The sequence below is a fragment of the Punica granatum genome, chromosome 3 (assembly GCF_007655135.1).
Source record: "Punica granatum isolate Tunisia-2019 chromosome 3, ASM765513v2, whole genome shotgun sequence".
NCBI classification, from domain to species: domain Eukaryota; kingdom Viridiplantae; phylum Streptophyta; class Magnoliopsida; order Myrtales; family Lythraceae; genus Punica; species Punica granatum.
This window is the reverse complement of record NC_045129.1, coordinates 24,249,628-24,321,193: the sequence shown is the minus strand read 5'-3', so window position 1 is coordinate 24,321,193 and position 71,566 is coordinate 24,249,628. Positions and strand designations below refer to the sequence as shown.

The 71,566-nt window shown below is 48.9% G+C and overlaps 1 protein-coding gene and 2 long non-coding RNA genes across 3 annotated transcripts; 2 read left to right on the top strand and 1 right to left on the bottom strand.

The window, feature by feature from the left end:
* Window positions 1-33,406: 33,406 nt before the first annotated feature.
* LOC116199184 lies at window positions 33,407-36,264 on the top strand. Its single transcript, XR_004155486.1, has 3 exons — window positions 33,407-33,792; window positions 35,084-35,138; window positions 36,221-36,264. It is a non-coding gene; the product is annotated as an uncharacterized LOC116199184 (long non-coding RNA).
* Window positions 36,265-38,929: 2,665 nt separating this feature from the next.
* Window positions 38,930-42,109, top strand: LOC116199198. The gene is made up of 3 exons (XR_004155490.1): window positions 38,930-39,394; window positions 40,688-40,742; window positions 41,825-42,109. It is a non-coding gene; the product is annotated as an uncharacterized LOC116199198 (long non-coding RNA).
* Window positions 42,110-53,390: 11,281 nt separating this feature from the next.
* LOC116200468 (max-binding protein MNT-like) lies at window positions 53,391-55,091 on the bottom strand. Its single transcript, XM_031531316.1, has 2 exons — window positions 54,299-55,091; window positions 53,391-54,187 (listed from the first exon to the last, which is right to left on the bottom strand). Exons 1-2 carry the CDS (start codon window positions 55,089-55,091, stop codon window positions 53,391-53,393), a joined length of 1,590 nt encoding a protein of 529 aa, XP_031387176.1.
* Window positions 55,092-71,566: the final 16,475 nt, after the last annotated feature.

Genomic DNA, 71,566 nt, shown 5'->3' with positions numbered 1-71,566 from the left:
CGACTTTTGGGTCGGTTGACCGCATGGAGGTAAAAAATTGGTCCAGCATGACGGTCCCTGTGTATGCACAGTTTTTGGTGCTACTGGGAGAACCGGTAACTAGGGATGGGGGCTCCCGACTCAAGGGTGTGAATTCCTTGAAATCGAGCGAGGATCTTTGGGGGCGGTTCGGTGGCATAGCCGATTCGATCCGTTCCCTTACTCGGAACCTCTGACTAACCTAGCTTCCTATATTGGTGCCCGTGGGATGTCGGACAAGGTACCTAAGAAACTAGTATGATGTGCAATGCATGTGCGGGAAATAAGAGTGCGTAAAATAGATAAGCGGGTAATGCGGAAAGCGGTAAATAAACACGCAAACAAAGCAAGCGGGAATGAGCCCGAACCCTCTAAGTTGTCCCTAGTGGAGTCGCCAAGCTGTGCGCACCCGAATTTAATCTCGTCGGGGCACGCATGCGCGCACCTAAGCAAACGCGGCTTGGTAGTGTCCACCTTCCCGGGGACGCGCGACGGACGCACGTGAGAAGGAGTCGCCACTTGCCATTTTACGACCCGAAGGTCGAGGGCCGGCAAGTTACCCGGGTCTAGGGATACGAGGTACACCTAAATGTTAAGGCAATGGTCATACGGAACCAAAAATTCCGAATTCGGGGGTTCTATTACGTGCGGGCCTATATCCCGCACGCCCTTTCGGTACTCTAGCTTGCTAGGCTTGCCATTTTGTTTATTTACCGCTTGATTTAGGGTCGCACTTGACTCGCCCGTTTTGACACCGTAAATTCGATGAATCGATTGAGTTGGGCCGAGAATCCAAAGGATGAGTAGGCTTGTGAGTCAAGGAATCGGTTCGCTATTTTAGCGTTACAATTCATCGGACCGTGATGGTCGATTCCCTGCGCGAACCGAGACCATGATTATTCGAGCTTACTCATCCCTTGGTGACGATAGACCGACTTAACCGATTCGACACTCGGACCTCTTGCTCACCGATCGAGATCCTTACAAGTTTATGAATAAATATACAAATAAGATCCTCACAATGTATACTCGAATAATTACAGAATGTAACTGAATAAGTAAATGGATCCCGATCGGTTTGCATTGGGTCAATATTCCGCTCCGGCTCACCGTGTGTTTTGAATAACCGATAAACAAATTAAAGCAACGCGGGCTCGAGGAGCCGGGGGTCGGGTCCGATCGATCCAACGGATTTCGGGAGGACCAATCGGTTCTCACTGTATCCGATGGACCGATCGAGCTCCCGGGTGATATCTAAACCCGTTTCACGCGCTCAATCCAAATCCGCCTTCCACCTAGGCCGCATTCGGAGTGTGGCGGTGAATCGAGGCTAGATCCCATTCCGCACTCAGGTTGCACGCGCTCGGTGAATTAAGAGGCGTTGGACCTCGTGTTCGGTGATTTGGGGTGTTGGACCCCGTGCAATACGTGACCTATGGGCTCGGGCCCGAACCGCAATAAATCATTATATGCCAAGACAAAACAAAAGAAAACTGATAAAACTGACACAATACAGACAATGATTGACAATTGTCGGTGAATACAGACAAGTAGTGTATTAAGTCGAATGTACGTGATTTAATCAGTTATTAACCGGGGTTGATTAAAAAAACGATGCGTCTATCCTAGACAAACATAGATGGTGGGCTAGAATATGGTTCTAAGCCGATTATGTGTGTGAATGTCTTATGACCCTTATTCAGTTAAGTGTCACTGCGGTTTCACCGAATTAACCAAACTCGTGTTTTGACTCTAGATTGGAATCTATCATTCCGCCTATCCATTATCTAGTGTTTGATTAGGCTGAATGTATGATTAGTTCGGTTCTTTGTATTTTGTAACTGAAACGAAATGCTCCCCACCGAATCTACGATAGGAAGATAGAAACACCGAAAGTGGACGGAATGGGCCGTGCGAATGAAACTCATACCCGAACGGGTTGCCCTTTTCTGTCCATAGATCGAGGCGTTTTCGACTCCCTAGCGCCTAGGGTATCGGTGAATCACGGAGTGACAATTATGCCCTTGGATAATAAAATTGCAATGTTCGTGTACAAATTGGAGATCGCGTCACACGAAGGAGTCCAAGGACTCTTGTGCCCCGACTCGGGCCGCCTCAAATTGGGCCCGGACTCGAGTCGTGGCGCGTGAGTACTCCCTAGACATCAATTCTACTCGTGTTACACGACTCGGTATTTTGAAATTGAGAGTTTTTAGTAGAGAAGGGCATTCTCGCCGTTCCGTGAATCATCGATGCGTTTACAAATTAATAACCAATTTACCCAATTATTTAGTCCGAATGGTTTAATTAACCGAATAACGCGCCCCGTTTTCCCGTTTGTGAAATTATTCGGTGGTAGTGGCCCTACATTATGGGCATTATGGATTCGGTGAGTAATTATCCAAGACCAACGCATCAATCACGTATCTACCACATAGTTAACAATAAGACCCGAAGATTAAGATATCCAATTCCAAGGAGCGATCCGAAACGACTAGGGAGGTCGGCTTAAATTCGGGAGGAGTCCGGGGACTCTCGGCCACTTCCCGAAGGAAGGAGCCGAGTGACCCTTGACTCGTCTCGAATTTTGAGCGATCTCCCGCGCCGATTCTAATCATTTCTTGCATGCACAATACGTTAATCACGATAGTAACACATGTTTTAGTCATCTCGATACCGCCACGACCATAATTGCATGGAATCACACAAACGTACATGAATCGAGATACTTAAATGGAAATAACAAGACGATCTTGACTCGAATAATAACGAAATAAATAAAACACGAGAACCGACCCGTCTCGAGGCAGAAGAAAGCCTCCCGGACTCGTGCGGTCCAAGGAAGCTCTCGGCCCTATTCCTCCAAGGAAGGCCGTGAGCTTCCATGGCTCGCGCGAGTCGGGAGGACTTCTCCGGCCCCGATTCGGGCTTTTTCCGTCATGCTATCGTGTTACATACGATTAAGGATAAAAAAAAACATAGGAACCGACCCTTTTCGGAAAGGGGGAGACCGCCTTAGCCTCGGGTAGGCCAAGGGGACTCACGGATCTCTCCCTAGAGACTTGGCCGTGAGTCCCATGGCTCAATCCGTGGCCAAGGGAGCCTCTCCCGTCCGGATCCGAGTCGTTTCCCATCATGGCACGCAAGGTTAAACATTATATGGACACGGCATGGTCATACATAGGCACATAATGGATACACGTTGCATGGGAATGCATGGGAGGCCTAGATCCGAAAGAAAAATGGAAACTTTCATGCATTCGGTTCTTTAAATCATATGAACGTCTCATGCAAACAAGAATCGAGGATCCTAACTTCTCTAAGTTGTAGAGGGATGTTACCTAGCCTCGTTGCAAGAGGAAAAGAGTCGGGGACGCGGCCGTGGGAGTCGCGAGACTCGGATTGAAAGCTACGGGTGGGTGACCCGAGTGGAAGCACAGCTGCGGCAGTCTCGGGAGAATGGGCCGGCACGCGAGCTCCAGGCACGGCAAGGTGCAAGGTCAGGCTCGTTGGACTCCTAAGAGGCGGATCTAGATGACCATAAGCGGATCCGAACGTGCCAAGGCTTGAACAAACCCGAAAACGTGAGAGAAAGTTCGGTAAAAATGTGAGGAACCCGGTAAGAGAGAAACGGACGAAACGGAGGTTGTGCACGGTTGGTCGGCCCTCGGACCGTGACCACCTCTTCACGGAGGAGGGTGAGGGTTGTGAGGAACCCTTTGAACGTGATGGCACGACTCGCCGAAGTCGTGGAGTGAAATGGCACGTCGTTGGTGGCTTGGTACGCGCGGCTAGGGGTCTCGGGACCCGATTATGTTCACGGCTGGAACGGGGTGTTGGGGACCTCCAATCGAAAATCTAAGCTCGGAAATGGACTTAGGGGGTGAGAAATATGTAGGCTAGGATGTTTGATGATTTTTGGCTTAAGTCGGGTTGGGTGGTTACCGGAATACCGGGTGGTTTCCCGGCGATTTTGGCCGGTTTCGGCCTTGGCAAAGGGCTGGACGGAACTTGGAAGTGGGTTGGGGTTTGAGAGGATCCTTGAGAGAGGTTGGCTTGAGAGAGAGTGAGAGTGAAGAAGTGATTAAGCTTAATGGTGCAAGGGCTTATAAAGGAAAGCTTAATGGGGCAATTAGGGCAAGTTAAGTGTGCTTAGGAGGGGCTTAGGGTGGCTGCCGAAATTTCTAAGGTGGTTAGGGAGGGGAAAATGTCAAATGGAGTGTGGGGAAAGCAAAAGGGTGATGGATGGATGGATAGGAAGTGATGGATGTGAGGGAAAATTTGAAATTGTGGTGGAGGGAGCTTGGAGCCGCCGGTGGGAGGGTTTGAGCCGACGGGGAAGGGTTTGAGCCGCGGCTTGGGCTGTCAAGTCGGAGTCGTGGGTTTGAGCCGTGGCTTGGGGTTGAGCCGTGGCTTGATGGCTCGGCTTGGCTAAGCTGTGGGTCCCGTTCAATTGAGAGAAAAGCCGGAAAATGCTTGAAACTTGATTGAGTTCGCACCCGACCTCCGATGTCCAATTAATTTGAAGATTCGGAATGCTTGAATGACGAGGATTTGAATGAGCCTAATATCACCATGCGTCGTGTGAACGAGCGTTCGGGCGACTTGGCGCCTCGAGAGTCGGTTTTGCCCTGTTTGGACGTTCGGAGCGGAGTTTAACATCCCCCGGTCCCCGATTGCTCTTTGTGCATCCTAACATTCATTTTGGCGATCCTTTTGCCCCGTGAGGGATCGTTGGCCCGTCGCCCTCGGTCGAGGACCGTTGGCCCGGGAAGGCCTAGGAACTTGTGACCGGGATCTTCTCAGTGCTCCCTGAATGTCTTGAGGTGCTCGGGGCTCGTCGTTGTGCTCGGGGATCGTTGTGATCTCTGTTTTCCGTGGACGTGCCCCGAAGGTTCGCCGGGAGACGTTCATGACCACTGAAATGTCCCTCGGGAAACCGAGTCGAGTTCCAAAAGGTCATCTGAAGCTTGTTCCCCGACCCCGGTGGTCCCTGGGTGCCTGTAAACCCGTTTTGGGGGGGGGGGGGGGGGGGGGGGGGGGGGGGGCGTCTGCTTGTCAACGAGGCGGACCCCGGGAGCTCTGTCAGAAAAGGCGTCCGTGAGAGATCGGGGTGCCCCGGCTTAAGCAGGATGTCCCGGAAATATGTCCGGACGTGTCGTTGGTCACTTTGGCACTAAGAGGGATTTTTGGAGTCCCATATTGGGCACCTTTCGGTGCTTTGGTGACTCGATGATGAATAGTGCCATAGTGTCAGCCCCGTCGTTTTTTGGGGATTCCTTGTCCGTTCGTTCTTCTGATGGCTTTCCTCCGCTTTTCTCAGTGACCTAGCTCTTTATCCTATCGCTCATGACCCCGTGCCCGCCTATTTGCCTCTGATCGCCGGGCGATGAATAGTATCCCGGGCTTCGGTCGGGAGTCCTCGTGTGGGAAGCCGGTAGGCCAAAATGGGGTGCTGACAGCGAGACTCGGGTTGAAGCTACGGGTAAGTGACCCGAGAAGGAGGCAGTCGCGGCACTTTCGGGAGAATGGGTCGGCACGCTTGCTCCGGCCACGGCACGGTGCGAGGTCGGGCTCGTTGGACTCCTAAGAGACGGATCTAGACGTCCGTGGGTAGTCCTGAACGTGCCAAACCCTAGAAGAACCCGAAACAGTGAGTGAAAGTTCGGTAAAGGAAAAAGAACCCGGTAAAGGAAAAAACAAGTGGAACGGTGGTTGTGCACAGTGGATCAGCCCTCGGATCGTGACCACCACTTCACGGGGGAGGGTGAGGGTTGTGAGGAACCATTTGAATGTGATGGCATGACTCGGCAAAGTCGTGGAACGAAATGGCACGCGTGGAGGGCTCGGTGTGCACCCGGTAACGCCTAGGGACCCGATTCTTTGTGTGACCAAAACGTGATGTTGGAGGCTTCAAATGGAAAATCTAACCCCGGACTTAGGGGGTGGAAAATATGTAGGCTAGGGAGTTTGGTGACTTTTGGTTTAAGTCGGGTGGGGTGGTTACCGGAATACCGGGTGGTTTTCCGACGATTTTGGCCGGTTTTGGCCTTGGCACTGGCTGAACGAAGGTGTGGGAGTGGGCTAGAGCTTGAGAGGATTTTGGAGAGAGATTGGCTTGAGAGAGAAGGAGAATGAAGAAGTGATTAAGGTTAATGATGGATGGGGATTTATAGACTAGCTTAATGGTATGCTTTGATGATGTTAATTGCGGTTTTGGGGTTAATGGAGGCTGCCGAATTGGCTTAGGGGGGCTGACGAAATTTCTAAGGGGATTAAGGAGGGGAAATAGTCATGTTGAGTGAGGGGAAAGCAAAAGAAAGTTGATGGGAGGTGATGGAGAGGTGATAGGAGGTGATGGGTGTAAGAGCAATTTGAAATTTGTGGTGGAGGGGGCCTCTTGGGGCTTGGAGCCGCAGGCCATGGAGGGATCTAGCCGAGCTTGGGCGGCTAAGCCGCGGCTTGGGATCTAGCCGAGATCTTGGGTTTGAGCCGTGGCTTGGTGGCTTGGCTTGGCTGAGCTGTGGGTCCCATTCGATTAAGAGAAAAGCCGAAAAAAACGTGAGACTTGATTGGACGCGCGTCCGATCTCTGATGTCCGATTAATTTATAGATTTGGAATGCTTGAACAAAGAGGATTGGAATGAGCCTAATATCGCCATACGTCGTGTGAACGAGTGTTCGGGCGACTGGGCGCCTCGAGAGCCGGTTTTGCCCTGTTCGGACGTTCGGAGTGGAGTTGAATGCCCCCGGTCCCCGATTGCTCTTTGTGCATCTTAATATTCGTCTCAGTGACCCTTTTGCCTCGTGGGAGATCGTTGGCTCGTCGTCCTCGGCCGAAGACCGTTGGCCCGGGAAGACCTAGGGAGTTGTGACCGGGGCTTTCTCAATGTTCTCTGAATGTCTCGGTGTGTCCGGGGATCGTTGTGATCTCTGTTTTCCATGAATGTGCCCCGAAGATTCACTGGGAGGCGTTTGCTACCACTGAAACGTCACTGGGGGAGCCCCGTAGAGTTCCGAAAGGTCGTCTGAAGTTTGTTCCACGACCCCGGTGGTCTCTGGGTGCCTGTAGGTCCATTTTGGGGTACCGTTTACTTGTCAGTGGAGCGGGCCCCGGGAGCCCTGTTAGAAAAGGCGTCCGTGAGAGATCGGGGGTGTCCCGGCCTAAGCGGTATGCCCCCGGAACGCGCCTGGACGTGTCGTTGTTCACTTTGGCACTGAGAGGGATTTTTAGAGTCCCATATTGGGCACCTTTCAGTGCTTCAGTGACTCGGTCATGAATAGTGCCACAGTGCCGGCTCCGCCGTTTTCGGGATTCCTTATCTATCTGTTCTTTTGATGGCTCTCCTCCGCCTTTTTAGCGCACCCTGCTTTTCCCTTGTTATTCATGACTCTGTGCCCGCACATTCGCTTTCGGCTTTCCGATCGTGAATAGTGTCCCGAGCTTTGGTCAGAAGTCCTCTGTTAGAGCTGGTGGACCAAAATGGGGTGCTGACAGCTTGCCCCTCTTTGGTTGCGTGCTCGATTAGAGGAGGTAACCAAAGATCATGAGAAGCATCTCTTTTTGGTCCCGGTGACCGCCTTGTTGTCATTCCCTGTAGTAGCTCGCCCCTTCGCGTTGGATACTTAGGTAGGATGTGCCAAAGTGCCCGAACCTGTCAAAGGGTAACCATAAGGTTGAGAAGCGAAAATTATGAATGTAGATGAGGGGCCTAAGCCCGCATGACAGTATGTGTAGGGCCAAGGCCCGTGGAAAGCAGTAAGGTTGCTAGGCCGAAGCCCGTGGAAAGCAGTAAAGTTGCTAGGCCGAGGCCCGTGGAAAGCAGTAAGGTCGCTAGGCCGAAGCCCGTGAAAAGCAGTAAGGTCGCTAGGCCGAAGCCCGTGAAAAGCAGTAAAGTCGCTAGGCCGAAGCCCGTGGAAAGCAGTAAAGTTGCTAGGCCGAGGCCCGTGAAAAGCAGTAAAGTTGCTAGGCCGAGGCCCGTGGAAAGCAGTAAAGTTGCTAGGCCGAAGCCCGTGAAAAGCAGTGAAGTTGCTAGGCCGAAGCCCGCGGAAAGCAGTGAAGTTGCTAGGCCGAAGCCCGCGGAAAGCAGTAAAGTTGCTAGGCCGAAGCCCGCGGAAAGCAGTAAAGTTGCTAGGCCGAAGCCCGTGCAAAGCAGTAAAGTTGCTAGGCCGAGGCCCGTGAGAAGCAGTAAAGTTGCTAGGCCGAGGCCCGTGGAAAGCTGTAAAGTTGCTAGGCCGAAGCCCGTGAGAAGCAGTAAAGTTGCTAGGCCGAAGCCCGTGAGAAGCAGTAAAGTTGCTAGGCCGAGGCCCGTGGAAAGCAGTAAAGTTGCTAGGCCGAGGCCCTTGGAAAGCAGTAAAGTTGCTAGGCCGAAACCCGTGAAAAGCAGTAAAGTTGCTAGGCCGAAGCCCGTGAAAAGCAGTAAAGTTGCTAGGCCGAAGCCCGTGAGAAGTAGTAAAGTTGCTAGGCCGAAGCCCGTGAGAAGCAGTAAAGTTGCTAAAGTATAGGGAAGGTAGAAGTGGACTTCGACGCCCGATGGCATCTCGGAGATGCCGGCAGAGGCAAATGGTGCGTCTCGGGATCGAAGTCATTCTCGTGCCATGCGAGGCGTTATTCATTGCGGTTTGGGCGGGAGTCGAGTGGTTTTCCCCTTTTTGGGCCCTTCACTTGGCTCGGGATTGCGACCTGCTACATGGGCCAAACGCGCGTCCGTTGGGGAGAAGATTCCTCTCAGGATTCCCGACCGTACCTGCGCGCAAAGAAATGGAAGCCTACAAAGAACGTCAGTCGCACTCAGTCGACGAGACTACGATGCGTAGGAAGAATCTACGTAAAGATGTATCGGGGATTTGCTATTGGTGACCGTTGGAAGGCGATCGTGTCCCTATCGGAGAATGGCTTTTCGGAACGGGTAAACCGTAGAATATGTACATAAAGGTAAAGGGAAGGATCTTATGGGATCCTCCAAATCAAGGATACATTGATTCGACCCCATTGCGAGGCGAGTCTCGAGTCTGGAGAACCGAAGAGAGTTTGCTTGCGTCGAAGAATGCCGAACCACTACTCGATGTAGCTTCACGGGGAAGTGTTGCCTTTCTTTCGCGGTCGTGCCGACATTGTCCCCTAACTTTTGCCTAGGCCACGAGATGTGCGATGACCTAGCGGGGTATTTTATTTGATTTTTCTCACATGAACACTCACCTTTTGCTACGATCACCTGTGTTTGGGTCCAATCGCACCTCTCGGTTCCTCTAACTTTTGCCTAGACCGCCCTTTGCGGGTTTTCAGCCTAGCGAGGAAGTGATTTATACTCTCCTTTTGCCACGACTCCCTTTTTTGGGATTTTAAGTCGTGCCTCTCGTTCCCTAACTTTTGCCTAGGCTGCCTCGGAGAGGTTTTCGACCTAGCGGGAGAGTTATTCTTCTTTTCTCTCGAGAAGGTCTCGTGGTGAAGAGAATGATGGGAGTGTGGGTAGTCACGGATGAATGAAAAGGATGTCATAAAAGGAAACGGACACGAGGTCATGGATAATATTTCTTGATGGCATCGGCATTGACTAGGAGCGCATTTTCAGTCCCGTCCATGTCGCTCAGAATGACGGCTCCCCCGGAGAAGGTCTCCTTGACAACAAAGGGTCCGTCGTATTTGTACGCGAACTTTCCCCGGGAGTCCAGCGTGACGTGTAGGACTTTCCTCAAAACGAGGTCGCCGGGGTTGAATTCGCGATGACGGACTCTTGCATTGAATGCTCGGGCCATTCTTTGCTGGTAACACTGTCCATGGCATAGCGCTTTCAATCTCTTTTCATCGATGAAGTTTAACTGTTCGTAACGCTGTTTTGCCCATTCTGCTTCTTCAAGTTCGGCTTCGGCAAGGATCCTCATGAAAGGGATTTCAACCTCAATTGGGAGGACTGCTTCCATGCCGTAAACCAGGGAATATGGAGTTGCCCCCATGGAGGTCCGGATTGATGTTTGGTATGCCAAAAGAGCGTAAGGGAGCATCTCGTGCCAATCTTTGTAATTCACCGTCATCTTCTCAATGATCTTCTTGATGTTTTTGTTCGCAACTTCCACTGCGCCGTTCATTTGTGGACGGTATGGAGTGGAGTTGCGGTGCTGAATCTTAAATTGGGCACAAAGCTCGTCGATGACTTTGTTGTTCAAATTCTTGCATTATCCGTGATGATCGTCGCCGGGACTCCATATCGGGCAATGACATCGCGTTTGAGAAAGCGGGCCACGGCTTTTGCAGTGACTGACGCTAGAGCGATAGCCTCGATCCATTTGGTGAAGTAATCGATTGCCACCAAGATAAACATATGTCCGTTAGACGCTTTGGGATTGATCGGGCCAATCACATCCATTCCCCACATTGAAAAGGGCCATGGTGCCATCATGGGGCGTAGTTTGTTGGGCGGCGCTTTGATCTGATCGGCGTAAACTTGACATCGGTGGCAATGTTTGACATGCTTCACACAATCAGTCTCCATGGTGGACCAATAATAGCCTAGGCGCATGATCTTCTTAGCGAGCATGAGACCGTTCATATGGGGTCCACAGTTTCCCCCGTGCACTTCCTCCATAAGACGTCGCGACTCGTGTTCATCGATACACCGAAGGAGCGTGGAGTCAAAGGAACGGCGGTAAAGTATCTCGCCGCTCAAAAAATAGTGTATCGCGAGGCGTCTGAGCGTCTTTCGGTCGCGGCGATAGGCGAATGGAGGGCATTGGTCGGTTCTTAGAAAGTTCTTGATGTCTTCGTACCACCGCTTCGCCTCGGACGCTTCGATCGCGTTGCAGTGTGCCGGTCCTTTGGTTATCTCAATCTCGAGGGGCTCGATAAGGTTTTCCTTTGTGATGCTCACCATGGAGGCAAGCGTTGCGAGCGCATCTGGGAACTGATTATTCATGTGCGGGGTGTAGGTGAACGAGATGTCTTCGAAGTTCTCGGTTAACCTCTCGAGGTACTCGTGGTATGGCACTAACTTCGCATCTTTTGTCTTCCACTGCCCCAATGTTTGGAAGATAGTGAGCATAGAGTCGTCGAATACTTCTAGCTCTTTTACCTTGAAATCAATCGCCGCTTGTAGACCAACAATACATGCCTCGTATTCGGCCACATTATTGGTGCACGGGAAGTCGATCTTTGCCGCTACCAGGTAATAGCGTCCGTCCGGGGATATTAGCACTGCGCCAATGCCGGACCCTGTGGATTTGACGGCGCCGTCAAAATACATCTTCCATTCCGGTTTCTCCCCCTCATCATCTACTTGAAGAATCCCCTCATCCGGGAAGTTGGGGTTAATCGGCGTGTTGTCTTCAATTGGGAATTCTGCCAAATGATCCGCGATCGCCTGCCCCTTAACCGAGGTGCGGGACACGTATTCGATGTCATATTCCGTCAACTGACAACGCCATTTGGCAATGTTCCACATGGAGGAAGGGCTGTCGAGTAAATACTTCAGGGGATCCGCCTTTGACAGCATGCGGATCGTGTGACAAAGCGTGTATTGTCGGAGCCTCTACATGACCCACACCAATGCACAGCACATCTTCTCGATTTCCGGATAATTGGACTCTCCGTCGGTGAACTTTTTGCTCAGATAATAGATCGTGTGCTCCGTGTGTGTGGACTCTTCCTCCTGCCCTAACATGCATCCTAACAATTGTCGGCGTACAGTTAGGTAAAGTATGAGGGGGCGGCCTAGTGTAGGCGGAACCAATACCGGCGGCTGAACCAGATATGCCTTGATGGTGTCAAAGGCCTTCTGACATTTTTCATTCCATTCGATCGCCGCGTTCTTGCGGAGCAGGCGAAAGAGTGGTTGGCATTTGTCTGTCAGGTTTGCAATGAATCGCGCGATGTAATTCAATCGCCCTAGAAAGCCTCGTACTTCACGGACCAATGACGGCGGGGGAAGCTCTTTGATTGCCTTGACTTTATCCGAATCTACCTCGATACCGCGCTCGCTGACCATGAATCCTAGCAGTTTTCCCGATCAGGTGCCAAACGTGCATTTTGCCGGATTAAGTCTGAGTTTGTACTCTTTTAAGCGGTCAAAAAGACGCTTCAAATTGACGAGGTGATCTTCTCCTTCTTTGGACTTGGCAATCATGTCGTCGACATAGACCTTGACTTCTTTGTGCATCATATCGTGGAACAATATAACCATAGCCCTCTGATAAGTTGCCCCGGCATTCTTGAGACCGAAAGGCATGACGCGGTAACAAAAGGTCCCCCACATTGTAGTGAACGTCGTCTTGATCTTGTCTTCCTTGGCCATCCGAATTTGGTTGTATCCGGAGAAGCCGTCCATGAAAGAAAACTGGGCGTGACGCGCCGTGTTGTCAACTAGTATGTCGATGTGGGGCAAGGGAAAATTGTCTTTGGGGCTACCCTTGTTGAGGTCTCGGTAGTCGACGTAGACTCAAACCCTTCCATCTTTCTTTTCTACCGGCACAATGTTTGCCACCCATTCGGAGTAGTTACAAACTTCGAGAAAGCCTGCGTTGATCTGCTTGACAACCTCCTCCTTGATGCGGAGAAGGAGGCTTGCCCGTTGCCGTCGCAATTGCTGCCGTTTGGGCGGGAACTTCTCAGTGTCTAGCGGGAGGAAGTGCTTTACTATCGACGGGTCTAGACCCGGCATGTCGGCCTAGGACCAGGCAAAGACTTCTTGGTATCTTGTTAGGAAGTCGATCATTCGAGCTCGTTGCATTGGGTCGAGACCCGTGCCAATCTTTAAGTTGCGGGGCTCGTCTTCGGTACCCACATTAATCTCCTCCGTTGGCTCGACTGAGGTGAGCTGGCGATCCTCGAGGCGATGCAAATTCTCTTCAATCTCAGGCACTTGACTGTCTTCGTCGAGCCCTTCCCCGAAGTATATGGGTCGGGGCTCTCCGAGACACTCTTCGAACGGGTTCGAATCGACGTGTCGATGATTTGGATTCGAGTGGAGCCTGGAAAATTGAAAGGATCGTCTTAGAATAAATAGAACGCTGTAAACGAGGGAGAGTAGGGAAGGAAATGGAATACGCAAGAATTCAAAAAGTGCATGTAGGGAATTCATTGATAGTATGGATCGTGAAACCATAACAGAAATCCCTCTTCCGTCGTGCGACCTATGGTTGCGCCAACACACAGGAATCATCTTTTACATAGATAAATCTTACACATCGGCGATCATAGCCGAATAGTGCGGGACTGAGGTCCAATTGTTGAGTTCCTCATTTTCCTACGCCGGGCGGATGTGAACCCCTGAAGGAATCTCCTCGGTGAGGGCATACACAGTTGGCGAAGTGTCAGGCGTGTTGTCGGGGTCCGAGGAAGGGCCGTCAAGGGTGCTCCCGATGATGAGTGGAGGTTGGGGGAAGAAGTGAGAAAGTGGGGGAACTTGCATGCCCCTGTTGAGTCTTCCATAGTGCGTAGCGAGGCGATGGAGATGGTTGCCCCGGCGGGCCTCGATAATTTCATGGCAGGAGGGGCGAAAGCCGAGTCCCCTCCTATGCTTATACTCCTCAACTTCAATGGGGCGATTGATCCCTTGCCCGCGCGCCCCAAGGCCGGTGCCGGGAATGTAGTTGTGGCGCAAAAGGACTTTCCCTATCATGCGGTCGGCGCGGGACGGTCCGATCTCTCCGTAATCCCGAATGACGGAGATGGTCTCGAAGGAGTGAAAGGGTAGGTTTTTGTCGTTTCCGACGCTGATGTATGGGACCGGCGTCTCTTTATAAATGGCGTAGTCTTCCTCCCCCTTAACCGTGATAAGCCTCTCTTCGACGATGAATTTCAGTTTCTAATGTAGAGAGGAGGGGACAGCACCGGCCGAATGGATCCAAGGTCTTCCGAGTAGTAGGCTGAAGGCATTTGGGATATCGAGCACTTGGAACGTGACGCTGAAAGAGCACGGGCCGACCTCTATGAGGAGGTCAATTTCCCCGTTCACCTCCCTCCGCGAGCCGTCGAAGGGTTGGACCGCAGTCTTGCTCGGACGGACGCGGTTGAGATCCACGTTCAGCTGTTTCAAAGTGGTCACCGGGCACACGTTGAGCGCGGAGCCGTTGTCGATCATGACTCGACCCACAATATGGTTGTTGCACTTGCAGACAATGTGCAACGCCCGGGAATGTGCGCATCATTCAGAGGGGAGCTCATCGTCCGAAAATGAGATGGTATTGGAGAAGATGGAGCTGACGGTCTCCTCTATCCGATTCGGAGATGTCCCTTTGGGAACTTGTGCAGCCGTTAAGACCCGTAGGAGGGCTTCCCTATGTGGTTCTGAGCCGAGGAGGAGGGCGAGCAATGATATATGGGCCGGAGATTTGGCCATCTGTTCCACCACCTTATATTCGCTTGCCTTGATGATCTTCATGAAGGCTTCAGCTTCTTCTCCGGTCACTTTCTTGGGCGGAGTAGGCGGGGCTTCGGGTATGGCCTCAACTCCTATTGTGGGTGCCTTTCCTTTGTCCGTGATTGTCGGACTCTCATATAGCCGTCCCGAGCGGGTTATGCCCATGACGCCGAATTGTTGCTCAAGGTTCCCGACACCTCCCTCATAGGTCCAGGGGACCTTGTCGTCTGAGTATGGTTCTCGGGCAGGAATATCTATGACGAGCGGGGCAGGAGGTGCGTTAATCCCGGTGAACCCGACTGCGGCTTCTGCGGGTACGTACTCAATCACGAAGGGAGAGGGACAACCTTGCTCGCTTTCACCCTCCCCTGATGTGCATACGATGATCACGTTGATGGAGGGCCCCTGACCCGATCCATGGTCGGGGAGGGGATTAGCTTGTACGTTCGGAGATCTTACAGCATTGAATACGAGCTCATTCGCATCAATCATCTCCTGGATCCTCTCCCTTAACCTCCAACAATTGTCTAGGGTGCCCCTCGATTGTACTCGCATTGCTTGCTCTGATCTTGGATGGTTGGATCGAAACTCGGGCCGGACGCCGTTGTCCAGATCTTGTCACTAATTTGCCGGTAAATGTGGGAAAGCGGGACCGGTAGGGCCGGGTATTGTCTGCGGGGTCGCGGTTGTACTGCTCCGCCCTGTTGACTTTGCGGGAGCGGGACTCGTTGTGTCTGCTGAGAAGCCCTCGGAGCTGGGGGTTGGTATTGAGGGGCCTGGGATGGAGTAGGGGCATAATGGTGGATGATGGGCGACGGCACCGTAGGTGGGGGTGGAGGCGGTAGTGCAGAATAGTAGATCGGTTGAGTAGTGGGTTGAGCCGATATTGAGGTGCATGTGGGGCATAGGAGGGAGCAACGGGAGGTGCAAACGTGAAATTCACCGAATACTGCTGGGGCGCCTGATGTGCCATGTTGACGGCGTTCACCGAAACTTCCTTCCCTCTTCTCCCGCCGGAAGATGATGACGTCGCGGGGACCTTCTTCGGTGACTCCTCTCCTTTACTGGCGGGGTTCTCCATCCTGCCGAGCTTAATGCCCAAGTCAAGCTTTTTCCCGGCCTCGATGAGATCGGAGAATGAGGAGGTGTGGGCCAACAAATGCGAGTAATACACTCCTCTCAGCGTGGAGTGGAATAGCTGAATCTGTTGTGCTTCGCTAATCGGAGGGATGTGCTTTGCCGCTTGGGCGCACCATTTGGTGGCGTATTCCTCGAACCTTTGGCCCTGCACCATCTCTTTGGTGCTCAACTCCAGGAGGGTGGGAGGCGCTTCCGCGCAGTACCGGTATTGGTCGGTGAACTTCTGGGAGAGGTCCTCCCACGTCGGGATGTCCTCGGCCCTTAGCGACATCAACCAATCGAGAGCGGATCTCGACGGGCTGTCTTGGAAGGAATGGATGACAAACTCCTCGTACTCCCAATACTGTAGCATCTTCCCCCGATAATGGCGGAGGTGGTGGCGTGGATCCGTCGTGCCCTCGTAGGTTTTGAACTCTGGGATCTTGAACTTCGGGGGCAGCCGCATGCTAGGGAATAAGCTACAGTCGCCGTAGCGTGCGTCGGGTCAAGCGTCATTCGCTTGCAGGGTCCGTATTGTTTTTTCCATTCTCTTGAGTCTTCGCTCCTGCTCGGTGTTAGCCTCGGCGAAAAAGTGAGTCGGCGAGGCGAATTGGGCTACGTGAGTCGGCGTGCCCGGTTTGGGAAAAGTGGTGTTTATCGGCGGCGGTGCTTGGTAGGGAAAGCTGGTGTGAGGTTGTAGAGGCGGGTAGGAGGGAAGCTCTGCGACTTGAGGATGAGTCGGAGCAGGTGCGCTTGAGGCCGGGAAAACCGTCGGTGGTGGGGCGGCATAGATCGCGGCCGGGACCAGCATAGAAACAGGTGGCGGTGCGGATAGGACCTGATCTGAAGTGAAGAATGCCGTCGGTGGAAGAGGGACGGCCGTGGGGGCCGGCGGAAATGGGCTGGTGAAGGGGTGAGCCATGGACATATGCAGTGTTGGCGGCACGGGCGCATCCATGTTCTCCGTGGCCTGAGTCGGCGGAACCCAAGGAGTCGGGTCGGCTGTTGGTTCTTTTCCCGGCGGAGGCGTGGAGCTCAAGGACGCGCGGTTTGGTCCCCTAAGTAGAGCGAGCAGCTCTGCCATGTTGGTGGCCATTTGGTTGACCGTGCCCTCGAGTGCCGTGATGCGGGCTTGGTCGTCGGAGGCGGATGAAGTCAGTGAGGCCGGCGGGAGGGGCGCCCCGGAAGACGTCGGGGGCAGGGGATGTGTCTGAAAGGCGCTCGAATACACCGGGAGTACGCCTGCAGGAGTCAGAGGTGGCGGAGCGTGCATCGGGGGTGGTTGAGAATGGGCTGGAACCGGTGGGTTGACTTCTTCGGAGATATCGACTCGATCCCCTTCCGCCATCCTGAGACGCTGACGAGTTGGGTAACGGTGCGACGCCAGTTGCGATCACCTAGATTCCAAGAATGTGTAAGGGCAAAATCGACATTTTGAGATGATAAGTGCGGAATAAATAAAGGGGCAAGATGTATGAGATGCATGAGTTTTCGAAATGTTAATGTCATTACATTGATTAGATTCAAGTTCCATAGTTTTACAAAATAGAACGCGCGAAAGAAAAGGAACATAAACGTAAAGCCGACATCCCTTTACACTCGGTTGCCGGTTGAGAGCGGCGTAGGTCTGAGCGAGGGCAGAAAATGGGCGGGTCCGCTAATCCTAGGGGTGGGCAATCTCGCGCGCCCTTGCCTGCACTCGGTCCAACCTCGCGCTCAGGCGGACCATCTCCCTGTCTAGATGCGCGACTCGAGCGCGTGCTCGAGCCAACTCCGTCTGAAGCTCCCTGTAGTCCGCGACCTTTGTGCGGGAATCAACGAGCTCGCAACGGAGCCTATCTCGTTCCTCCCTGATGGCCCGTAGCTCCGCGTGCATGGCCGCTTGGGTGGAGCTTTCGGCTTCGGGAGCGGGGGTAGATATAGCTGGAGGAGTCGGGGTGGCCTGGGACCGTTGTGGTGGTGTCGATCCCTGCGGGTAGAACCGGGCCACGTATGCTAATGTGGCGGAGAATGCTCGCTCCTCATCGGTGGGGTGCTCGGGGAAGTACAGACGCTGTATGGTGCTAGCGTCCCGTTGGCGGCGGATTTCCCGAATCTGTAGGAATCTTGCGGGGGCCGTGGATGTAGAGTCGGCCCATTGGATGCGGAAAGGTAGGCGGTCCGCCTTGGCGGGGATGTCCTGTAGGCCGCCGAGTTGTCTGATTACCCGGCCGGGGAATATGAGCGTGCTCCCCAAGTGGCTAAGAAAGGGGACTCCCACAATTCCGGGACATCCTGTGATCATTGGGCCGCCGGGATTCCATCGAGCGACCCATAGGAACCATGTGGGCGTCAGCTCGCGCCAAAAGTGCCTCCATTCCGAGAAGCTGTGCTTGGGAGGTGGGATAACCGGTACCAGGCGCTCGATCAGCGAGCGCTCGTCGGCGATGTAGGAGAACGGATGTGATGAGCAAAAGGGGCGGATATGGGCGAGAAGCCAAATCTGCAGTAGGTGCAGGAATCCCCTTATCCTGCCGCGCCGAACCTCTCTAACATAGTCTAGAGACCGAACGGTCTCGGCTAGTAAAGCCTCCACGTAACTATGGCCTCCCACCGCTTGGAGGACGACTTGGGCTATAGCCTCGTCAATGAGGTTCGGCGAGTACGGGAACAGGAGAGTGCCAAAGACTAAGAGCAGGAATCCATGACATGCGTCACGCTGATAGGATGCTGTCGAGGGTGTCAATGCGCGGAGGAGCGTCCAATCGGAGAGCCACGCGATCCTGATGCCGTGATCCCATCCTTGGTGAAGCTCTTCGTGGATGTCTTGGGGTAGGTATGCCGAGGAGGCTGGAGAGCTGACTCCGAATGGTCGCGAACGGGTTGGGCACGAATATGCCTTGGGTCGTGGACGTGGGCCTCTGGATGAGTGCCGTGTACTCCTCGATTGTGGGTGTCAACTCCGTCCCCTGGAAGTTGAATACTGCATGTTCGGGGTCCCAAAACTCCATGGTGGTCCTCAAGAAGATCCAATCCACCGGAGTTTCCGTGAACATGACCATATCTCCGATGATGCCCTGAATGTGTGATCCACCAGTCGGAGAGTCCTCCAAATACGCATGATGTCTTGCCTTGGTGGGGTGATCGCTTCGAGTCTGAGGCCAGGAGCCGGACGGTCGATCCTTACCTAGATGGAGGAGATGTCGGCTTAACGCCTTAAGAATCAAATCAGTGTAATGCCTTAAGTTTTTCAGAAATAATGCATGCAGTGCGGAAAGATAAACTATAGTCACGTTTTTTACAGTATACATCACTCGTTCTTATAGAAAAACACAAAATGCCCGTCCTAAAGAAAAAACTACGGGCCGACTCAAGGACTCGACTTTTTGGGTCGGTTGTTGGTATGGGGGCAAAAATGGGTCCAGCATGACGGTCCCTATGTATGCATGGTTTTCGGCTCTACTGGGAGAACCACTAACTAGGAATGGGGGCTCCCGATACAAGGGTGTGAATTCCTTGAAATCGAGCGAGGATCTTTGGGGGCCGGTTCGGTGGCATAGCCGACTCGATCCGTTCCCTTACTCGGAACCTCTAACTAACCTAGCTTCCTATTTTGGTGCCCGTGGGATTTCGGACAAGGTACCTAAGAACCTGCTAGAATGATGCGATGCAAATGCAAGGAATAAATGTGCTTGAAAATAAATGTACGAAAAGCGGTAAATAAACATGCAAGCAGGCAAGCGGAATCGAGCCCGAACCCTCTAAGTATCTCTAGTGGAGTCGCCAAGCTGTGCGCACCCGAATTTAATCTCGTCGGGGCACGCATGCGCGAAGCCTATGCAACACGGCTCGGGAGCGTCCACCTTCCCGGGGACGCGCGACGGACGCACGTGAGAAGGAGTCGCCACTTACTGTTTACGACCCGTAGGTCGAGGGCCGTTGAGTCGCCCGGGTCTAGGAGTACGGGGTACACCTAAATGTTAAGGCAATGGTCGTGCGGAACCGGAAATTTCGAATTCGGGGGTTCTATTACGTGCAGGCCTATATCCCGCACGCCCTTTCGGTACTCTAGTTTACTAAGCTTGCCGTTTCGTTTATTTACCGCGTGATTTAGGGTTGCACTTGATTCGCCCGTTTTGACACCGTAAAACCAGTGAATTTATTGAGTCGGGCCAAGAACCCGAAAGGTGAGTAGGCTTGTGTGTCGAGGGATCGGTTCACTATCTTATCGTTACAGTTCATCGGACCAAGACGGTCGATTCCCTACGTGAACCGAGACCACGATTATTCAAGCTTACTTATCCTTCGGTGATGATAGACCAACTTAACCAATTCCACACTCGAACCTCTCGCTCGCCGATCGAGGATCCTTACAAATGAATGAATAGATGTACAAATAAGGTCCTTACAATGTACACTCGAATAATTACATAATAAAACTACATAAAGTAAATGGATCCCGATCGGTTTGCATTGGGCCAATATTCCGCTCCGGCTCACTGTGTGTTTTTAATGACCGATAAATAAATTAAGGCAACGCGGGCTCAAAGAGCCGGGGGTCGGGTCCAATCGAACCGACGGTTTGCGGGAGAACCGACTAGTTCCCGCTATAGTCGTTGGATCGATTGAGCTCCCGGATGATATCTAAACACGTTTCACGCATCCAATCCAAATCGCCTTCCACATAGGTCGTATTTGGAGTGGGATGGTGACTCAAGGCTCGATCCCATTCCGCACTCGGGTTGCACGCGCTCAGTGAATTAGGAGGCATTGGACCTCGTGTTCGGTGATTTGGGGCGTTGGACCCCGTGCAGTACGTAACTTATAGGCTCGGACTCGAACCGCAACAAATCAGTAGAAAGTAAATAGAAAACAGAAGAAAACTGATAAACTGATGAAAAAACAGACAATAATTGACAAGTATCGGTGAATACAGACAAGTTGTGTGTTAAGTCGAATGTACGTGATTTAATAAGTTGTTAGCCGGGGTTGATTAGCAAACAATGTGTCTAACCTAGGCGAACATCGGTGGTGGACTAGAATAGGGTTCTAAGCCAATTACATGTGTCTATTTGTTTTAAGACTCTTATTCAATGAAGTGACACTACGGTTTCACCGGATTAGCCAAACTCGTATTTTGACTCTAGATTGGAATCTAACATTCCACCTACCCATTATCTAATGTTCGTTTAAGTCGAGTGCATGATTAATCCGGTTCTTCATGTTTTGTAATAGAAATAAAATTTTCACCACCGAATCTACAATAGGGAGATAGAAACACCGAAAGTGAACGGAATGGGTCGTGTGAATGAAACTCGCGCCCGAACGGGTTGCCCTTTTCCGTCCATAGATCGAGGTGTTTCCGACTTCCTAATGCCTAGGATATCGGTGAATCGCGGAATGACGATTATGCCCTTGATCGGTAAAACGTGTGTAGTTCGCACATAAATTAAAGATCGCGTAACACGAAGAGGTCTAAAAAAGACTCGCGCGTCTTGACTCGAGCCGCCTCAAATTGGGCCCGGACTCGAGTCATAGTACGCGAGTACTCGCTAGACGCTAATTCTATTCGTGTTACACATCTCGGTGCTTTGAAATTGTGAGCTTTTAAAGAAAAGGGCATTGTCGCTGTTCCGTGAACCATCGATGCGCTTACGGATTAATAATCAATTTATTCAATTATTTGGTCCGAGTGATCTAAATAATCGAATGACACGTCCCGTTTCTCTCATTTGTGAAATTATTCGGTGGTGGTGATCTTATATTATAGATATTATGAGTTCAGTGAGTAATTATCCGAAACCAACGCGTCGATCATGTAACTACCACATAGCTAACGATAAGACCCGAACTTTAAGACATCCAATTCCAAGGAACGATCCGAAACGACTAGGGAGGTCGCCTTAAACCCGGGAGGGGTCCGGGGACTCTCGGCCACTTCCCGAAGGAAGGAGCCGAGCGGCCCTTGACTCGTCTCGGATTTTGAGTGATCTCCCACGCCGATTCTAATCGTTTCTCGCAGACACAACACGATAATTACAATAATAATACATGTTTTAGTTACCTCAATAACGCCACGACCATAATCACGTGAAATCATACAAACACGCACGAACGAGGTATTTAAACGGAAACAACAAGACGGCCTTGACTCGAATAATAACGAAATAGATAAAACACGGGAATCGACCCTTCTCGAGGTGGAAGAAAGCCTCCCGGACTCGTTTGGTCCAAGGAAGCTCTCGGCCACATTCCTCCAAGGGAGGCCGTGAGCTTCCGTGGCTCACACGGGTCGGGAGGGTTTCTCCGGCCCCGATTCGGATCTTTTCCCATCATGCTATCGTGTTACATGCGATTAACGGTAAAAACACATAGGAACCAACCCGTTTCTGGAAAAGAGAGACCGCCCTAGCCCCGGGTAGGCTAAGGGAGCTCACGGGTCTCTCCCTAGAGACTAGGCCGTGAGTCCCGTGGCTCAACCGTGGCCAAGGGAGCCTCTCCCGTCCGGATCCGAGCCGTTTCCCATCGTGGCACACAAGCTCGAGCATCATACGAACATGGCATGGTCATGCGGACGAATGTAACGGCGCACGTTGCATGGAAATGCATGGGAAACATGGATCCGAAAGAAAAACGTGAACTTTCATGCATTCCGAATCTTTAGACCGTATAAACACTTCATACAAGCAAAGATTAAGGATCCTAGCTTCTCTAAGTTGTAGATGGATGTTACCTAGCCTCGATGTACGAGGGAAAGAGTCGGGGAAGCGGTCGTGGGAGTCGCGAGAAGGAGGCAGCCGCGGCACTTTCGGGAGAATGGGTCGGCACGCTTGCTCCGGCCACGGCACGGTGTGAGGTCGGGCTCGTTGGACTCCTAAGAGACGGATCTAGACGTCCGTGGGTAGTCCCAAATGTGCCAAACCCTAGATGAACCCGAAACAGTGAGTGAAAGTTCGGTAAAGGAAAAAGAACCCGGTAAAGGAAAAAACAAGTGGAACGGTGGTTGTGCACGGTGGATCGGCCCTCGGATCGTGACCACCTCTTCACGGGGGAGGGTGAGGGTTGTGAGGAACCCTTTGAATGTGATGGCATGACTCGGCAAAGTCGTGGAACGAAATGGCACGCGTGGAGGGCTCGGTGAGGTAACGCCTAGGGACCCGATTCTTTGTGTGACATAAACATGATGTTGGAGGCTTCAAATGGCAAATCTAAGCCCGGAAATGGACTTAGGGGGTGGAAAATATGTAGGCTAGGGAGTTTGGTGACTTTTGGTTTGAGTCGGGTCGGGTGGTTACCGGAATACCGGGTGGTTTTCCGACGATTTTGGCCGGTTTTGGCCTTGGCACAGGCTGAACGAAGGTGTGGGAGTGGGTTGGAGCTTGAGAGGATTTTGGAGAGAGATTGGCTTGAGAGAGAAGGAGAATGAAGAAGTGATTAAGGTTAATGATGGATGGGGATTTATAGGCTAGATTAATGGTGTGCTTTGATGATGTTAATTGCGGTTTTGGGGTTAATGGAGGCTGCCGAATTGGCTTAGGGGGGCTGCCGAAATTCCTAAGGGGATTAAGGAGGGTAAATAGTCATGTTGAGTGAGGGGAAAGCAAAAGAAAGTTGATGGGAGGTGATGGAGAGGTGATAGGAGGTGATGGGTGTAAGAGCAATTTGAAATTTGTGGTGGAGGGGGTCTCTTGGGGCTTGGAGCCGCAGGCCATGGAGGGATCTAGCCGAGCTTGGGCGGCCAAGCCGCTGCTTGGGATCTAGCCGAGATCTTGGGTTTGAGCCGTGGCTTGGTGGCTTGGCTTGGCTGAGCTATGGGTCCCATTCGATTAAGAGAAAAGCCGGAAAAAACTTGAGACTTGATTGGACGCGCGTCCGATCTCTGATGTCCGATTAATTTATAGATTTGGAATGCTTGAACGAAGAGGATTGGAATGAGCCTAATATCGCCATACGTCGTGTGAACGAGTGTTCGGGCGACTGGGCGCCTCGAGAGCCGGTTTTGCCCTGTTCGGACGTTCGGAGTGGAGTTGAATGCCCCGGTCCCCGATTGCTCTTTGTGCATCTTAATATTCGTCTCGGTGACCCTTTTGCCTCGTGGGAGATCGTTGGCTCGTCGTCCCCGACCGAAGATCGTTGGCCCGGGAAGACCTAGGGACTTGTGACCGGGGCTTTCTCAGTGTTCTCTGAATGTCTCGGGGTGTCCGGGGATCGTTGTGATCTTTGTTTTCCGTGAATGTGCCCCGAAGATTCACCGAGAGGCGTTTGCTACCACTGAAACGTCACTCGGGGAGCCCCGTAGAGTTCCGAAAGGTCGTCTGAAGCTTGTTCCATGACCCCGGTGGTCCCTGGGTGCCTGTATGTCCGTTTTGGGGTGCCGTTTACTTGTCAGTGGAGCGGGCCCCGGGAGCCCTGTCAGAAAAGGCGTCCGTGAGAGATCGGGGGTGTCCCGGCCTAAGCGGTATGACCCCAAAACGCGCCTGGACGTGTCGTTGGTCACTTTGGCACTGAGAGGGATTTTTAGAGTCCCATATTGGGCACCTTTCGATGCTTCAGTGACTCGGTGATGAATAGTACCACAGTGCCGACTCCGCCGTTTTCGGGATTCCTTGTCTGTCTGTTCATTTGATGGCTCTCCTCCGCCTTTTTAGCGCACCCTGCTTTTCCCTTGTTATTCATGACTCTGCGCCCGCACATTCGCCTTCGGCTTTCTGATCATGAATAGTGTCCCGAGCTTTGGTCGGAAGTCTTCTGTCGGAGCCGATGGGCCAAAATGGGGTGCTGACACCGTCTCGTTTCGAATCATTTCTCGCATGCTTAAACGATAAACATGATAAATGACACGATTAAACGAAAGTCAGTATTGCCATGATTTGAATAACGCATTCGAACATGCAAACATGCACAAACAAGTTATTTAAAGAATCGATAAAACAATACCGACTTCATGCATGTAAGAAAACACGAGAAAACTCGGGAATCGAACTTAGATCGGGCTAAGAAGCCTTTCTTAACCCGAGGAAAGCAAGCCAAGTCTCGGTTACCTCTTCTTGAGGCAAACCCAAGAGCTCTTTTGCTTATTTCGGGTCGGGAAGGTCTTTTGAGGGTCGATCCAAACGTTTCCCGACATGCTAACATGTTAATCGAGGATAAACATGCATGATATAATGTAAAAGTGCATAAAAATGAGGTCTTGCAAGTGAACATGCTTTGTGCACCATATAACTCCATGAACATGCAAATAATGTAAAACGCCCTAACTCCTCTAAGTCAAGAGTGATTTACCTAGCCTCGGGATACGAGGAAAGAGTCGGGGAAGTGTTCGAGAGTCGGGTGACTCGGTAGAACGCTTGGAAGAGTGCTTGGGTGCAAGGGCATGCACATTCGGGGAGCTAGGCGCTCGGGGCGTGCGGCTGGAGTGCACGGTAGGCGCGCTGGAGGCGTCAGGCGCGCGGGGAGCGTGCGCGGGCGCGCGGCTGTGCGAGCGGCTAGACGCGCGGGCGCGCGGGAGCGTGCGGCTACGGGTGCACTGTTCACCCGAGAGCACGTCCTTCACCTGAAATCACCTAAATGACCCGAAATGATGAGCAAATGACTTCAAATCAAAAATCTAAGTTCATAAATGAACTCCTTGGGTCCAAAACATGTGGTCCATGGAGTTTGAGAATTTTTGAACTTAAGTCGGGATGATGAACATCGGCTTCCGACTTAAGGAACTCAAAGCTTTCTTCGGGTTTTCTTCGGTTTTTCTCTCTTGGTTTTTGAAGTATTGAAGCTTGCTGGTCTTGGCTATGGAGTTGAGAGGAGGGAGAAAGCTTGGAGAGAGTGTGCAAGAGGAGAAGTGATTAACTTAATCACTTTTGGGCCATTTATAGGCAAAGCTAATGAGCAATTAAGCAAAAGCAAGCACTCTTAACCCTCCCATTAGCAAATTTCGGTTTGCCTAATGAGGATGACGATGAATGTGGACCAAGTGTTTTTCATGTGGAAGAGCCAAAAGGATTAATGAGCATTGATGAAGGCTTGAGTGTTGTCTTCAAACTTCTTGGATATTTTCATGCAATAGTGCAAGTTGGCTTCTTGCATTAAAGAAGAAGAAGAAGCTTCTAGAGCAAGGGTGACTCATCTTGGGCATTCCGTCGATCCCACGACCGAAGAGGAGAAATCGGGAAAAAGCTCGGGTCTCAATTGATCGCGCATTCGAGGCTCGTGGTTCGAACCGAATGTTGAATTATCGATATACGCGAGGATACGGATTTAATGAGTCTGAGATTGGCATTTTCCGTGAGGAATTGCCAAATGTCTATATGAGGCTCGGAAGCCGGTTTTGCTCCTTTTATGCATTCAGAGCGAGGTTACCCACTTCTGACAGCATATCTTGTATCTGCATCCCACGTCGGTCATTTTGACATAAATTGTCAAATTACGTGGGCACTTGACCTTTAAGCCGGTAATACAAATATGGAGCCAGAGATGTCCTAGGAGGCTGAAACTGGATTTCTCAGATTGCTTTCTGAGTTTCTTGGGTGATCCGAAGATCATTGTGATCTCTGTTTGCCGAGATTGGGCCTCTAAGGATATAAAAAGTGCATCTGAGACCCTTAAAGCATTGCTCGAGGGGTCTAGATGAGTTGTGTGATTCATTCCGACGATTCCACATTGAGCCTTGAGAAGGCTAGCATTGTGTAAGGTAAGCATCCGGCGTCAAGTTTCCCCAAAGAGGACCTCCGGATATGGATTTCCTCTGAAAATGGTGTTTTGTGCTTTTCGGAGGTTACTCGGGAAACCGAGAAGGGCTTTGCTGTCTGTTTTGCCCAATTGCGAATGTCCGCTGGAGTTTTTAGGCAATGTAGTGTGAACTTCGTTTGCCGTAATTCCATCAGACCAGTCTCAGGTTATGCTCTTCCGAAGAGGGGTACGCTCGTTTTGTCGCTCGGAAGTCATTTAGAGTGTCTGTATGGCTTTCAAAAGACAATCTGAAGCATTGCTCGTGCTCTGTATGATTGTGGGGCATGGCTGCATCTGATACTTAGAATTAACTTTTCTCCGAGAAACCGGCATTTTTGGACTTCCACTGAAAAGTTGTCTGTATACAGAAAGTTGTTCTGTATAGAGCAGATGATTTGCGAAATGCGTTTAAAGACACTTTTCATCTGTTTGGCATTGATGTGGATTTTTGAAGTCCAATATTGGCTATCTTCCGACGGTCGAGCGAACTATCGGAAAATAGGACTGTCCATGTGGTACACTAGAAATGCCGGTTTTGGACGTTGTTGAGCTCTCTAGCCACTCTGTTACCCTATGGTGACTCCTGAAGTCCTTCTATCATGTGTGCATATCTTCTGCTCAATTTTGCCGACTTGAGGATGAATAGTGATTTCTGCTCTGTTAAGTCGTTTTTCTGTATTCTGCTCAAGTTGTGGCTTGGACCAATGCTGATATCGTTGTTTGGAAAGGTGAGCCAAAATGGGGTGCTGACAGGGAGTATCCACCTTCCCAGGGGCGCGCAACGGACACGCGTAAGAAGGAGTCGCCACTTACTGTTTACGACCCATAGGTCGAGGGCCGTTGAGTCGCCCGAGTCTAGGGGTACGAGGTACACCTAAATACTAAGGCAATGGTCATATGGAACCGAAAATTCCGGATTCGGGGGTTCTATTACGTGCGAGCCTATATTCCGCACGCCCTTTCGGTACTCTAGTTTGCTAGGCTTGTCGTTTTATTTATTTACCGCGTGATTTAGGGTTGCACTTGACTCGCCCGTTTTGATACCGTAAAGTCGATGAATTGATCAAGTTGGGCCAAGAACCCAAAAGATGAGTAGGCTCTTGCGTCAAGGAACCGGTTCACTATCCTTACGTTTACAGTTCGTCAAACCACGGCGGTCGACTCCCTGCATGAATTGACACCACGAGTATTCGGGCTTACTCGTCTCTAGGCATTAATAGACCAACTTAACTGGTTCAACACTCGGACCTCTCGCTTGCCGATCGGGGATCCTTACAAATAAATGAATAGATGTACAAATAAGATCCTCACAATGTACACTCGAATAATTACATAATACAACTGAATAACGTAAATGGATCCCGATCGGTTTGCATTAAGCCAATATTCTGCTTCGGCTCACCGTGTGTTTTGAATGACCGATAAATAAATTAAGGCAACGCGGGCTCAAAGAGTCGGGGGTCGGGTCCAATCGAACCGACGGTTTGCAGGAGAACCGATTAGTTCCCACTGTAACCGTTGGACTGATCGAGCTCCTGGGTGATATCTAAACGCGTTTCACACATCCAATCCAAATTGCCTTCCACATAGGCCATATTTGGAGTGTGATGGTGACTTGAGGCTAGATCCCATTCCGCACTCGGGTTGCATGCGCTCAGTGAGTTAGGAGGCGTTGGACCTCGTGTTCGGTGATTTGGGGTGTTGGACCCCGTGCAACACGTAACCTATGGGCTCGGACCCGAACCGCAACAAATCAGCAAAAACAAATGGAAAACAGAAGAAAACTGATAAAAATAATGAAAAACAGACGATAACTAACAAATGTAGGTAAATACAAACAAGTTGTATATTAAGTCGAATGTACGTGATTTAATCAGTTGTTAACCGGGGTTGATTGGCAAACAATGTGTCTAACCTAGGCAAACATGGATGGTGGGCTAGAATATGGTTCTAGGCCAATTACATGTATGAATTTGTTTTAGAATTCTTATTCAGTGTGGTGTCACTGCGGCTTCACTGAATTAGCCAAACTCGTATTTTCGACTCTAGATTGGAATCTAGCATTCCACCTATCCATTATCTAGTGTTTGTTTAAGTCAAATACGTGATTAATCCGGTTGTTCGTGTTTCGTAACTGAAACAAAATGTTCACCACCAAATCTACGATAGGAAGATAGAAACGCCGAAAGTGAACGGAATGGGCCATGCGAATGAGACTCGCACCCGAACGGGTTACCCTCTCCCGTCCATAGATCGAGGTGTTTCCAACTCCCTAACGCCTAGGATATCGGTGAATCACGGAATGACGATTATGCTCTTGGATAAAACGAGTGATGTTCGTATGCAAATTAAAGATCGCGTCACACGAAAAGGTCTAAAAAGGACTCACGCGTCTCGACTCGAGCCGCCTCAAATTGGGCCCGGACTCGAGTCATAGCACGCGAGTACTTGCTAGACATCGGTTCTATTCATGTTACGTGTCTTGGTGCTTTGAAATTGTGAGTTTTTTAAAGAAAAGAGCATATTCGCCTTTCCGTGAACTATCGATGCGTTTACGAATTAATAATCAATTTATCCAATTATTTAATCCAAGTGATTTAATTAGCCGAATGATACGTCCCGTTTCTCCCATTTGTGAAATTATTCGGTGGTAGTGATTTCATGTAGTTATTACGGTTTTAATGAAAGATTACCCATAACTAATGTATCTATCATTTAATTGTCACTTGGGTAACGGTAAAAAAATGTAAAATGCGGATACAATCAATTCCAAGGAACGACACCGATCGTGTCTTGCATGCATAATATATTTAAACACAAGGACAATATCTATTTCAAATAAACAAAAGAGAATCGACACCGTCAAGATCTCTAAACGCAATCAAACACATGAACAAGCACATATAACGCGTAATATAAGGAAATCAATAAAAACGGCGTCGATTCATACAATGGAAAAGCGTGAAATGCAGGAACCGACCTATTTCGGAGCCAAAGAGGCCACCTTGGACCCGTGTGGTCCAAGGGAGCTCTCGGCTACACCCCTCAAGGGTAGCCGTGAGTTCGCATGGCTCACGTGGGCTAAGGCGGGCTCTTTGACTCCGATCTAAGTCTTTTCCTGTCATGCCGATACATCTCATGCAATAAACGATGATAAAAGCACGGGAACCAATAAGCTTCGGGGGAGAGGAGGCCGATTAAGCCTCGGAAGGACCAAGAGAGCCCACGGGTCCCCTCTCGGGACTTAGGCCGTGGGTTCCCATGGTCCAACCATGGCTTAAACGCCTCTTCTACCTCGATTCTAGTCCTTTCCCATCATGCAATCACATTTCTACCATGATTAGAGACACCACGACCGTGGGAATGGCTAAATCCCGAAGGATGAGGCAGTCATGGACCCTAGAGAGTCAAGGGGGCTCACGGCTCCCCTCCTGAGGTTCGGCCGAGAAGCTCCATGACTCTCTTGAGTCCATATCGGTCTCATCCTCTTAGATTCGGGCCATTTCCCGTTATGCATGCATATTTGTACGGCATATGGACGTAACAAAGAAAATGAAACGTATAACGATGCATGGGTTGCATGGGAAACCCGGATCTAGAAGAAAAATATCAACTTTCATGCATTCGGGTTCTTTAAATCACATTAACACTTCATAGCAACAAACATCGAAGATCCTAGCTTCTCTAAGTCGTAGAGGGATGTTACTTAGCCTCGATGCATGAGGGAAAGAGTCGGGGAAGTGGCCTTGAGAGTCGCAAGACTCGGTTGGTCGCTACGGGTGACGGGTACCCGAGAGCAGCGGCAGCGACAACTTGGAGCAAACGGGGTCGGCACGCTAGCTCTGACCACGGCACGGTGCGAGGTTGGGCTCCTTGGACTCCTAAGGGGCAGATCTAGGCGTTCGTGAAAAGTCCCGAACGTGCCAAGGCCTAGACAAACCCGAAATAGTGAGAGGAAATCCGGTAAAAATCAAAGAACCCGTTAAAGAGGAAACGGATGAAACGGAGGTTGTGCACGGTGGTATGGCTCTCGGACCGTGACCACCTCTTCACGGGGGAGAGTGAGGGTTATGAGGGACCCCTTGAACGTGATGGCACGACTCGCCAAGGTCGTGGGAGGAAATGGCACGTGTGGAGGTCGGATGCACACGAGAGGCGTCCTTGAGACCCGATTGTTCGCATGGCTGGAACGTGGTGTTGGGGACCTCCAATGGAAAATCTAAGCCCATAAATGGACTTAGGTGGTGGGAAATATGTAGGCTAGGGAGTTTGGTGATTTTTGGCTTAAGTCGGGTCCGGTGGTTATCGGAATACCGGGTGGTTTTCCATCGGTTTTGGCATGTTTCGGCCTTGGGATGGGCTGTGGAGGATGAGGGAAAGGGCTGGAGATTGAGAGCTTTCTAGAGAGAAGTTGGCTTGAGAGAGGGTGAGAATGAAAAGTGATTAGAACTAATGATGCTAGAAGATTTATAGGGGAGCTTAATGGAGTGATTGAGGCAAACTAATTGCGGTTTTTGGGGGAATTAGGGGCTGCCGAATTGGCTTAGAGGGGCTGCCGAAATTTTGAAGGGGAATAGTGAGGGGAAGATGTCATGTTGAGTGTGGGGAAAGGAAGGGAAAGTTGATGGGAGGTGATGGATGGGAGAGATGTGTGAGAGGGTGTAAGAGATATTTGAATTGTGTGGTGGAGGGAAGGGAGGAAGGGTTGAGCCGCCGGCCATGGGGTTGAGCCGTGGCTAGGTGCGGCTGAGCCACGGCTTGGGGTCGAGTCGTGGCTGTTGGGGTTGAGCCGTGGCTTGGGGCTTGGCTTGGCTGAGCTGTGGGTCCCATTTGACTAGGAGAAAAGTCGGGAAAAGCTCGAGGCTTGATTGATCGCGCATCCGACCTCTGAGATCCGATTAATTGATAGATTTGGGATGATTGCACGAAGAGAATTTGAATGAGTCTAATATCGCCATGTGTCATGTGAACGAATGTTCTGACGACTCGGCGCCTCGAGAGCCAGTTTTGCCCTGTTTGGATACTCATAGTGGAGTTGACCGTCCCCGTTCTCCAATTGCTCCTTTGTGCATTGTAGTGCTCGTCTCGGTGAACTTTTTGTCCTGCGCGGGATCGTTGGCTCGCCGTCCCTGACCGAAGACCATTAGCTGGAGGTGACCTAGGGATTCGTGGTCCGGGTGTTATCGATGTTTACCGAATGCCTTGAGGTGTTCGGGGATCGCTATGATCTCTGTTTGCCATCAATATGCCCCGAAGACCCGCCGAGGGGCGTTTGTGACCACTGAAACGTCCCTCGAGAAACCAAGTCGGGTTCCGAAAGGCCATCTAAGACTTGTTCCAAGATCCCGATGGTCCTTGGATGCGTGCAGGCCCGTTTCCGGGTGCCGTTTACTTGTCAGTGGATCAGGCCTCCTGGGAGCCCTGTTAGAAAAGGCGTCTGTGAGAGTTCGGGGGTGTCCCGGCTTAAGTAGGATGCCTCCGAAATGCACCCGGGCGTGTCATTGGTCACTTTGGCACCAGGAGGGATTTTTAGAGTCCCACATTGGGCACCATTCGATGCTCCCGTGATTCGATGATGAATAGTGCCACAGTGCCAGTCTCTGTTGTTTTTGGGGCTCGTCGTCTGTTCACTCCTCCGATTGCCCTCTCGTGCTCTCCTAGTGGACCATGCTTCTCTCCCGTAATTCATGACTCTGTGCCCGTATGTTCGCCTCCGATTTCCCGTTCATGAGTAGTGTCCCGAGCTTTGGTCGGAAGTCCTCCGTTGGAGCCGGTGGACCAGAATGGGGTGCTGACAGCTTGCCCCTCTTTGGTTGCGTGCTCGATTAGAGGAGGTAACCAAAGATCATGAGAAGCATCCCTTTTTGGTTCCGGCGACCGTCTTGTTGTCGCTCTCCGTAATAGCTCGCCCCTCCACGTTGGATACTTAGGGAGGATGTGCAAAATGCCCGAACCTGTCATAAGATAGTGGCATGATTGAGAGGTGGAGATTATGAAGTGGTGGATGAAGGGCCTTAGCCCGCAGGACAGTGTGTGTAGGGCCGAAGCCCGTAGAAAGCAGTAAAGTGCGAGGCCGAAGCCCGTGGAAAGCAGTAAATTGCCAGGCCGAAGCCCGTGGAAAGCTGTAAAATGCCAGGCGGAAGCCCGTGGAAAGCTGTAAAATCACTAGGCCGAAGCCCGTAAAAAGCAGTAAAATCACTAGGCCGAAGCCCGTAGAAAGCAGTAAAATCACTAGGCCGAAGCCCGTAGAAAGCAGTAAAGTCAGTAGGCCGAAGCCCGCAGAAAGCAGTAAAGTCACTAGGCTGAAGCCCGCAGAAAGCAGTAACGTCACTAGGCCGAAGCCCGCAGAAAGCAGTAAAAGTCACTAGGCCGAAACCCGTAGAAAGCAGTAAAATCACTAGGCCGAAGCCCGTAGAAAGCAGTAAAGTCACTAGGCCGAAACCCGTAGAAAGCAGTAAAAGTCACTAGGCCGAAGCCCGTAGAAAGCAGCAAAGTCACTAGGCCGAAACCCGTAGAAAGCAGTAAAGTCACTAGGCCGAATCTTGTAGAAAGCAGTAAAATCACTAGGCTGAAGCCCGTAGAAAGCAGTAAAAGTCACTAGGCCGAAGCCCGTAAAAAGCAGTAAAATCACTAAAGTGTAGGGAAGGTAGAGATGGGGGTCGATGCTAGGTGGCATCACACGGTGTTGGGGGGGGGGGGGGCAGATTGCTCCGTCCTGAATCGAAATTGTATTCGGGTGACGTGAAGTGCCATTCGTTGCTTTCCTGAACTGGAATCAAGTGGACTCCCTATACTGCCCTCCATTCGGTTCGAGGTCGCGATCTGCTGCATGAGTCAGTCGCGTGTTCGTCAAGAAGGAGATGCCCTGTGGGGTTCTTGGCTGCACCTGTGCATGGAGAGAAGGAAACCTACAAAGGATATCAGTTGCGCCTAATTGGTGAGATTGTGTGAGATCGATTATTTTTATGCCAAATAGTACATATGCTCATACACTTTTATATATATATATATATATATAGATTATATATACGTTGCTGAAAAAAAAAAAAGAAGAAGAAAGTGGGGTTGAAAGGGGCCCCACGTAAACCCACCGCCATAGTCCTTTCCTTCTGATGCTTCCAACAATTTCATTTCCTTTAGTTTTTTTTTCCTTCCTTCTGCTGAGCTGAAAAAGATCGGGATCACTCCCTCCCTTTGTCTCTCTCTTTCAATTCTCCTTTGCTTGGCCAGCCTCGCCAATCGCCATGGACGCCAGCAAGCTTCTGTCCGGTTCAACGGTAGTGTTTCGCAGTCACTCCCTCAAGTTCGTTAAGTTGCTAGCTCCAGCTCCGGTTTCTTGACACCTCCTTCTTTGAAGAAGTCGTCCTCGTTCACGGCGACTTCGTCTTTGACCCTGCCCGGGAGAAAACCTCCAGTGCCTGTCGTGCGGCGGAGGTTAGCGCTGAAATGCGGCGCTGTTGCTGGAGGTATAACCGAAATCGATGAGAGCCAGTTCGCTGATACGGTGTTGAAAAGCAACCGGCCTGTGCTGGTGGAGTTCGTGGCCGACTGGTGTGGTCCTTGCCGCTTAATCTCTCCCGCTATTGAGTGGGTGGCTCAGGTCTGACTTCGCTTCTCTCTTCTCTGCTGTGAATTTCTGACTAATGAGGAGAATTTCAAGTAGAAATTCATCACGTCGGAGAGTTTGAAATTGTGGACTGGATTGTAGCTTCCGACTTTGTGATTTGCTAAACGATACTCTGCATCATATCATATTAGATAAATGGATTGGATTAATCGACTGACTCAATTTGTTATTATTATTATCATTGCAATTATGCATGTCGCTTACTCTCCATCTTGCTCATCTCCCGTGATTTTTCTGAGTTTGACTCGACTTGGGTGTAATCAATTATTCTGATTTTCGTGAGCTTTTGATTAGTGCAGAAGTAAAACATACACACATATTTATATGCTCGGTTCGGTTCTATTAGTTGCTTACAACAAACAATTAATGTATAATATGTATGAAGGAGATATCAACGTAGCATTTTGGTGCCAGAAAATATGAAGATGGAGAAGTTAATTAATTCGGGAGTCTTTTCAATTTTAGTTTTGGGGTCTTCCTGCAAAGCAAGTAGGAATTTTCTGGGGAACTTTGATGGTATTGGCAGCTTGTTAGTTCCTTGTTGCTTACGGCCGTTTACTTATTGTTTTCTTTTCTTTAAAAGTGTTGCTTGCTTCTTCTGAATCTTGTTCTCGTGCGCATCCAAACCAATCCCATTCGGTTAAGCTTAATAATGTTAAGATAAAATATATATAATGTCCAAGTTGATATGAATTGAATTATTTATGTGAGTTAGTTAGGTTGAACTGTTCAATTTGTATTAACTAGATATGGTTCGTGATTCAATTATATATATATATATATATATTTGTGTGTGTATATATATTGTTGTTAAGCTATTAAAGTTCTAGTATTACTATTTTAGCTTAGATAGGTTATTATAAATTGTTATGAATAATATTGGGTAGGCGATGCTAGGAGATTACGCTATGTTGTCTCGAGTTTCATGATGTTGGATTTCTTATATAAAGTATTACCTGGCTGTTGCTATTACGGTAATTATATATATTTTTAGTCCTTTATGAATCTATCATTTACCTTGAAATTGATAAGAACAATCATGGTTGTTTAAATGAAGATTATAGAGATTATTTTAAGTAGTTTTTGATATAGATGAGAAATGAAAATGATGAATACGATATATATATATATATATATATACATATATATACATAAATCGAGACTTATTGGAAATAATAGGCTCTAAAGGAGATTGTGGGAGGTGCGGGAGGCCTATAATAGTGCTATGTTAATTATTTTCTAAGTTTATGTTTGCAAATTATAGGAAATCGAGGATTCTGAAGGTTCAATCCAGTGAGCTATCTTTCTGGAAGTTGTCGGTGAGTACTTCATTCCATTGTGAAATGATATATATAGTTATAGTATGTTATATGAATACTCTATTTCCTTGTGAAATTATGTGTTATAATTATATAAATTATTTAAGACGAATATAGTGGTAGTTAGATTAAGGATCGGTCTTGCAATGTTGTGGGAAAGGATATGAGAAATATGGCCTTTTATGTTTCACCTTGATTTGGGATATGCAGTGTGATTGAGTATGTGGCTTGCGTAAGAAAAATATGATGATACTGTGATTCAATTGGAAAATGATTGTGGTTGTGTTTGTGTATGTGTATACGGAACTGTGATAATTTGGGAATAAGGATTTGGTGTGGGCTTATGATGTGTGATGGCATGGCTGCAGTTGACTGTGCTTGTGATTGTTGTTTGACTATAGCCATGGGACCGCTGGACCCGGCGGATTACAAAATGGGCCAGATCGGCCGCTGGACCCAGCGGAATACAAATAGGGCCTGATCGGCCGCTGGACCCGGCGGAATATAAATAAGGGCATGATCGGCCGCTGGACCCGGCGGAATACAAATTGAGGTCAACTCTTACCGCCAGAGGTTAATAGGCGGCCCCCGCTTATGAGATATGGATATTGGGAGTTGAGAATGATATGTGCGAGAAGTGCGGGGTCACGGTACTGTCATAACTCTGTTGCGAGGAAACGCAACCCTATGGCTATATTGATTTGGTTGTGTTGTATATTGGTTGTTTGGTTGGATTGCTGTAAATGTGATGATTATTATGATGGTCTGAATTATTGTATTGAAACCGTTTTGCTTGCTAATTTGATTTAGTTAGGTTATGAGTGCAAAATGATGTTGGTTAATGGTTAATTCTAATAATAGTTTATATGGTTATAAGGGTAATTGATTGTTGATGAATGAACGTAGTAATCATTTATATGTATTGTCTAATATGTCGTGTGGGTGAATATTTGCTTATGCTACTACTGTCTATATGAATATGTGATTGTCTAAAATATATTTATCACTTAATATTATTCATTTTACTTTGGAATTTAGTACTCACTGAGATGCAGCTCACACTCTGCATACATTTTTTTCAGATAAGCTTCCGATTGCGCGGAGGAACCACTTTTTGATATCGGGGATCAGCTTGGAGGACTAGGTAGGAATCTTAGTTATTTAATAGATATCCTTTCTGTATAGAATGGACTTTAGAATGTTACGACCTGAAGATTTTGTTTAGTTGTATCAATGATGTGAGAGCGAAAAAGAAATCTCCGGAAAAGTGTATATACCTATTAGAGTTGATGGATTTGTTATATACTTTGGAAATTTATGAGAAGTAAGTTTTTATGTGATAATGGATTCGATGAAATTTAGGAAAAGTTCTATTGAAAATTCGGGTCGTGACAATTTTGGTATCAGAGCCTAGGTTTGGAGATCCTGTAGACTTCAGTTGAGGCTTGATCCCCGAGAAATTTTTGGATAATTGTGGTGATTTTGATAGGATTTCTTTGAATTCTATGCTTGTTAATTGAGTTGTTTTTGCTTTGGATTTGTTAGCGAATAAGCACGGGCTTATGTCTGCTTGTTGAAATTTACATATACATTTCACAATAGGGAAATTGATACTAAGCAGGTGAACAGTGGGCGTTGTTTGGAAATGATTATTTGGCAGAGGCCATCGTGTTGCTGTGGTGAAGTAGATATATTATATGACTGATTTCCAATTGATAATTGTAGACTATGGCTAGTTGCAAATTAGGTATCCTTGGTCATATTCGGGAATGCATGACCGAATTGTGTATGCACTTATGGCTGGTTTAAGGTTTCAAAGAATTGTTTTTGTTTGTATTTGATTGTATTGAGTTACTAAACTTATAACTTCTATTTCAAACTTACTTTTGTATAGAATTTTCATAATTTAGACTTAAATCCCATATAATATGGATGAGTTGCAAACATTGACTTGTTTGATTCCCGAAGATTTCCTTTGAGATTTTAGAGGCTTTGTGATGAGATATTTCTTAGTTTTGTGTACGTGAATGACTTGAGAAGTTTCTGCTTGGGTTAAAGAATAAGTAGGGGGTCTTACGTATGTTTATTGGAATTTACATAAATAGGAAGCGTAGGTTATGTGGTTTATTTTGACTGTTTGGGAGACTTATTGGAGTAGGAATTTTGGAGAATGACTTAAACAGTAATTTGAGTTTGAAATCAGATTGTTATGGAAGTGTCTGAATGCGTACTCGATGGTAATGAATCAATCGAAGAACCAAATCCAATGGTAGATGGTTAATCTGCTGGAATTTCATTTTTTAGGCTAGGTAAGGGAGGGACTTGTTCATGGACTAATTTAGTGTATTACTAAATTAGAAAACTGAAGAACAAGATCTAAATTGGAGATTCAGAATGAAGGTTAACCAAATTAGAAGCAAATGTGGCCAAGCTTTAATTGTGATTTCCTTGTTTAGTTGTTATGTTAGTTATTTGATTAGTTCCGAACTTAATTGCCGAATTTACTCATGAGAAACTTTAATTACCTTACGGACATATTAGTAGGATTTTTTTAGAGGTTGATATTCATTAATTTCTTTGTGCTTGATTAAAGAATAAGCTTGGGACTTAAGGATATTTTTCGAGATCTATCTACATAATTATTATAATACTATTAAGACCTAAGTAAAGGGAGGCACCTCAGGTTCCCCATAGTTTAAGTTTCTCACGGAATCAGCATTATGATCCGCTATTCTTCGAACTTCAAACGAGTGCTGAATTCAGTTAAGTATTAGGGTCAAGATAAATTTCGGTTATACATATATGGTTTACAGATCAAGTTCAGAGATATTCTTTCAGGAAGTTCCCACGACCTTTGAGCATATATGTCAGATTTCCTTTATTGGAATATTTCCTGGAGTATTAATTGTTCAATGTTGTCTGCCATCCTGTGTTCTCCGATTCCAGCAATGGCGACTCCATATTATTTTCTCCTTTATATCTGCAACCAGTCAGGGTTGATGTTGTCGTGGGCTTGATCATACGAGATTGAGGGAATTGTTGCTCTGCTTATTCAACAGGATCTTACTTGGTTCTTATCATTGATCTTGGGATTTTATTATTGCTTGGGTTAATATTTTAGTCTGGCATCATCGTATGAGTTCAGCAAGGGTTTCTGGTATTCTAAATTTCTGCTATCAGCAATCCACTTTGGCATGGATAATTCTATTGGAAAAGCTATCAGGTTGAGATTGGCCAATTCTACCATCAGCAAGGACATATATAAATCTTTGAGCACCTAAGGCAGATTTGGAATTTATTTCAGTTTATATATCCCAGCGATATGGCAGGAATTCTATAGATCTGATTTTGGATAGAGCCTTCGGTATTCGAATTCAAGAATCTTAGAGTTGCTTTGAGATGGAGATTTGAATATTCTACAAGATTGGAGCTCAGAACATCTAATTAGTATAGTGGCTCAGCGGAAGTTTGGAAAAGTCAGTTCAGAGGTGATATGGGGACCTGAGGATGCCATAACTCCTAATGTTCTAACTTTTCTGGTATCACATAAATAAATTTCGAGGACGAAATTTCTATTAGTGGGGGAGATTGTGAGATCGATTATTTTTATGCCAAATAGTACATATGCTCATACACTTATATATATATATATATAGATTATATATACGTTGCTGAAAAAAAAAAAAAAAGAAGAAAGTGGGGTTGAAAGGGGCCCCACGTGGCCCCATTACCCCTAGGTAAACCCACCGCCATAGTCCTTTCCTTCTGATGCTTCCAACCATTTCATTTCCTTTTGTTTTTTTTTCCTTCCTTCTGCTGAGCTGAAAAAGATCGGGATCACTCCCTCCCTCTGTCTCTCTCTTTCAATTCTCCTTTGCTTGGCGAGCCTCGCCAATCGCCATGGACGCTAGCAAGCTTCTGTCCGGTTCAACGGTAGTGTTTCGCAGTCACTCCCTCAAGTTTGTTAAGTTGCTAGCTCCAGCTCCGGTTTCTTGACACCTCCTTCTTTGAAGACGTCGTCCTCGTTCACAGCGACTTCGTCTTTGACCCTGCCCGGGAGAAAACCTCCAGTGCCTGTCGTGCGGCGGAGGTTAGCGCTGAAATGCGGCGCTGTTGCTGGAGGTATAACCGAAATCGATGAGAGCCAGTTCGCTGATACGGTGTTGAAAAGCAACCGGCCTGTGCTGGTGGAGTTCGTGGCCGACTAGTGTGGTCCTTGCCGCTTAATCTCTCCCGCTATTGAGTGGGTGGCTCAGGTCTGACTTCGCTTCTCTCTTCTCTGCTGTGAATTTCTGACTAATGAGGAGAATTTCAAGTAGAAATTCATCACGCCGGAGAGTTTGAAATTGTGGACTGGATTGTAGCTTCCGACTTTGTGATTTGCTAAACGATACTCTGCATCATATCATATTAGATAAATGGATTGGATTAATCGACTGACTCAATTTTGTTATTATTATTATCATTGCAATTATGCATGTCGCTTACTCTCCATCTTGCTCATCTCCCGTGATTTTTCTGAGTTTGACTCGACTTGGGTGTAATCAATTATACTGATTTTCGTGAGCTTTTGATTAGTGCAGAAGTAAAACATACACACATATTTATATGCTCGGTTCGGTTCTATTAGTTGCTTACAACAAACAATTAATGTATAATATGTATGAAGGAGATATCAACGTAGCATTTTGGTGCCAGAAAATATGAAGATGGAGAAGTTAATTAATTCGGGAGTCTTTTCAATTTTAGTTTTGGGGTCTTCCTGCAAAGCAAGTAGGAATTTTCTGGGGAACTTTGATGGTATTGGCAGCTTGTTAGTTCCTTGTTGCTTACGGCCGTTCACTTATTGTTTTTTTTTTCTTTAAAAGTGTTGCTTGCTTCTTCTGAATCTTGTTCTCGTGCGCATCCAAACCAATCCCATTCGGTTAAGCTTAATAATGTTAAGATAAAATATATATAATGTCCAAGTTGATATGAATTGAATTATTTATGTGAGTTAGTTAGGTTGAACTGTTCAATTTGTATTAACTAGATATGGTTAGTGATTCAATTATATATATATATATATATATTTGTGTGTGTATATATATTGTTGTTAAGCTATTAAAGTTCTAGTATTACTATTTTAGCTTAGATAGGTTATTATAAATTGTTATGAATAATATTGGGTAGGCGATGCTAGGAGATTACGCTATGTTGTCTCGAGTTTCATGATGTTGAATTTCTTATATAAAGTATTACCTGGCTGTTGCTATTACGGTAATTATATATATTTTTAGTCCTTTATGAATCTATCATTTACCTTGAAATTGATAAGAACAATCATGGTTGTTTAAATGAAGATTATAGAGATTATTTTAAGTAGTTTTTGATATAGATGAGAAATGAAAATGATGAATACGATATATATATATATATATATATACATATATATACATAAATCGAGACTTATTGGAAATAATAGGCTCTAAAGGAGATTGTGGGAGGTGCGGGAGGCCTATAATAGTGCTATGTTAATTATTTTCTAAGTTTATGTTTGCAAATTATAGGAAATCGAGGATTCTGAAGGTTCAATCCAGTGAGCTATCTTTCTGGAAGTTGTCGGTGAGTACTTCATTCCATTGTGAAATGATATATATAGTTATAGTATGTTATATGAATACTCTATTTCCTTGTGAAATTATGTGTTATAATTATATAAATTATTTAAGACGAATATAGTGGTAGTTAGATTAAGGATCGGTCTTGCAATGTTGTGGGAAAGGATATGAGAAATATGGCCTTTTATGTTTCACCTTGATTTGGGATATGCAGTGTGATTGAGTATGTGGCTTGCGTAAGAAAAATATGATGATACTGTGATTCAATTGGAAAATGATTGTGGTTGTGTTTGTGTATGTGTATACGGAACTGTGATAATTTGGGAATAAGGATTTGGTGTGGGCTTATGATGTGTGATGGCATGGCTGCAGTTGACTGTGCTTGTGATTGTTGTTTGACTATAGCCATGGGACCGCTGGACCCGGCGGATTACAAAATGGGCCAGATCGGCCGCTGGACCCAGCGGAATACAAATAGGGCCTGATCGGCCGCTGGACCCGGCGGAATATAAATAAGGGCATGATCGGCCGCTGGACCCGGCGGAATACAAATTGAGGTCAACTCTTACCGCCAGAGGTTAATAGGCGGCCCCCGCTTATGAGATATGGATATTGGGAGTTGAGAATGATATGTGCGAGAAGTGCTGGGTCACGGTACCGTCATAACTCTGTTGCGAGGAAACGCAACCCTATGGCTATATTGATTTGGTTGTGTTGTATATTGGTTGTTTGGTTGGATTGCTGTAAATGTGATGATTATTATGATGGTCTGAATTATTGTATTGAAACCGTTTTGCTTGCTAATTTGATTTAGTTAGGTTATGAGTGCAAAATGATGTTGGTTAATGGTTAATTCTAATAATAGTTTATATGGTTATAAGGGTAATTGATTGTTGATGAATGAACGTAGTAATCATTTATATGTATTGTCTAATATGTCGTGTGGGTGAATATTTGCTTATGCTACTACTGTCTATATGAATATTTGATTGTCTAAAATATATTTATCACTTAATATTATTCATTTTGCTTTGGAATTTAGTGCTCACTGAGATGCAGCTCACACTCTGCATACATTTTTTTCAGATAAGCTTCCGATTGCGCGGAGGAACCACTTTTTGATATCGGGGATTAGCTTGGAGGACTAGGTAGGAACCTTAGTTATTTAATAGATATCCTTTCTGTATAGAATGGACTTTAGAATGTTACGACCTGAAGATTTTGTTTAGTTGTATCAATGATGTGAGAGCGAAAAAGAAATCTCCGGAAAAGTGTATATACCTATTAGAGTTGATGGATTGGTTATATACTTTGGAAATTTATGAGAAGTAAGTTTTTATGTGATAATGGATTCGATGAAATTTAGGAAAAGTTCTATCGAAAATTTGGGTCGTGACAGATTGGGATGTATAGGAAGAATCTATGTAAAGATGTGTCGGGGACTCGCTATCGGTGGCCGTTTGGAGGGTGGCCGCGTCCTTTTGAGGGAATGGCCTTTCATGAAGCGGGATGACCCGCGGAATATGTGCATAAGGGTAAAGGGAGAGATTTTGTGGGATCCTCCAAATCAAGGATATGTTGATTCGATCCCGTTTTGAGGCGAGTCTCGAGCCCAGAGAGTCGAAGAGAGTTTGCTTGCGTTGAAGATTGCCGAACCACTACTCGTTGTAGCTTCACGGAGGAATGTTGCCTTTCTTTCGTGGTCCAGCCGATATTGTCCCCTAACTTTTGCCTAGGCCGCGAGATGCGTGATAACCTAGCGAGGTATTTGTGCAAACCCGAATTTAATCTCGTCGGGGCACGCATGCACAAAGCCTATGCAACGCGGCTTGGGAGTATCCACCTTCCCGGGGACGCGCGACGGACGCACGTGAGAAAGAGTCGCCACTTACTGTTTACGACCCGTAGGTCGAGGGCCGTTGAGTCGCCCGGGTCTAGGGGTACGGCGTACACCTAAATACTAAGGCAATGGTCATATGGAACCGAAAATTCCGGATTCGGGGGTTCTATTACGTGTGGGCCTATATCCCACACGCCCTTTCGGTAGTCTAGTTTGCTAGGCTTGCCGTTTTGTTTATTTACCGCGTGATTTAGGGTTGCACTTGACTTACCCGTTTTGACACCGTAAAGTCGATGAATTGATCAAGTTGGGCCAAGAACCCAAAAGATGAGTAGGCTCGTGCGTCGAGGAATCGGTTCACTATCCTAATGTTTACAGTTTGTCAAACCACAGCGGTCGACTCCCTGCGTGAACCGAAACCGCGAGTATTCGGGCTTACTCGTCTCTAGGCATTAATAGACCAACTTGACCGGTTCAACACTCGGACCTCTCACTTGCCGATTGGGGATCCTTACAAATGAATGAGTAGATGTACAAATAAGATCCTCACAATGTACACTCGAATAATTACAGAATACAACTGAATAAAGTAAATGGATCCCAATCGGTTTGCATTGGGCCAATATTTCGCTCCGGCTCACCGTGTGTTTTGAATGACCGATAAACAAATTAAGGCAACGCTGGCTCAAAGAGCCGGGGGTCGGGTCCAATCGAACCGACAGTTTGCAGGAGAACCGATTAGTTCCCACTGTAACCGTTGGACCGATCGAGCTCCCGGGTGATATCTAAACACGTTTCACACATCCAATCCAAATTGCCTTCCACATAGGCCATATTTGGAGTGTGATGGTGACTCGAGGCTAGATCCCATTCCGCACTCGGGTTGCATGCGCTTAGTGAGTTAGGAGGCGTTGAATCTCGTGTTCGGTGATTTGGGGTGTTGGACTCCGTGCAACACGTAACCCATGGGCTCGGACCCGAACCACCACAAATTAGCAAACGCAAATGGAAAACAGAAGAAAACTGATAAAACTGATGAAAAACAAACTATAACTGACAAATATAGGTAAATACAGACAAGTTGTATATTAAGTCGAATGTACGTGATTTAATCAGTTATTAACTGGGGTTGATTAGCAAACAATCTCCCTACCCTAGACAAACAAATGAATGTGCTAGAATGCAGTTCTAGGTCAACTATGTGTGTGAGTTTGTTTTAAGGCTTTATTCTGTATAGTGACAGTGCGGTTTCACTGAATATGCCAAACTCATGTTTTGACTCTAGCTTTGGAACCTAGAGTTCTGCCTAGCCATTATCTAATGTTTGATTAGGTCAAATGAATGATTAATCCGGTATTTTGTGTTTTGCAATAGAAATAACAATGCTAACCACCGAATCTACGGTAGGAAGATAGAAACACCGAAAGTGAACGGAATGGGTTGTACGAATGAAACTCGCACCCGAACGGGTTGCCCTTTCTTGCCCATAGATCGAGGTGTTTCCAACTCCCTAACGCCTAGGGTATCGGTGAATCACGGAATGACAGTTATGCCCTTGGATAATAAAATTGTGATGTTCGTATGTAAATTGAAGATCGCGTCACACGAAGGGGTCTAAAAAGGACTCGTGCGCCTCGACTCGAGCAGCCTCAAATTGGGCCCGGACCCGAGTCATAGCACGCGAGTACTCGCTAGACACCGATCCTATTCGTGTTATGTGTCTCGGTATTTTGAAATTGTGATCTTTCAAGGAAAAGAGCATTCCCGCCGTTCCGTGAACCATCGATGCGTTTACGAATTAATAATCAATTTGTCCAATTATTTAGTCCAAGTGATTCAATTAATCGAATAACACGTCCCGTTTCCCCCTTTGTGAGATTCTTCGGTGATTATCATTCCACATTGCGGTTATGGTTTTGATGGGCGATAGGTGGATTTAATGGGTGGTTATCCGGAATCGACATGCCTAGCAAATAATAAACGTGTAGATGATGATTAAAAGGAAGCGTAATTACGAACAATTCCAAGGATCAACTTCGGAACGATGAAGAGGCCAACCGTAACTCCGAAAGAGGTCATGGAGGAGTCGGCCACCCTCCAAGGGTAGTTGGCCGAATGCTCTTTGACCCGATTTGGGTTTCGGTGGGTCTCTCACGTCATTCCTAATCGTCCCTTGCATACGTCATATAATATGCACGTGATAATAGCACACATTTCATTAAATCGACGTCAACACGACCCCGATTTGCACAAATAAACATGTGAAGCACTCAAAAACATTATATTCATGGAATCAACAAGCGATATTAGCTCGTTCCACGATAAACTTGGAAATAATTTGTGGGAATCACGCGGCATCAAGGAAAGGAGAGCTCGAAGGCTTTGCGTATGCCAAGGAGCCTCACGGCCCCTATTGCAAGGAGATGGCCGTGGGTTCCTTGATATGGTCGAACCCTCCAAGGGCTCTCCCTCCTAGATTCCGAGCCGTTCCCTTCGTTCAATCACGTTTTAGCCACGGTTAGAGACCTCCCGAACGTAGAGGTGGCCTAATCCGGAAGGATGAGGCGATTATGGACCCAAGAGAGCCGAGGAGGCTCACGGCCCTCCATCTAGGAGGCTCGGCCGAGAGGCTCCATGGCTCTCTCGAGTCTATATCCGTCTCATTCCCCTAGATTCGGACCACTTTACGTATGCATGCATATTTATGCAACCATATGGATGTAGAGAAAAAATGGAAGTACGTACGATGCATGAGAGTGCATGGGAGGTCCGGATCTAAAGAAAAAATGACGTCTTTCATGCATTTCGGTTCTCTAAATCACATTATCATTTCACACAAACAAATATTGAGGATCCTAGCTTCTCTAAGTCGTAAAGAGATGTTACCTAGCCTCGATGCACGAGGAAAAGAGTCGGGGAAGCGGCCTTGAGAGTCGCAAGACTCAGCTTGAGTGCTACGGGTTGAGGGACCCGAGAGGTGGCAGCTGCGGCAGTTAGGGGAAAACGGGTCGGCACACTAGCTCCGGTCACGACACGGTGCAAGATTAGACTCGTTGGACTCCTAAGGGGCGGATCTAGACGTTCATGGGTAATCCCGAACGTGCCAAGCCCTAGACAAGCTAGAAACAGTGAGAGAAAGTTCGGTAAAAACGTAAAGGACCCGATAAAGAGGAAACGGGCGAAACGGTGGTTGTGCACGGTGGATCGGCCCTCGGACCGTGACCACCTCTTCACGGGGGAGGTTGAGGGTTGTGAGGAACCCTTTGAACGTGATGGCACGACTCGGCGAAGTCGTGGGAGGAAATGGCACGCGTTGAGACACGGTTGCACCCGGCTAACGTCCTTGGGACCCGACTCCTCGTATGGCCAAAATGCGATGATGGAGGCTTCAAATGGAAAAGCTAAGCCCGGAAATGGACTTAGGGGGTGGGAAATATGTAGGCTAGGGAGTTTGGTGATTTTTGGTTTAAGTCGGGTCGGGTGGTTACCGGAATACTGGACGGTTTTCCGGTGACTTTGGTCGGTTTCGGCCTTGGCAAGGGCTGGACGGAAATGAGGGAGAGGGCTGGAGCTTGAGAGGTTTTTGGAGAGAGATTGGCTTGAGAGAGAATGAAGTTGAAGAAGTGATTAAGTCTAATGATGCTAGGGAACTTATAGGAGGCTCTAATGGTTCGGTTAAGTGAAGTTAATTGCGGTTTTGAGGCTAATGGGGGGCTGCCGAAATTTTGATGGAGATTAGGGAGGGGTTTGTGTCATGTTGAGTGTGGGGAAAGGAAGGGAAAGTTGATGGGAGGTGATGGGGAAGTGATAGGAAGTGATGGGTGTAAGAGGGATTTGAATTTTGTGGTGGAGGGAGGCTTTGGAGCTTGGGGCCTCCGGCCATGGAAGGATCTAGCCGAGACTTGGGCGGCCTAGCCGTGGCTTGGGATCTAGCCGAGATCTTGGGTTTGAGCCGCGGCTTGGTGGCTTGGCTTGGCTGAGCTGTGGGTCCCATTCGACTAAGAGAAAAGCCGGGAAAAGCTTAAGACTTGATTGAACGTACGTCCGATCTCCGATGTCCAATTAATTAATATATTTGGAATGCTTGAATGAAGAGAATTTGAATGAGCCTAATATCGCCATATGTCGTATGAACAAACGTTCGGGTGACTCGACGCCTTGAGAGTCGGTTTCGTCCCGTTTGGGCGTTCAGAGTGGAATTAACCGTCTCTGTTCTCCGATTGCTCCTTTGTGCGTTGTAGTGCTTGTCTCGGTGAGCTTTTTGTCTTACGCGGGATCGTTGGCTCGCCGTCCCTGACCGAAGGCCGTCAGCCGGGGGAGACCTAGGGACTTGGGACCGGGGCTTTCTCAGTGTTTCCCGAGTGTCTCGAGGTGTTCGGGGATCGCTGTGATCTCTGTTCTCCATGAATGTGCCCCGGAGATTCGCCGGGAGGCGTTTGCGACCACTGAAATGTCCCTTGAGAAACCCTGTAGAGTTCCGAAAGGTCATCTGAAGCTTGTTCCATGACCCCGATGGTCCCTGGGTGCTTGTAGGCCTGTTTCGGGGTGCCGTTTACTCATCAATGGATCGGGCCTCGGAAGCCCTGTTAGAAAAGGCGTCCGTGAGAGATCGGGGGTGTTCCGGCTTAAGTAGGATGCCTTCGGAACGCGCCCGGACGTGTTGTTGGTCACTTTGGCACTGAGAGGGACTTTTAGAGTCCCATATTGGGCACCTTTCGGTGTTTCAGTGATTCAGTGATGAATAGTGCCGTAGTGCCAACTCCTGTTGCTTCGGGACTCGTCGTCTGCTTACTCTTCCGATCACCCTCTCGTGCTCTCCTAGTGGACCCTGCTTTCTCTTGTCATTCATGACCCCGTGCCCGCATGCTCGCCTCCGATTGTCGGGTGATGAATAGTAACCCGAGCTTTGGTAGGGGATTCTCGTGTAGGAAGCCGGTGGGCCAAAATGGAGTGCTGACAGTATTTTATTTGATTTTTTTTCTCACATGAATGCTCACCTTTTGCTACGATCACCCGTGTTTGGGTGAGATCGCACCCCTCGGCTCCTCTGACTTTTGCCTAGGCCGCCATTTGAGGGTTTTCGACCTAACGAGGAAATGATTTATGCTCTCCTTTTGCCACGACTCCCCTTTGCCGGATTTTAAGTCGTGCCACTCGTTCCCTAACTTTTGCCTAGGCCGCCTCAGGGAGGTTTTCGACCTAGCGGAAAAATTATTATTCTTTTCTCTCAGGAAGGTCGCGCGGTGAAGAAAACGACGGGAGTCTGTATACACATGGATGAATGAAGAAGATGTTATAAAAGAAACGGACACGAGGTCCGACAATTGAGATACAACATGGGTGGTCATGGATAATATTTCTTGATAGCATCAGCGTTGATCGGGAGCGCATTTTCAGTCCCGTCCATGTCGCTCAAAATGACGACTCCCCCGGAGAAGGTCTCCTTGACAACAAAGGGTCTATCATATTTGTATGAGAACTTTCCCCGGGAGTCTGGAGTGATGTGTAGGACCTTCCTCAAGACGAGGTCACCCGGGCTGAATTTGCAGTGACGGACTCTTGCGTTGAATGCCCACGCCATTCTTTGCTGGTAGCATTGTCCATGGCATAACGCTTTCAGTCTCTTCATCAATGAAGTTTAACTGTTCGTAACGCTGTTTTGCCCATTCTGCTTCTTCAGGTTCGGCTTTGGCAAGGATCCTCATGGAAGGGATTTCAACCTCAATTGGGAGGACTGCTTCCATGCCGTAAACCAAGGAGTATGGAGTTGCCCCCGTGGAGGTCCGGATTGATGTTCGGTATGCCAAGAGAGCGTAAGGGAGCATTTCGTGCCAGTCCTTGTAGTTCACTGTCATTTTCTCAATGATCTTCTTGATGTTCTTGTTCGCAGCCTCCACCGCACCGTTCATTTGTGGACGGTATGGGGTGGAATTGCGGTGCTGGATCTTGAATTGGGCACAGAGCTCGTCGATGACTTTGTTGTTCAAGTTCTTGGCGTTATCCGTGATGATCGTCGCCGGGACCCCATACCGGGCAATAACGTCGCGTCTGAGAAAACGGGCCACGGCTTTTGCGGTGACCGACGCGAGGGTGATAGCCTCGATCCATTTGGTGAAGTAATCAATTGCCACCAAGATGAACATATGTCCGTTGGACGCTTTGGGGTTGATCGGGCCAATCACATCCATCCCCTACATTGAAAAAGGCCACAGTGCCGTCATGGGGCGTAGCTCATTGGGCGGCGCTTTGATCTGATCGGCGTAAACCTAACATCGGTGGCAATGTCTGACGTGCTTCACACAATCAATCTCCATGGTGGACCAATAGTATCCTAAGCGCATAATCTTCTTAGCGAGCATGAGACCATTCATATGGGGTCCACAATTTCCCCCGTGCATTTCCTCCATGAGGCGTCGTGATTCTTGTTCATCGATGCACCGGAGGAGCGTGGAGTCAAAAGAACAGCGGTAAAGTATCTCGCCGCTCAAAAAGTAGTGTATCGCGAGGCGTCTGAGCGTCTTTCGATCGCGGCGATCGGTGAATGGAGGGTATTGGCCGGTTCGTAAGAAGTTCTTAATGTCTTCGTACCACGGCTTTGCCTCGAACGCTTCGATAGCGTTGCAGTGTGCCGGTCCTTTGGTTATCTCAATCTCGAGAGGCTCGATAAGGTTTTCCTTTGTGATGCTCACCATGGAAGCGAGGGTCGCGAGCACATCTGCGAACTGATTATTCATGCGTGGGGTGTAGGTGAACGAGATGTCTTCGAAGTTCTCCGTTAACCTCTCGAGGTACTCGTGGTATGGCACTAACTTCGCATCTTTTGTCTTCCACTGCCCTAATGTTTGGAAGATTGTGAGCATAGAGTCGCCGAATACTTCTAGCTCTTTTACCTTGAAGTCGATTGCCGCTTGTAGGCCGAGGATGCATGCCTCGTATTTGGCCACGTTATTGGTGCACGGGAAGTCGATCTTTGCCGTCACCGGGTAATAGCGTCCGTTCGGGGATATTAGCACTACGCCGATGCCAGACCCCGTGGAGTTGACGGCACCGTCAAAATACATATTCCATTCCGACTTTTCCTCCTCATTATCTACTTGAAGAATCGCCTCATCCGGGAAGTCGGAGTTGATCGGCATACTGTCCTCAATTGGGAATTCTGCCAAATGATCTGCGATCGCCTGCCCTTTAACCGAGGTACGGGACACGTACTTAATGTCGTATTCCGTTAACTGACAACGCCACTTGGCGATGTTTCGCATGGAGGATGGGCTATCAAGTAAATACTTCAGGGGATCCGTCTTTGACAGCAAGCGAATCGTGTGATAAAGAGTGTATTGTCGGAGTCTCTGCATGACCCATACCAATGCAGAACACATTTTCTCGATTTCCGGATAATTGGACTCTTCGTCGGTGAACTTTTTGCTCAGATAGTAGATCACGTGCTCCGTGTGTGTGGATTCCTCCTCCTGCCCTAACATGCACCCCAATGATTGTCGGCGTACCGTTAGGTAAACTACGAGGGGGCTGCCTGGTGTAGGCGGAACCAATACAGGCGGTTGAACTAGATATCCCTTGATGGTGTCGAAGGCTTTCTGACATTCTTCATTCCATTCAATTGCTGCGTTCTTGCGGAGCAAGCGAAAGAGTGGTCGGCATTTGTCTGTCGGGTTTGCAATGAATAGTGCGATGTAGTTCAATCGCCCTAAGAAGCCTCGCACTTCACGGACCGACGATGGCGGAGGGAGCTCTCTGATGGCTTTGACTTTATCCGGATCAACTTCGATGCCGCGTTCACTGACCACAAACCGTAATAACTTCCCCGACCTGACTCCGAATGTGCACTTCGTCGGATTGAGCCTAAGCTTATACTTTTTTAGGCAATCGAAAAGGCGCTCTAGGTTGACAAGATGATCTTCCCCTTCTCTTGACTTGGCGATCATGTTGTCGACGTAGACCTCTATTTCCTTGTGCATCATGTCGTGGAACAACGTGACCATGGCCCTCTGATAGGTTGCCCCGGCGTTCTTGAGGCCGAAAGGCATGACTCGGTAACAGAAGGTTCCCCACATCGTCATGAATGTCGTCTTGATTTTGTCTTCCTCGGCCATTCGGATTTGGTTGTATCCGGAAAAGCCGTCCATGAAAGAAAATTGGGCGTGGCGCGCCGTGTTGTCGACCAAAACGTCAATGTGAGGTAATGGAAAGTTGTCTTTGGGACTGGCTTTGTTGAGGTCTCGGTAGTTGACACAAACTCGGACCCTTCCGTCTTTCTTCTCTACCGGTACAATATTTGCCACCCATTCGGAATAGTTACAGAGTTCGAGGAAGCCCGCGTTGATCTGCTTGACAACCTCCTCTTTGATGCGGAGAAGGAGGCTCGCTCGTTGCTGTCGCAAATGCTGTCGCTTGGGTGGGAACTTTTCTGTGTCAAGTGGGAGGAAGTGCTTGACTATCGATGGATCTAGACTCGGCATGTCGGCGTAGGACCAGGCGAAAACTTCTTGGTACCTTTGTCAGGAAATCGACCATTCGGGCTCGTTGCGTTGGGTCGAGGCCCGTACCAATCTTTAAGGTACGAGGCTCATCTTTGGTGCCCATATTAATCTCTTCCGTTGGCTCGAGTGAGGTGAGCTGGCGATCCTCGAGGCGGCGCAAACTCTCTTCTATCTCGGACACTTGACTGTCTTCGTCGAGCCCTTCCCCAAAGTATATGGGTCCGGGCTCTCCGAGACACTCCTCGGACGGGTTCGAATCGATGTGTTGATGATTTGGATTCGACTGGAGCCTGGAAAATTGAAAGGATTGTTTTTTTAGAAAATTTAGAACGATGTGAACGAGAGAGTAGGGAAAGAATATAAAACACGCAGGAATTCAAAAGAATGCATGTGGGGATTTCATTGATAGTATGAATCGTGAAACCATAACAGAGATCCCTCTTCCGTCGTGCGGCCTATGGTTACGCCAACACGCGGGAAACATCTTCTACATAGATAAATCTTACACATCGGCGATCACAGCCGAATAGCGCGGGACTAAGGTCCAGTTGTTAAGCTCCTCATTTTCCTGCGCCGGGCAAATGTGAACCTCTAAAGGAATCTCCTCGGTGATGGCATACAGGGTTGGCAAAGCGTCAGGCGTGTCATCGAAGTCCGAGGAAGGGCCGTCAAGGGTGTTCCCGATGATGAGTGGAGGTCTGGGGAAGAAGTGAGACAGCGGGGGAACTTGCATGCCCCTGTTGAGCCTCCAATAGTGCATGGTGAGGCGGTGGAGATGGTTGCCCCTGCGGGCTTCAATGATTTCATGGCAGGAGGGGCGAAAGCCGAGTCCCCTCCTATGCTTATACTCTTCAACTTCAATGGGCCGGTTGATCCCTTGCCCGCGCGCCCCAAGGCCGGTGCCGGGGATGTAGTTGTGGCGCAAGAGAACTTTCCCTATCATGCAGTCGGCGCGGGATGGTCCGACCTCTCCGTAATCTCGGATGGCGGAGATGGTCTCGAAGGAGTGGAAGGGCAGATTTTCGTCGTTTCCGACGCTGATGTAAGGGACCGCCGTTTCTTTATAGATGGCGTAGTCTTCCTCCCCTTTGACCGTGATAATCCTCTCTTCGACGATGAATTTCAGCTTCTGATGTAGAGAGGAGGGAATGGCACCGGCCGAGTGGATCCAAGGCCTTCCGAGTAGTAGGCTGAAGGCGTTCGGGATGTCCAGCACTTGGAATGTGACGCTAAAAGAGCATGGGCCGACATCTATGAGGAGGTCGATTTCCCAGTTCACCTCCCTCCGCGAGCTGTCGAAGGCTCGGACCGCTGTCTTGCTCGGGCGGACGCGATTGAGATCTACGTTCATCTGCTTCAAAGTAGTCACCGGGCATACGTTGAGCGCGGAGTCGTTATCGATCATGACTCGACCAACGATATGGTTGTTGCATTTGCAGACAATGTGCAATGCCCGGGAATGTGCGCATCCTTCAGAGGGGAGCTCGTCGTCCGAAAAAGAGATCGTATTGGAGAAGATCGAGTTGATGGTTTCCTCTATCCGATCCGGAGATGTCCCCTTGGGAACTTGTGAGGCTGTTAGGACCCGCAAGAGGGCTTCCCTATGTGGTTCCGAGCTGAGGAGGAGGGCGAGCAATGATATATGGGCCGGAGATTTGGCCATCTGTTCCACTACCTTATACTCACTTGCCTTGATGATTTTCATGAAGGCTTCAGCTTCTTCTTCGGTTACCTCCTTGGGCGGAGTAAGCGGGACTCCGAGTATCACTTCGGTTTCTGCGGTGGGTGCCTTCCCTTTGTTTGTGGTTGTGGGATTCTCATATACCCGTCCTGAGCGTGTTATGCCCATGACGCCGAATTGTTGCTCGAGGCTTCCGACACCTCCCTCATAGGTCCAGGGGACCTTGTCGTCCGAGTATGGTTCTCGGGCGGGAACATCTATGACAAACGGGGTAAGCGGTGCGTCAATCCCAGTGAACCCAACTGCAGCTTCTACGGGGATGTACTCAATCACGAAGGGAGAGGGGCAGCCTTGCTCGCTTTCGCCCTCCCCTGATGTGCATATGGTGATCATGTTGATGGAGGGCCCCCGAGCCGGTCCATGGTCGGGGAGGGGAGGGGATTAGCTTGTACATTCAGAGATCTTACAGCATTGAATACGAGCTCTTTCGCATCAATCATCTCCTAGATCCTCTCCCTTAACCTCCAACAAGTGTCTAGGGTGTGCCCTGGTGCCCCCCGATGGTACTCGCACTGCTTGCTTTGATCTTGGATGGTTGGATCGAAGTTCGGACTGGGCGCTATTGTCCCGATCTTGTCACGGATTTGCCCGTAAATGTGGGAAGGTGGGACCGGCAAGGACGGGTATTGCCTGCGTGGTCACGGTTGTGCTACACCGCTCTGTTGACCTTGCGGGGGCGGGACTCGTTGGGTTGGCTGAGAAACCCTCGGAGCCGGGGGTTGGTATTGAGGGGCTTGGGGTGGAGTAGGGGCATAGGGTGGACGACGAGCGACGGTACCGTAGGTGGGGGTAGAGGTGGTAGTGCAGAGTAGTAGATCGTTGGGTAGGGGGTTGAGGCCGATATTGCGGAGCATACGTGGGGACCACGGGGGGTGTAGACGTGACGTTCACCGAGTACTGTTGGGGCGTCGGATGTGCTGGATTGACAGCGTTAACTGTTACCTCCTTCCCCTTTCTTCCGCTAGAAGAAGTCGACATTGCGGAGGCCTTCCTCGAGGGTTCCTCTCCTTTATTGGTGGGGCCTTCCATCCTGCCAAGCTTAATGCCCAAGTCAAGCTTCTTCCCGGCCTCGATGAGATCGAAGAATGAAGAGGTGTGGGCCAACAAGTGCGAATAGTACACTTCTCTCAGGATGGAATGGAATAACTGGATCTGTTGTACTTCGCTGATTTGAGGGATGTGCTTTGCCGCTTGGGCACGCCACTTGGTAGCATATTCCTCGAATCTTTGGCCGTGCGCCTTCTCCTTCATGCTCAATTCCAAGAGGGTCGGAGGCGTTTCCGCACAGTACTGGTATTGGTTGATGAATTTCCGAGAAAGGTCTGCCCACGTCGGAATGTCCTCGGCCTTTAAGGACATGAACCAATCGAGAGCTGATCCCTACAGACTGTCTTGAAATGAGTGGACGACAAATTCTTCGTATTCCCAATACTGTAACATCTTCCCTCGGTAATGGCGGAGGTGGTGTCGTGGATCTGTCGTACCTTCATAGGTCTTGAACTCCGGGAACTTGAATTTCGAGGGTAGCAGCATGCCCGGGAAGAGACTGCAGTCACCATAGCTTGCGTCAGGTCGAGCCTCATTTGCCTGCAGGGCTCGCATAGTCTCTTCCATTCTCTTTAGTCTGCGCTCTTGTTCGGCGTCAACCTCAGGAAGGAAGTGCGTCGGTGAGGCGAACTGGGCAGCGTGAGTCGGCGTGCCTGGTTCGAGGAAAGTAGTGTTTATGGGCGGCGGTGCTTGGTAGGGGAAGTTGATGTGAGGCTGTAGAGGCGGGTAGGAAGGAAGATCTGTGGCTTGAGGGTGAGTTGGAGCAGGTGCGCTTGGCACCGGAAAAATCGTCGGCGGAGGGACGGTAGAGGCTGCAGCTGGGGTCGGCATGGAAACAGGTAGCGGTGCGGATAGGACTTGATCCGTAGTGAGGAACGCCGCCGGTGGAAGAGGGACGGCTACGGGGGCCAGTGGTGGTTGATAAAGAATGGTAAATGGGTGAGCCGCGGCCGTGTGCGTCGTTGGTGGTGCGGGAACATTAGTGTTTTCCAGAACTTGAGTTGGCGGAATCCAAGATATCGGGTCGGCCGTGGGTCCTTGTCCCGAAGGTGGTGTGGAGCTTGAGGATGCACTGTTCGGTCCTCTGAGTAGGGCGAACAACTCCGCCATGTTGGTGGTCATGCTCGCAGCTAATTGGTTGACTATGCCCTCGAGTACTGCGATGCGAGCATGGTCGTCGGAGGTGGACGACGTCAGTGAGACTCGTTGGAGGGGCACCCCTGAAGACATCGGGGGCGGGAGATGCGTCGAAGGGGCGCCTGAATACGCCGGAAGTACGCCTGCGGGAGTCGGAGGTGGTGGAGCATACGTCGGGGGCGGCTGAGAATGTGCCGGGGCCGGTGGATTGACTTCCCTCGGAGATATCGACGCGATACTCTTCAGCCATCCTGACACGTTGACGAGTTGGGTATCGATGTGACGCCAGTTGCGATCACCTAGATTCCAAGAATATGTAAGGACAACGTCGACATTTTGAAATGATAAGTACGGAATAAATAAAGGGACAAGATGTATGAGATGCATGAGTTTTCAAAATGCTAATGTCATTACATTGGTTCGACCCGAGTTCCATAGTTTTACAAAATACAATACGCGAAAGAAATGGAACATAAACGTAAGCCGACATCCCTTTGCGCTCGGTGGCCGGTCGAGAGCGGCGTAGGTCCGAACGAGGGCAAAACAGGCACATTGCACTAATCCTAGGGATGGGAGATCTCGCACGCCCTTGCACCCACTCGGTCCAATGTCGCGCTCAGGCGGGCCATCTCCCTGTCTAAGTGTGCGACTCGAGCACGTGCTCGAGTTAACTCTGTCTGAAGCTCCTTGTAGTCCGCGACCTCCGCACGAGAGTCAACGAGTTCGCAACGGAGTCTGTCTCGTTCCTCCCCGATAGACTGTAGCTCTGCACGCATAGCCGCTTGGGTGGAGCTTTCGGCTTCGGGGGCGACGGTAGGTGTAGCTCGAGGAATCGGGGTGGTCTGGGACCGTTGCGGCGAAGTAAAGACGCTGTATGGTGCTAGCGTCCCATTGACGGTGAATCTCTCGGATCTGCAGGAATCTTGTGGGGGCCGTGGACGTGGAGTCGGCCCATTGAATGCGGTAGGGCAGGCGGTCCGCCTCGGTGGGAATGTCCTGTAGGCCGCCGAGTTGTTTGATTACCCAACCGGGGAATATGAGAGTGCTCCCCAAGTGGCTGAGGAGAGGGACTCCCACTATTCCCGGACACCCTGTGATCATGGGGCCGCCGGGGTTCTAACGAGCGACCCATAGGAATCGCGCGGGTGTCAACTCGCGCCAAAAGTGCCTCCATTCCGAGAAATTGTGCTCGGGAGGTGGAAAGACCGGCACTAGATGCTCAATCAGCGACCGCTCGTCCGCGATGTAGGAGAAAGGATGTGATGAGCAAAAGGGGCGAACATGCGCGAGGAGCCAAATTTTTAGAAGGTGCGGGGATCCTCTCATCCTGCCGCGCCGAACCTCTCTAACATAGTCGAGAGACCGAACGGTCTCGGCTAACAAAGCCTCCACATAACTATGGCCTCCCACCGCTTGGAGGACGACCTGGGCTATAGCCCCGTCAATGCGGTTCGGCACGTATAGGAACAGGAGGGTGCCGAAGATCAGTGAGCATAACCACGTCTCCGATGATGTCCTGAACGAAGGCGCGATCCACTGGGCGGAATGTCCTCCAAGTGCGCAGGATTTCTTGCCTAGGTGGTGCAATTGCTTCGAGCCTGAGGCTGGGAGCCGAGCGGTCCATCCTTACCTAAATGGAGGAGATGTCGACTTAACATCTTAGGAATCAAACCAATGCAATGTCCTAAGTCGTTTTTTTTTTGAAAATAATGCATGCAGTGCAGAAAGATAAACTATAACCGTGTACTTTACAGTGTACATCACTCTTTCTCATAGAAAACAACAAAATGCTCGTCCTAAAAAAGAAACTATGGGCTGACTCAACGACTTGACTTTGAGGTCGGTTGGCGGCATGGAGGCAAAGATTGGTCCAGCATGACGGTCCCTGTGTATGCATGGTTTTCGGTGCTACAGGGATAACCGCTAACTAGGGATGGGGGCTCCCGATACAAGGGTGTGAATTACTTGAAATCGAGCGAGGATCTTTGGGGGCCAATTCGGTGGCATAGCCGAATTGATCTGTTCCCTTACTCGGAACCTCTGACTAAACTAGCTTCCTATCTTTGGTGTCCGTGGGATTTCGGACAAGGTACCTAAAAGCCCGCTAAGATGATGCGATGCAAATGCGTAAAGTAAATGCAAGAAATAAATGTCCCTTAAAATAAATGTACGGAAAGCAATAAATAAACATGCAAGCAAGCAGACGGAATTGAGCCCGAACCCTCTAGATGTCCCCAGCGGAGTCGCCAAGCTGTGCGCACCCGAATTTTAATATCGTCGGGGCACGCATGCGCGGAGACCTACGCAACGCGGCTTGGGAGTATCCACCTTCCCAGGGGCGCGCGATGGACACGCGTGAGAAAGAGTCGCCACTTACTGTTTCACCTTTCCGTGAACCATCGATGCGTTTACGAATTAATAATCAATTTATCCAATTATTTAGTCCAAGTGATTTAATTAGCCGAATGATACGTCCCGTTTCTCCCATTTGTGAAATTATTCGGTGGTAGTGATTTCATGTAGTTATTACAGTTTTGATGAAAGATTACCCAAAACTAATGTATCTATCATTTAATTGTCACTTGGTTAACGGTAAAAAAATGTAAAATGCGGATACAATCAATTCCAAGGAACGACACCGATCGTGTCTTGCATGCATAATATATTTAAACACAAGGACAATATCTATTTCAAATAAACAAAAGAGAATCGACACTGTCAAGATCTCTAAACGCAATCAAACACATGAACAAGCACATATAACGCGTAATATAAGGAAATCAATAAAAAATGGCGTCGATTCATACAATGGAAAAGCGTGAAATGCGGGAACTGACCTATTTCGGAGCCAAAGAGGCCACCTTGGACCCGTGTGGTCCAAGGGAGCTCTCGGCTACACCCCTCAAGGGTAGCCGTGAGTTCGCATGGCTCACGTGGGCTAAGGCGGGCTCTTCGACTCCGATCTAAGTCTTTTCCCGTCATGCCGGTACATCTCATGCAATAAACTACGATAAAAGCACGGGAACCAACAAGCTTCGAGGGAGAGGAGGTCGATTAAGCCTCGAAAGGACCAAGAGAGCCCACGGGTCCCCTCTCAGGACTTAGGCCGTGGGTTCCCATGGTCCAACCATGGCTTAAACGCCTCTTCTACCCCGATTCTAGTCCTTTCCCATCATGCAATCACATTTCTACCACGATTAGAGACACCACAACCGTGGGAATGGCTAAATCCCGAAGGATGAGGCGGTCATGGACCCTAGAGAGTCAAGGGGGCTCACGGCTACCCTCATGAGGTTCGGCCGAGAGGCTCCATGACTCTCTTGAGTCCATATCGGTCTCATCCTCTTAGATTCGGGCCATTTCCGATTATGCATGCATATTTGTACGGCATATGGACGTAACAAAGAAAATGAAACGTATAACGATGCATGGGTTGCATGGGAAACCCGGATCTAGAAGAAAAATATCAACTTTCATGCATTCGGGTTCTTTAAATCACATTAACACTTCATAGCAACAAACATCGAAGATCCTAGCTTCTCTAAGTCGTAGAGGGATGTTACCTAGCCTCGATGCACGAGGGAAAGAGTCGGGGAAGTGGCCTTGAGAGTCGCAAGACTCGGCTGGTCGCTACGGGTGACGGGTACCCGAGAGCAGCGGTAGCGACAACTTGGAGAAAACGGGGTCGGCACGCTAGCTCCGACCACGGCATGGTGCGAGGTTGGGCTCCTTGGACTCCTAAGGGGCAGATCTAGGCGTTCGTGAAAAGTCCCGAACGTGCCAAGGCCTAGACAAACCCGAAATAGTGAGAGGAAATCCGGTAAAAATCAAAGAACCCGTTAAAGAGGAAACGGATGAAACGGAGGTTGTGCACGGTGGTATGGCTCTCAGACCATGACCACCTCTTCACGGAAGAGAGTGAGGGTTATGAGGGACCCCTTGAACATGATGGCATAACTCGCCAAGGTCGTGGGAGCAAATGGCACGTGTGGAGGTCGGATGCACCCGGGAGGCGTCCTAGAGACCCGATTGTTCGCACGGCTAGAACGTAGTGTTGGGGACCTCCAATGAGCGCATAAATGGACTTAGGGGGTGGGAAATATGTAGGCTAAGGACTTTGGTGATTTTTGGCTTAAGTCGGGTCGGGTGGTTATCGGAATACCGGGTGGTTTTCCGTCGGTTTTGGCCAGTTTCGGCCTTGGGATGGGCTGTGCGAGGATGAGGGAAAGGGCTGGAGATTGAGAGCTTTCTAGAGAGAAGTTGGCTTGAGAGAGGGTGAGAGTGAAAAGTGATTAGAACTAATTGTGCGCACCCGAATTTTATCTCGTCAGGGCACGCATGCGCGAAACCTATGCAAAGCGGCTTAGGAGTGTCCATCTTCCCGAGGACACGTGGAGGACACGCGTGAGAAGGAGTCGCCACTTACTGTTTACGACTCGTAGGTCGAGGGCCGTTGAGTCGCCCGGGTCTAGGGGTACAAGGTACACCTAAATGCTTAGGCAATGGTCATACGGAACCGGAAATTCTGAATTCAGGGGTTTTATTACGTGCGGGCCTATATCCCGCACGCCCTTTCGGTACTCTAGTTTGCTAGGCTTGCCGTTTTGTTTATTTACCGCGTGACTTAGGGTTGCACTTGACTCGCCCGTTTTGACACCGTAAAGTCGATGAATTGATCAAGTTGGGCCAAGGCCCCAAGAGAAAAGTAGGCTTGTGCGTCATGGAGTCGGTTCACTATCTTAGCGTTATAGTTCATCGAACCGTGATGGTCGATTCCCTGCGCGAACCGAGACCACGAGTATTCGAGCTTACTCATCTTGGTAACAATGGACCAACTTGACCGGTTCGACACTTGGACCTCTCGCTCGCCGATCGGGGATCCTTACAAATGAATGAGTGAATGTACAATCAAAATCCTCGCAATGTTCTCTCGAATAATTACAAAGTACAACTGAATAAGTAAATGGATCCCGATCGGTTTGCATTGGGCCAATATTCCACTCCGACTCACCGCGTGTTTTAAATGACCGATAAATAAATTAAGGCAACGCGGGCTCAAGGAGCCGGGGGTCGGGTCCAATCGGACCGACGGTTTGCGGGAGAACCGATTAGCTCTCACCGTAACCGTTGGGCCGATCGAGCTCTCGGGTGATATCTAAGCACGTTTCACACATCCAATCCAAATTACCTTCCACATATGCCACATTTGGAGTGTGATGGTGACTCGAGACTAGATCCCATTCCGCACTCGGGTTGCACGCACTCAGTGAATTAGGAGGCGTTGGACCTCATGTTCGGTGATTTGGGGTGTTGGGCCCCGTGCAACACGTAACCTATGGGCTCGGACCCAAACCACGACAAATCAGCAAAAGCAAGTGTAAAACAGAAGAAAACTGATAAAACTGATGAAAAACAGACAATAACAGACAATCATAGATAAATGCAGACAAGTTGTATATTAGGCCGAATGTATGTGATTTAATCAGTTATTAACCGGGGTTGGTTAGCAAACAATGTATCTAGCCTAGGCAAACAAAGAAGTGGGCAGGGATATGGTTCTAGGCCAATTACATGTGTGAATTTGTTTTAGAATTCTTATTCAGTGGGGTGTCACTGCGACTTCACTGAATTAGCCAAACTCGTATTTGTGACTCTAGATTGGAATCTAGCATTCCACCTATCCATTATCTAGTGTTTGTTTAAGTCAAATACATGATTAATCCGGTTGTTCGTGTTTCGTAACTGAAACAAAATGTTCACCTTCGAATCTACGATAGGGAGATAGAAACACCGAAAGTGAATGGAATGGGCCATGCGAATGAGACTCGCACCCGAACGAGTTACCCTTTTCCGTTCATAGATCGAGGTGTTTCCAATTCCCTAACGCCTAGGATATCGGTGAATCACGGAATGACGATTATGCTCTTGGATAAAACGAGTGATGTTCGTATGCAAATTAAAGATCGCGTCACACGAAAAGGTCTAAAAAGGACTCGCGCGTCTCGACTCGAGCCGCCTCAAATTGGGCCCGGACTCGAGTCATAGCACGCGAGTACTCGCTAGACATCGATTCTACTCGTGTTACGTGTCTTGGTGCTTTGAAATTGTGAGTTTTTAAAGAAAAGAGCATTTTTGCCGTTCCGTGAACCATCGATGCGTTTACGAATTAATAATCAATTTATCTAATTATTTAGTCCAAGTGTTTTAATTAGCCGAATGATACGTCCCGTTTCTCCCATTTGTGAAATTATTCGGTGGTAGTGATCTTATATCGAGGAATTGTGGATTTGACGGATAATCTTCCAAAACTAACTCTCCTAGGAGGCGGCTAGCACATGATCAACGATAAAAAAACACAAAATATGAATACAGTCAATTCCAAGGGACGATTCCGAAGCAACGAAAGAGACCGTCCTAAACCCGGGAAGGGTCAAAGGGCACACGGCCACCTCTCCAAGGGTTAGGCCGAGAGCTCTCCTTGACCTGACTTGGGTTATGGAGAGTCTCCTACGTCGATTCTAGCTGTACCTTGCATACATAATACATCGAGCACAATAATAACACATATTTCGGTGAAAATGGAAGGAAACCGACGCCGCCAAGATCTTGAAACACAACCGAACACACAAACGAACACATACAATATATATATAAAGGAATCGGTAAAACGGCGTCGATTCATGCAATTGTAAAACGCGAAAACACGGGAACCGATCTTGGGAATATATAAACGACGTACATTTGCATGGGAATATATAAAAACTTGAACTTGCATGCATTTCGGTTTGTTAACCACCCCAACCCCCATAACAAACAAGTATCGAAGATCCTAGCTTCTCTAAGTCGTAGAGGAGTTTACCTAGCCTCGGAACACGAGGAAAGAGTCGGAGAAGTGGCAAAGGGAGTCGGGAGACTCAGCTGGAACGAACAGACCCGAACCGGTGCAGTCGGGTCGACTGGCAGACCCGACTGGCAGTCTGGCTTGTCGGGGCTGTACCGGTTGATCGGGATGGAATTTTTGCGCGGGACCAGTTGCGTTGGATTCCCAAGAGACTAAGGATCACGCCTGTGGTGGTTTCGAGAGGATAGCATGCGTAGATTTTCCGGAAATCAAAAACAAAATCGAGTCAGTAAAAAAGGACAGACCCAGTCGGGTCAAAACAGACCCGACTGGCACCCGATGAAGAAACGGCTCCACAGGAGGCTCCCGGTGGTCTTTTAATGCAAGGTCAGTGGCATTGGACTCCTAACTGACTGAGGATCACGGTGATAGGTGGCTCGTAGCGAGATGCAACCCGAGCTGACCTGTACGTTCCTGCAAATTTCGGATTAGAAAAGAAAACCAGAGGAACAAACCCGACTGGCACCCGATAAAGAAACGACTCTATGGGAGGCTCCCGGTGGTCTTTTGATGCAAGGTCGGTGGCATTGGACTCATTACTGAATGAGGATCATGCCTGTGGTGGTTTCGTGAGGATTGCATGCTTATATTTTCCTGGAAAATGCAAAGAAAACCGGTAAAAACTGGAATGATCCGAGAAGGGAGAAAGGAGAGAAATGGCGGAGGTGCATGGTTGAACGGCTCTCGGCACGCAACCACCTTGTCACGGGGGAGAGTGAGGATCGTGAGGAACCCTTAGAAAGTGATGGCACGACTCGCCTTAGTCGTGAGATGGAGAAGACATCGAGAAAGCCCGGGATGCACCCGTGAAACCCGATTCTGCTCAACTCTGGAACGTGGGGCTGGAGGGTTCCAATACAAAAACTAATCTTGGAAATGGACTTAGGGGGTCGAAAACATGTGGGATATGAAGTTTGGTTGAGTTTGCTTAAGTCGAGAGGGAAGAACTCGCTTAGAAACCGGGAAAGCGCTTAAAGGACTGTTTCTGGACAGAGCTGGAACGAGATGCTGGGAGCTTCAAATGAAATTTCTAAGGTCAGAAATGGACTTAGGAGGTCGAAAACATGTGGGATATGAAGTTTGGTTGAGTTTACTTAAGTCGGGAAGGAAGAACTCGCCTAGAAACCGGGAAACTCCCTAGGGACCCGATTTTGAACTGGGCTGGAACTGCATGCTGGAAGCTTCAAATGCCGAAACTAACACCGGAAATGGACTCGGGAGGTCAAGTACGTGTGGGATATGAAGTTTGGTCAAGTTTGATTCAAGTTGAGTGGCGGTCGCCGGAAAACGGTTGAGTTTTCCGGCAATTTTGGCCTTGAGCCGGGCTGTGCTTGGGCTGAACGAAATGTTGGAGTTTGAGAGGAATTTGAGAGAGCTTTTTAGTGAGAAAGCTAGAGAGAGAGTGCAAGAGGAGTTGTGATTAAGTTAATGACCCAATGCACTTATAAAAGCAAGCTTAATGACAAGATTAAGTAGAGTTAAGTGCAATTAAGTGGTGCTTAGGGGATCCGAATTTTTTGATGGAAGATTAGGGTGGGAAAGTTGTCTTGAAAGGTGATGGGAGGTGATGGATGGGAGAATGGAAGTGATGGGTGTAAGAAGATATTTTGAAAGTGTGTGGTGGAGGCTCATTTGGCTTGCTTCTAGAGAAGAGCCATGGCTTGCGGCTTGGCTTGGCTTGGCTAGCTCAAGGGTCCCACTTGACTAAGAGAAAAGCCGGAAGAAGCTCGAGGCTCGATTGGTCGCGCGTTCGATTTTCGTGGTTCACTTGAAGGACGAATTATCGATGTGCTCGCGAATACGGTTTTAATGAGCCTAATATTGACATGCTTCTTGAAAGCGAATGCACGGGAACTCGAAAGCCGGTTTTGCTCCGTTTGGATGATCGGAGCAAAGTTGTCCCCTTCTGACGCCTATTTGCACTTCTGCGTGTTGTAAGGCTCGCACCGGTGTATTTTTCGCATTGAGCGAAACGGTTTACTTGCCAACCCCGGCTGGAGATCGATAACCGGAGATGACCTAGGAATCCGCGAACGGGGCTTTCTCAGTGTTTCCCGAATGTTTTAATGTGTTCGGAGACCACAGTGATCTCTATTTGTCAAAAACGAGTCCCAAAGGCTTGTTGGGAGGCGTTTATGACCATTAAAACGTCACTCGGGAGCTCGGTATGATTTGCTTGGTCCGAGCCGAAATGATTTCCTAGCCCCTGGGGGTTGTTGGGAGTGGGTGGTGCAAAGCTCGGACGTCAACATTTCCTCGAATGAGCTCTAAGCGCAAGATTCCGCTTGAAAGGGGCCCTTTCGTTGCCGAAATAGTACTCGGGAAACCTAAATGGATTGTGCAATGAGATCAGGGTTCGTTTTCCTAGGCCTTGAGGTCTTCGGGATTAGTTGGCGCGGATTTCGTGCACTGACGGTTCATTAAAAGGGTCTTTGGCCACGTTTCTGTGCAAAAAGGGGCCATTTTTCCGGGTCGGGATCTACTCGGGAGACCAAGACGAACTCTGAAAGACAATCTGAAACTTGTTCCTTGGTCCTGGTGGTCCTTGGAAGTGTGCAGGCCTGTTTCCGGGTGCCGTTTATCCGTTCGTGAATCGGGCCTCTCGGGGGCCCCGTTAGGAAGGCGTCTGTGAATATTCGGGAGTGCCCCGGCTTAAGCAGGGTGCTTCTGAAGTGTACCCGGATGTGCCATTGGTCATTTTGGCACCAAGAGTAATTTTTAGATTCCCATATTGGATACCTTCTGACGCTCCGGTAATCCGGTGAAGAATAGCGCCATAGTGCCAGCTACTGTTACTTCGGGGCTCGTCATCTGTTTACTCTTCCGATTGCCTTCTCGTGCTCTCCTAGTGGACCCTGCTTTTCTCTTATTATTCATGACTCTGTGCCCGCACATTCGCCTTCGATTTTCCGATCGTGAATAGTGTTCCGAGCTTTGGTCGGAAGTCCTCTGTCGGAGCCGGTGGACCAAAATGGGGTGCTGACAGCTTGCCCCTCTTTGACTGCGTGCTCGAGTAGAGGGTGCAGCCAAAGATTATGAGAAGCAACCCTTTTTGGTTCCGGCGACCGCTTCGACCTCTCTCCTAATGGCCGCTGGTTCCTAAGCTTTGGATGCGTGGGAAGAAATTAAGCATACATACCTAAATGTATTGAACAGATGTCGGAATCAGTGAATAGGAAGAAGGGGAATCAGACTTAAAGCAATAAATTGCGGGTTTATGGAAAGTAAAGGCATGGGTTTATGGGCCCGTGGGTGTAGGAAGAGTAAAAGCACGGATTTATGGGCCCATGCGGTGCAGGAAAAGTAAAGAGACGAGTTTATGGGCAAGTAAAGACACGGGTTTATGGGCCCGTGCGATGCGAGAAAGTAAAGACACGGGTTTATGGGCCCGTGCGATGCAGGGAAAGTAAAGACACGGGTTTATGGGCCCGTGCGGTGCAAGAAAAGTAAGGACACGGGTTTATGGGCCAGTGCGGTGCGTGGAAAGTAAAGACATGGGTTTATGGGCCCGTGCAGCGCAAGATGGTGGTAGCGAAGTTCGTGGAATGCAGGAGCAAAGATCAGTGTTAAGGAATAGCGCTTAGCGCTGAAAGGACAGTTCGCTTGACACTCAGCCAAGATCACGCTGGGGTGATGCAGTGGTGATCATGGCTTGCGAATCGTCGTGTGACCGAGGTGCTTGTTTGATGACGGTGTCATGCGTAACCCCGAGGTATTTGATTTGTCGAGGACCGGTCTCGCGTTGAGGCGGCTGCTTCGCTGAGGATGCCCCGGTCGTGCGATGAGGGACTCGAGCTCTAGGGTAGAGCGCCTACGTATCCCGAGGGGTCGGAAATCAGAGTCCGCCGTAGTTCTTGCATTTGTTGTACCTGTGATCCTGACATTATTAGTAAGTCATGGGGATTACTAACAATGTGTAAGCGCGAATAAAAAGGAAGTATTTGCGACGCATGCTCTTCAGTTTCGGGTCGCTTGGGTGACCCGTGGAGAGTTTTTGCTTTGGTGATGCGAATGGGGGTCCCGCTTTCAAGGGCCCCGACGCGAGGCCTCCAGGGCTCCTGTTGGCCTTACATGGGCATATCGAGACGTTCTCAAAGGTGCCCAAGCGGCTCTATCGGTTGTTTGACACGCCCGTGAGCTTAGGACCCTTCTCATCATGGTGCCATAGGGTGGCTGCATTTGTAACCCGCATGGGGGATTTTTGTTCAAATTTGGTCAAACCTCGGTCTAGTCATTTCCAGAGTGTTATGACTAGACTCCCGGAAAAAAATGTATAGGATTTTGGCTTTGTGGTAACCGATTGAAGGGTGGCTGTGACCCGTTTTGGAGTTGTGCAATGACAAAGAGAAAAGAGAAAGCTTGGGGAGCATGTTGCCCAAGGCTGAAAGGATACACGGGTTCACGTCTGCCGTGAGATGTACCCCCCCTCTTCTTTCGACTTCTTGTCCTGTAGGCTATTGCGAAGTGCTCAAATGGGGTGCCTGCTTGTGTACTGTGCTTGAGGAAGAAACAGCCTAGGACGGTTTAACTGTGTTGGGGAGCCGATCGGGGATCGTGTCGGAGTAGACAACCAGGCCATTTCCCTTGGGGATCCCTGGTCCGCGCAGTGTGCGAGAGCCTAGGGTGACTGTTTTGTTTATGTCTCATTTTACTCTCCTTTTGCTACGGTCACCCACCTCGGGGCCGTACTTCTCAACCTAAAGGGGATGAACTCTCCTTTTGCCACGACCGCCCGCCTTGGGATTTTCAGTCGTGCCTCTCTCTTGCCCTAGCTTTTGCCTAGATCGCCTTGATGGGTTTTCGACCTAGCAGGCTCGATTCTTTTGTCTCTCGAGTTTGCAAGGGTGAAGGGTTCGAATAATTCGACCTTCGAGTGCGTTACGTTCTGTCTCCGTCGAGGAGTTGCGTTTGCTGCTCCCCCTTTTTGTCGGGGTTTGTTGATTTCTTCTTCGAATTGGAAGTGCCGGAGTTTTATATCTCGACGGTGTCTTGTTTTGTTCATTGGCGGGTTTTTCCCTCATCTTTTCTCTCTCTCTTTATTGGCGAGTTTTTCCTGCTTCTTTTCGCTCTGTTTTTTTTTTTCTTGCAGCTGGGGTTTGTATCGTGTCCCCATGTATTTGTTTTACTTTTCCCAACTTTTTCGTTGTTGCGGGTGCTTTGATGCGCTTTGCCTCGCGGAGACTTGGTGTTTGTTCTTCATGCATTCGGAAGCCGAACTACGTGTTCTTCGTCCTTGCAATCTTTACAAGTGATTTCCCCTGTTGTCTAGAGAAAGAAAATGCAAAATTGCCCTAGGGAGTGTGTGACCGAGGTTGTCCTGATGCTTGCCGTGGAAGATGCCCATTCTTGATATGGATGACTGGGAGCGTTCCAGTGTCGTTTGTTGGAGTGACCCAGTATGGCGACCTCAGGGCGAACTTTAACCAGGGATGCCCCAGTGTACGTCGCTTGCCGAGGTCGTGCTGTCGCGAGCTTCAACCGGGGATGCCCCAGCGTACGTCGCTTGGAAATGCTCATCGTGGCCGGATGATGTTCGAGGTGGTCTCGGTCTGAATGATGAACGTGAATGCCCCGATCTTCATTGTTAATGTGACCTGTGGTGGGCGCCTTGTACAATCATCGTCCCCGATCATGCTTGTTGCTCTAGCATCAGTTTTTTTTACGCTGGAGAGGTGTGCTCTCGAAGCCGATGGGCATGCTTGTTTGTCGATTGAGACGGTTGTGCTGAAGGCATGCGGCTCGTTCGAACACTTCCGTCATCGGCTTCATAGGGGGTACCTCCTTGTCGGGCCCTTCCTTGCTGAAGTATAGGAAGAAAGACCCGATAGGAGTTCTCGAGGAGGTGTGAACCCGCGCATCCCTCTTCACCTGCGACTGGCATGTCCTTGTGAAGGATGACAAAGAGGATGATACATTAGGCGATTATGCGGTGGAATATGTGGTAAGAAATGTAAGGTGGACCCATGGGAAATTCATTTGTCCAGCGCGCGACCCATAGGGTGCCGCGCGTGGGGAACACTCAATTCCGGGAGTATGATCATCACCACCTTGGAGTGGTCAGACCGTGACTGGGGACAGCATAGTTGTACTTTCCCCGATTATGGGTTGGCATGCGCAGCCGTTCTAGGGAAAGCTCGAGGAGCCGGGTCCCAAGAGGACAGGCGAGTTGAACATATCCGACAGAATCAATAGGGCATCTTTGGGACGGTCCTAATGTCACTAGAAGGGTTTGTTCATGCCAGGAACCCATTTATGAATGCATATAAATATAAAATAGAGTTTAAGGAAGAGTGCGTGTTGCCCCGGTAGCTGGTTGATGGCCACAGCGGAGGGTGGGGTGGGTCCATTCTCCGGTCGGAGATGCAATCGTGCAAATTATTTTTGCGGCGGGTGGGCAGGGCCATGCTCTGTTAGTCGGAGCTGTCGCTTGTGATCTTTTGCGGAGGGAGGGTTGGGACTCAATGTCGAAATTCCAAGAAGTCGGACGGAGAGTGTTCATTGTCCTGGTTGTGGTCGTTTGGGATTCAGATTGTCTTCTTGTTAGTTATTTCCTGCAATGGGAAAAGGGGAACAATGAAGGAGCAAACTATACTCGCGGTTTCAGCGTAAAGGCACAGGGGATTGAACTAGCCTAGTAGGCGTCGTGCGAGTGCGCCGAGGGTGTGTGCATGGATAAGGTGGAGGCATGCTCGCACGACGCGGAAGGACACACTCGGTTGTGTTGGTGGATGTGCTCGGTTGCACGAAGAGACGTGTGCTCGATTATGCGATGACGTTTGGCTGCGCTGGATTAGTGAGAAGCTAGCTTCGCTTAGGAAGGTGGATTGGTCCTCAGGCCATGGCTCGCCTTGCCGTGGAGGGAGGATGAAGGTCGTGGTCAGTCTACCTGCGAAAGAGGTCCTCACTCTCTTGTATGGTGGGATGTTAGTTGTTATGCGAAATAGTAAATGAATAGAATGTATACGATGCGTGTATTTTCAAAAGCTAATGTTGTCATTTACATTGACTCGAAAGGTCTAAAGTGCAATGTAAATCTTGTAAAATAAAGTCCTAAGCTGATCTTCCACCATACTCAGAGTTTGAGCGAGCGCAGCCTCGGAAAGCACTGGTTCTAGGTGAAGGCCCTGCGAAGATATCTATCCTATAGTGCATGTATGGTCCCCTACAAGCCCTCTTCCTAGACCTCTCCAGGGCGGCGTTCGTTCAAGCGAGCTCCTGACTGCATCTCTGCATCTTGGCATGGGTTTGGGAGAGCTCCCTCTAAGGTGGTTAGCCGGCGAGTTCCTCATCTCTCAGCGACCTCTCAGTGATCGAACCTAGTGTTGATGAGGTCGATCATGTTGTCTCGAAATATATGCCATTCGCATTTTGTGGCTGGTCGGTGAGGTCTTCTTGTGTTGGCGGACTCTGTCGAGGCGCGGGCAGGAGGCCGAGCAAGGCGTTCCTTACCAAGACGACAGGAAAATCCGCTTAGGACTCGTCAACATGAATGACATCCTAATTTTTGAAAATTGCATGATGCATGTGTGCGAAGAGAGTAAATGTCCACGGGTTAATAGAAATTACATGTACATCGCTCTTGAAATGGAAAAGACTCAAATGGCTCGCAGGCCGACTCGATGGACTGTTGTCGGAGTCGGGTTGAAGGCTTGCATGGAGGCATAACACGATGCATGGTTTGGTGCTACAGGGACCGTGCTATCTATGGATGGGGGCTCCCGACTCAAGGGTGTGAATTCCTTGAAATCGAGCGAGGATCTTTGGGGGCCGGTTCGGTGGCATAGCCGACTCAATCCGTTCTCTTACTCGGAACCTCTGACTAACATAACTTCCTACTTTGGCGCCCGCGGGATTTCGGACGAGGAACCTAAAGCTAGCATGATATGCAATGCATGCATGAAATAAATGTGCGTAAGTAGATAAGCGGTAAACGACGGAAAGCAGTAAATAAACAAGCAAGCAAGCAAACTGGATTGAGCCCGAACCCTCTAGATGTCCCCAGTGGAGTTGCCAAGCTGTGCGCACCCGAATTTTATCTCGTCGGGGCACGCATGCGCGAAACCTATGCAACGCGGCTTGGGAGTGTCCACCTTCCCGAGGACGCATGACGGACACTCGTGAGAAGGAGTCGCCACTTACTGTTTACGACCCGTAAGTCGAGGGCCGTTGAGTCGCCCGGGTCTAGGGGTACAAGGTACACCTAAATGCTAAGGCAATGGTCATACGGAACCGGAAATTCTGAATTCGGGGGTTCTATTACGTGCGGGCCTATATCCCGCACGCCCTTTCGGTACTCTAGTTTGCTAGGCTTGCCGTTTTGTTTATTTACCGCGTGACTTAGGGTTGCACTTGACTCGCCCGTTTTGACACCGTAAAGTCGATGAATTGATTAAGTTGGGCCAAGGCCTCGAGAGAAAAGTAGGCTTGTGCGTCGTGGAGTCGGTTCACTATCTTAGCGTTATAGTTCATCGAACGGTGATGGTCGATTTCCTGCGCGAGCTGAGATCACGAGTATTCGAGCTTACTCATCTCTTGGTAACAATGGACCAACTTGACCGGTTCGTCACTTGGACCTCTCGCTCGCCGATCGGGGATCCTTACAAATGAATGAGTGAATGTACAAACAAAATCCTCGCAATTTTCTCTCGAATAATTACAAAGTACAACTGAATAAGTAAATGGATCCCGATCGGTTTGCATTGGGCCAATTTCCACTCCGGCTCACCGCGTGTTTTAAATGACCGATAAATAAATTAAGGCAACGCAGGCTCAAGGAGCCGGGGGTCGGGTCCAATCGGACCGACGGCTTGCGGGAGAACCGATTAGCTCTCACCGTAACCGTTGGGCCGATCGAGCTCTCGGGTGATATCTAAGCACGTTTCACACATCTAATCCAAATTACCTTCCACATAGGCCACATTTGGAGTGTGATGGTGACTCGAGACTAGATCCCATTCCGCACTCGGGTTGCACGCACTCAGTGAATTAGGAGGCGTTGGACCTCGTGTTCAGTGATTTGGGGTGTTGGGCCCCGTGCAACACGTAACCTATGGGCTCGGACCCAAACCGCGACAAATAAGCAAAAGCAAGTGTAAAACAGAAGAAAACTGATAAAACTGATGAAAAACAGACAATAACTGACAATCATAGATAAATACAGACAAGTTGTATATTAGGACGAATGTATGTGATTTAATCAGTTATTAACCGGGGTTGGTTAGCAAACAATGTATCTAGCCTAGGAAAACAAAGAAGTGGGCAGGGATGTGGTTCTAGGCCAATTACATGTGTGAATTTGTTTTAGAATTCTTATTCAGTGGGGTGTCACTGCGACTTCACTGAATTAGCCAAACTCGTATTTTTGACTCTAGATTGGAATCTAGCATTCCACCTATCCATTATCTAGTGTTTGTTTAAGTCAAATACATGATTAACCCGGTTGTTCGTGTTTCGTAACTGAAACAAAATGTTCACCTCCGAATCTACGATAGGGAGATAGAAACACCGAAAGTGAACGGAATGGGCCATGCGAATGAGACTCGCACCCGAACGAGTTACCCTTTTCCGTCCATAGATCGAGGTGTTTCCAATTCCCTAACGCCTAGGATATCGGTGAATCACGGAATGACGATTATGCTCTTGGATAAAACGAGTGATGTTTGTATGC

Excerpts from the sequence above, each read along its gene's own strand:
- LOC116200468 (XM_031531316.1), bottom strand. The coding sequence starts at position 55,091 with ATGTCTTCAGGGGTGCCCCTCCAACGAGTCTCACTGACGTCGTCCACC. Across the intron at positions 54,188-54,298 it reads GGAGTTCAAGACCTATGAAG|CTCTCGATTGGTTCATGTCC; the intron begins GTACGACAGATC and ends TGTAGGGATCAG.